General features: G+C 50.1%; 7 protein-coding genes and 1 pseudogene across 8 annotated transcripts; 4 read left to right on the top strand and 4 right to left on the bottom strand.

Moving 5' to 3' along the window:
• Positions 1 to 1,406: 1,406 nt before the first annotated feature.
• Positions 1,407 to 1,678, bottom strand: LOC100959296 (annotated as a pseudogene).
• Positions 1,679 to 7,050: 5,372 nt separating this feature from the next.
• Positions 7,051 to 11,224, top strand: RIPK3 (receptor interacting serine/threonine kinase 3). The gene is made up of 10 exons (XM_012812819.2): positions 7,051 to 7,176; positions 7,415 to 7,555; positions 7,700 to 8,009; positions 8,426 to 8,571; positions 8,735 to 8,781; positions 8,951 to 9,118; positions 9,227 to 9,294; positions 9,532 to 9,900; positions 10,043 to 10,103; positions 10,866 to 11,224. The coding sequence occupies exons 1-10, from the start codon at positions 7,160 to 7,162 to the stop codon at positions 11,045 to 11,047; spliced, it is 1,509 nt and encodes a 502-aa protein (XP_012668273.1). The 5' UTR covers positions 7,051 to 7,159; the 3' UTR covers positions 11,048 to 11,224.
• Positions 11,225 to 12,187: 963 nt separating this feature from the next.
• Positions 12,188 to 26,029, top strand: ADCY4 (adenylate cyclase 4). The gene is made up of 26 exons (XM_023508163.1): positions 12,188 to 12,299; positions 12,566 to 12,779; positions 14,103 to 14,300; positions 14,408 to 14,569; positions 15,156 to 15,305; positions 15,706 to 15,854; positions 15,938 to 16,049; positions 16,728 to 16,855; positions 16,990 to 17,148; positions 17,363 to 17,495; positions 17,686 to 17,859; positions 19,350 to 19,393; positions 19,523 to 19,609; positions 19,759 to 19,828; positions 20,175 to 20,272; positions 20,888 to 20,972; positions 21,086 to 21,223; positions 21,825 to 21,935; positions 22,157 to 22,341; positions 22,550 to 22,634; positions 23,055 to 23,213; positions 24,510 to 24,656; positions 24,941 to 25,048; positions 25,159 to 25,273; positions 25,602 to 25,726; positions 25,813 to 26,029. The coding sequence occupies exons 2-26, from the start codon at positions 12,621 to 12,623 to the stop codon at positions 25,963 to 25,965; spliced, it is 3,234 nt and encodes a 1,077-aa protein (XP_023363931.1). The 5' UTR covers positions 12,188 to 12,299; positions 12,566 to 12,620; the 3' UTR covers positions 25,966 to 26,029.
• A 1,414-nt stretch (positions 26,030 to 27,443) lies between these two features.
• Positions 27,444 to 29,520, bottom strand: LTB4R (leukotriene B4 receptor). The gene is made up of 2 exons (XM_012812848.2): positions 29,405 to 29,520; positions 27,444 to 28,812 (listed from the first exon to the last, which is right to left on the bottom strand). Exon 2 carries the CDS (start codon positions 28,801 to 28,803, stop codon positions 27,757 to 27,759), a length of 1,047 nt encoding a protein of 348 aa, XP_012668302.1. The 5' UTR covers positions 28,804 to 28,812; positions 29,405 to 29,520; the 3' UTR covers positions 27,444 to 27,756.
• A 3,163-nt stretch (positions 29,521 to 32,683) lies between these two features.
• On the bottom strand, positions 32,684 to 34,076 carry LTB4R2 (leukotriene B4 receptor 2). Its single transcript, XM_003801969.3, has one exon. The coding sequence runs from the start codon at positions 34,064 to 34,066 to the stop codon at positions 32,993 to 32,995; it is 1,074 nt and encodes a 357-aa protein (XP_003802017.1). The 5' UTR covers positions 34,067 to 34,076; the 3' UTR covers positions 32,684 to 32,992.
• A 3,120-nt stretch (positions 34,077 to 37,196) lies between these two features.
• CIDEB (cell death-inducing DFFA-like effector b) lies at positions 37,197 to 40,133 on the top strand. Its single transcript, XM_003801968.3, has 5 exons — positions 37,197 to 37,602; positions 37,917 to 38,061; positions 38,833 to 38,982; positions 39,212 to 39,402; positions 39,577 to 40,133. Exons 1-5 carry the CDS (start codon positions 37,562 to 37,564, stop codon positions 39,707 to 39,709), a joined length of 660 nt encoding a protein of 219 aa, XP_003802016.1. The 5' UTR covers positions 37,197 to 37,561; the 3' UTR covers positions 39,710 to 40,133.
• NOP9 (NOP9 nucleolar protein) lies at positions 40,120 to 46,172 on the bottom strand. Of its 2 annotated transcripts, XM_003801967.3 has the most exons (10): positions 45,872 to 46,139; positions 44,950 to 45,396; positions 44,045 to 44,155; positions 43,670 to 43,811; positions 43,352 to 43,544; positions 42,290 to 42,430; positions 41,479 to 41,604; positions 41,055 to 41,291; positions 40,733 to 40,838; positions 40,120 to 40,396 (listed from the first exon to the last, which is right to left on the bottom strand). In XM_003801967.3, exons 1-10 carry the CDS (start codon positions 46,104 to 46,106, stop codon positions 40,239 to 40,241), a joined length of 1,896 nt encoding a protein of 631 aa, XP_003802015.1. In that variant the 5' UTR covers positions 46,107 to 46,139; the 3' UTR covers positions 40,120 to 40,238. The 2 variants fall into 2 exon arrangements, with proteins under 2 accessions (XP_003802015.1, XP_023363904.1); XM_023508136.1 differs by having other exon boundaries at positions 40,733 to 41,291; positions 45,872 to 46,172.
• A 112-nt stretch (positions 46,173 to 46,284) lies between these two features.
• DHRS1 (dehydrogenase/reductase 1) lies at positions 46,285 to 54,476 on the top strand. The gene is made up of 9 exons (XM_003801966.3): positions 46,285 to 46,479; positions 46,923 to 47,096; positions 49,266 to 49,409; positions 49,560 to 49,639; positions 51,951 to 52,083; positions 52,408 to 52,554; positions 53,168 to 53,237; positions 53,859 to 53,939; positions 54,081 to 54,476. Exons 2-9 carry the CDS (start codon positions 46,947 to 46,949, stop codon positions 54,215 to 54,217), a joined length of 942 nt encoding a protein of 313 aa, XP_003802014.1. The 5' UTR covers positions 46,285 to 46,479; positions 46,923 to 46,946; the 3' UTR covers positions 54,218 to 54,476.
• The last annotated feature ends 3,133 nt before the right edge of the window (positions 54,477 to 57,609 follow it).

Genomic DNA, 57,609 nt, shown 5'->3' with positions numbered 1-57,609 from the left:
TCGAACCCGCCACCTTAGGTGTACGTGGCTGGCGCCTTAGCCGGTTGAGCTATAGGCGCCGAGCCTAATTATCTTTTTTAATCCCTACTTTCGATTACTTTTGGTGTATATCAAGAAGTGGAATCAGTGGCCACAGATCCTTTATTCTTTTTACCAAATATTAAATTTCTCTCTTTTTTTTTTTTTTTTTGCTGTTTTGGCCAGGGCTGGGCTTGAACCCACCACCCTTGGTATATGAGCCCAGCGCCCTACTCCTTGAGCCACAGATGCCGCCCCAAATATTAAATTTTTCATTTATTTATTTTTGAGATAGGGTCTTGCTCTATCACCCAGACTGGAGTGCAGTAGCACACTGAAGCCCTAAACTCCTGGGCTTATAGGATCCTCCCATCTCAGCCTTTCAAGTAGTCTATAGGTGCATGAGTCTATAGGTGCATGCTAAACCCTTCTTTAAATTAATGAGCCATACTCAGCTTTAAGGGTCTGACATGATACATATTGGTTTTATGATCAAGTTTGTTGGAAAACTGATGTTTCTTCTTGTACCTCACATGTTCCCTCTGGGATAATTTATTTACATCTTCTTGGCGCACATCCATTCAAAATTTCTTTAAGAAAGAGTCTGTCAGGCAGCGCCTGTGGCTCAGTGGGTAGGGTACTGGCCCCATATAACGAGGGTGGCGGGTTCGAACCCGGCCCCAGCCAAACTGTAACAAAAAAATAGCCAGTGTTGTGGTGGGCGCCTACAGTCCCAGCTACTTGGGAGGCTGAGGCAAGAGAATCACCTAAGCCCAGGAGTTGAAGGTTGCTGTGAGCTGTGATGCCACAGCACTCTATTACCAGGGGCAATAAAGTGAGACTCTGTCTCTTAAAAAAAAAAAAAAAGGAGTCTGTTGGTGGCAAACTTAGTTTTTATTTATTTGAAAGTATCTTTTTTCCACCTTTGTGTCTTAAAAAAATATTTTTTTTCTGGGTATACAATTTTATGTTTACAGGCAATTTTCCTATTATCTTTCAGCACTTTGAATTATCCCACTGTCCTCTGGTTTCTACTGTGGCTACTGAGAAGTGTGTGACCAGTTTAGTTGCTACTTCTTTGTCAAAGATCTATACTTTCTCTCCAACATTTGAAATTATTTCTTTGTCATCATTTTTTTTGGGGGGGGGAGGAAGGAACTACCAAAAGTTTAGTGTTTAATTACTATAGCACAACTGACCAAAGTGTGACAATACCATGCTCAAGAAAACAGGAAGTAAATCACTCTAAAAACAAACTATATAGTATGTGATAAGAATGCACATTTTGTAATGTAAAACCTGTCTACACATAGTATTTAATTGCAAAAAGCCATTTAATCTTCTGGAAAAAACGTGTCCCAGATTTCAGTGTAAATTATTAGCAACCTTCAACTCTTTTGTGTGGTAGGGGTCTTGTTTTTGCTTTCTAGTTCTTCCACTCCAGCCTGTGTCATGAAGTCTGCAATGTTTCTCTCCAGATACCAATGCAACTGCCCATATCACCAATGCTTCCAATGGTCTGGTCAGACATGGTCTGAAATTCATCTTGCATCTGCTGTAGGAACGTCCCCACCACTGAAGTGAGATCCCGCACCATCTTGGGGTCAGTCTCGGCCACCTCCCAGGTTCTCAGCATGGCAGAGAAGTCTCTCTTTGTCATTGTTCTGAAGTTTCACTGAAATGTATCTAGGTGTTGATTTATTTTTATATTTATCCTTCTTGGCATAAGTTGTGGTTAGTATATTTGTGAATTCTTGCCTTTTATCAGTGCTCGTCTCTTTGAATATTGCCTTATTCCCCTTGTTTTCTCTTCTCTCCTTGTGGGATTCCAATTTGACATATGTTAGAACTCCTCATTCTTTGTCTCTTAACTTTTCTTAAATTCTTTTTTTTTTTTTTCATTAGACAGAGTCTCATTTTGTCACCTGGGGTAGACTGGCATAGTATAATAGCTCACAGCAACCTCAAACTCTTGGGCTCAAGGGACCCTCTTGCCTGAGCCTCTTGAGTAGCTGGGACTACAGCTGCTGCCACTATACCAGATAATTTTTCTATTTTTAGTCAAAATGAGTATCTCACTATTGCTCAGGCTAGTCTCCTGAGCTCAAGCAATGCTTCTAGCTCAGCCTCCCAGAATGTTAATTTGTTGTTGTTGTTGTTGTTGTTGTTATTGTTGTTTGTTTGAGACGGAGTCTTACTTTGTCGCCCTTGTAGAGTGTTGTGGCGTCAGCTCACAGCAATGTCAGACTCTTAGGCTCAAGCACTTCTCTTGCCTCAGCCTCCCAGTGCTAAGATTATAGGCATGAGCCACCACGCCTGGCCCCAGAGTGTCAGGATTGCAGGCATGAGCCACCATCCCCGGCCTGTCTCCTATCTTTTCTATCTGCTTATCTCTGCTAAATTCTGAAGAATATCTTCAGATCCATCCTTCAGGACATTAATTCTCTTTTTAATCTGTATCTTCTGTTTAACCAAGCATCACAATTTTAATTATAATGGTTATGAATATTTTTACATTTTATGGTATTTTATTTTTCTCTAAATCTGTTTTTGATCCTATCCTTGCTCATTTTTTTCTATTCCATTTTTCTTTCTTTTTTTTTTTTTTTTTTTTGAGACGGAGCCTCAAGCTATCCCCCGGGTAGAGTGCCATGGCATCACAGCTCACAGCAACCTCCAACTCCTGGGCTCAAGCGAGTCTCCTGCCTCAGCCTCCCAAGTAGCTGGGACTACAGGCGCCCGCCACAACGCCTGGCCATTTTTTGGTTGCAGCCATCATTGTTGTTTGGCGGGCCCGGGCTGGGGATTCGAACCCACCACCTTAGGTATATGTGGCTGGCACCTTAGCCGCTAGAGCCACAGGCGCCGAGCCTCTATTCCATTTCTCATTTCTTTAAATATTTTACAATAGCATCTTTAGATTCTTTACCTGATGAATCCAACTTCTGAAGTCCTTAAAAATTTAAACCTGTTGTTTCTGCTCATTCTCTTTTATGGTGGTTTGAATCCTTATATGTTTAGAAATTTTTTTGTGAGTTTATATTTGGCTGAATTTAATCCAACAGACTGGCTTGAGGGTGATTTCCTGCAAGGAGGATTTAATTTCTTTCTGTTGGACACTAGGGGAGATTAATAATCTGAGACCACTTAAATTTTTCAGTTTACTTGATTAAAAGGAAAGTAAACATTCCAGCCATAGGATCATGTTTCTCACATGGAAACTAACATTTTTATTAACTTTAATATATAGTACTATAGCCTAGACAGATTTTCTTATAGCTTCCTACGACAATAAAGAGAACTTTTTCATTTCCGTTAAGAATGTAGCCACTAGGCTGGGCGTGGTGGCTCAAACCTGTAATCTTAGCACTATGAGAGGCCAAGGAGAGTGGATTGCTTGAACTCAGGAGTTCAGACCAGCCTGAGCAACAGTGAGACCCTGTCTGTAAAAATAGCCGGGCATGGTGGTGGTTGTCTGTAGACTCAGCTACTTGGGAGGCTGAGGCAAGAGAATCACTTGAGCCCAAGAGTTTGTGAGGTTGCTGCAAGCTGTGACGCCACAGCACTCTACCAAGGGTGACAAAGTGAGACTCTGTCTCAAAAAAAAAAAAAAAAAAAGAATGTAGCCACTTTGATGGTCCCAGCTTTATGGGGAGTACAGTTGTCTCAGATTCATTCTCCCATCTCCCTAGACCCCAGGGCTTATTCTGGAGTTCTCCCCAACCCCTAAATGCATACCCAGGCCCCAAAGCTCAAGGCTTCTAGATAGTTAACCTCCTAGTTTACTTACTATTTCCTTTTATTTTGTGTTATTTTGCTAGTTTAAGGGAGATGTCCTTGGAGGATTATCTTTATTTTCTTAGGAATTCCTAATAAATTTTAAAATATATGTTTGTTATGCTTTCTGTAGCATTCAGGTATTCTGCTATGGGAGATTTTGAGAAATCTGTCTTACCACCAGAAAGAATTTTTAAAACAAACAAAAAATGTGATTATATAGTACATAATGTTTTATAACCTGCTTTCTTCCCCATTTGGTATATGACAAACATCTTTACATTAGTAACTATATGTCTACAACAGCATTTTTATGGCTGCATAATTTTCTTTCTTTCTTTCTTTCTTTCTTTCTTTTTGAGACAGAGTTTCACTTTATTGCCCTCGGTAGAGTGCTATGGTGTCGCAGCTCACAGCAACCTCCAACTCCTGGGCTTAGGTGATTCTCTTGCCTCAGCCTCCAGAGTAGGTAGGACTACAGACGTCTGCCACAAAGCTCAGCTATTTTTTTGTTGCAGTTTGGCTGGGGCAGGGCTCGAACCTGCCACCCTTGGTATATGGGGCAGGCGCCCTACCCACTGAGCCACAGGCGACACCAGCTGCATAATTTTCTGTTGCATAATTTATTCAATCTTTTTCTATTGGATATGTAGCATTCTATTTTTTCACTATCATAAACAACACACTTCAGTGAATATCCTTATAATTAAATCTTTGTGTTCATCGTGATCTTTTTTACTGTTTAATTGTTTGTAAAATTAATACATGCTCCAAGTAAAAAAATTCAAACACTGGGTAGTGCCTGTGGCTCAGAGGAGTCAGGTGCCAGCTTCATATACCAGAGACGGCAGGTTCAAACCCAACCCTGGCCAAAAACTGCAAACCCCCCCCCCAAATTCAAACATTGATGATAATTCTTTTTATTGTCACTTCAGGTAATATGATTTGAAATACATTTAGAATATCTTAAGCAAACATATGAGAATTAAGACTAGAATATACAAGAAGAGAGAATACACCCCCCACTATAAGACCCAGGGATAGTGAGCCAGAGTTTATACTAGGGTTGAGATGAAGGTAATCACAGACAATTAGAAGCAGAGAACACAAGGAATGAGAAATACCCAAGTTGACTTTGAAAGCCTAGGACACCTGTGGTCAGAGGCACCACACTTCAGGAAAGACCAGAGCTCCCTAATCCATGAATCAGTTCTGCCTGAGCCTGCTCCTCTCCTGTCTCTAGAAATGAAGAATCTTGTTCTAGGCCAGTGGTTCTCGACATTCCTAATGCCATGAACCTTTAATACAGTCCAAAGGGGTTGTGACCTACAAGTTGAGAACCTCTGCTGTAGGCTCTTTTTCCTGCCCTTCCTTCTTTTCATGGAGCTTGAGTCAAAAAGTAGTATGGGCCTAGACGCTGTTACCCAACGCTATGCTTCATGTGTCTAGCCCTGATTCTCAGGGTGCTGTCCCAGTCTGAAGACTCCCGGCCATGAAAAGGTTTTTAAACACTGTTCTAATTCCATTCTGTCTATTTGGCTCAAGTAGAGGTAGATATTGAGCCCAGGGTCTTCTCCCTGGAGAGAATCATAAAGGGAGTAGGTGCCCTTTCTGATGGCTCTCAGCTTTCCTGACTCTAGGTTTTTCTGAGGACCTGCTATCCTTCTGACTCTCTTGGACTCTGTAAGACGCCAACATATCACCACACTAATGTCTACGTCAGGTAGATTTTATTGACTGCACAGGTGAGAGCCCCTAGACCATAAAGGAGCCCACTCTCTTCTTCCCTTCCAATGAGTATGGAGCTCCATCTGGAGTTACCAGTGTCTTAAGGGAAGCCCCAAATTGGGAATTGTTTGTTTATTCAATTCCACAAATACTTATTGGTCATCTCCCATATATTGGCTTTTGGGGAGACTACAGTCTAAGAGTTCCCTAAATTTCTCCAAAATAGCATAAGCTGACCCTGCCAGGAGCCATAGTGTGGATCCTAGAGTTGTCAGTTGTTCTAGAAAACACCAGTAACTGCTGGTCACTTCTGCTCCAACCAGCAGAGCCCGTGGACCACTGGACAGAACGGAAAGCACATAGCAAAGTGAGCACCTTTCTGTGAGAGCTGACACACGATCCCAGGCTTGGGTCTCTCCATAAAGGACTGAGCGCTTAGGGCTGACCTGTCCATTTCCCACAACCCGGTCAGGCCTTGGGGAGGTAAAATACAGACATGTTTTGTCTACCCTAAATCCTTAAGGCTCTCCATGCTCCTGAGTTCTCAAAGGATCCCAGTCCAGAGCATATGCTTGTCAGGAACATGAATTAATCAGGGTATCTGCATGGAGGAGTTGCTATGTGAGGGAGAAAGCAAGAAAGCGCTGAGGTGTTTCCCCAGCAGTGTACACCACAAAGTCTGCAACACTCTGGCTGGACTAACACATCTAGACTGACCACAGTGCCCTGGAAGTGCATCTTGGGCCTGCTAGCTCTAAGAACTCCTGTTTGAAGGGCAAATAAGTCCCTATCAATATCAGGGGCTTACCTCAGCAAGAGCAGCTGAGGAAATTTTCAGCTGCTTGGGATTGGGCAGGAATACAGATAGGAGCTCTTCACTACACTGGAAGCTTCACACCATCTCCAGCCACCTGCACAGCCAGCTGGGTTGTACAGTCCTGATGCCTAGGTGTAAATGATGGTTCAGAGCTGGACACTAAGTCATTTCCAGGTGGGTTTGTACAAGGTGCTTAAACTATCAATGTCTCAGTTTCCTCATCTATAAAAGGAAAATAATAGTGCCTATCCTCTGAGGGTCAATGTAAGAATTAAATAAGCTAGTATGTGTGCCTGGTCAGTGGTAAGCTTTATAGAGCATAGGCTATGCTCTTAGGCCAGCTGTGGGAGAGCTGAGCCTTAAAACCACAAAACTCTCCTAAAGACCATCTCCTCCTCCCCATGGGAGACCTGGGGGTGGTGGAGCTAGGAATCCCAGGGGAAAAGGGAGGGGCAGGGGCTGGAAGGCTGGGTTGATTTTTGGTTCCTAGAAAGGGAGGACTCCTTCCTTGGCACTCTCAATGCCCAGCTACACCCAACCTGGCACCCGTATGCACCAGGTGCACAGGAAACAACTCTGGGCAAAGAGAATCGTGCTCACTACTTTCCTTCTGCCCCACCCTGGGGGCGGGACTGTAGAGGCCCCATAGGGGAAGGAAGTGGCTCGGTCACTCACTATTGGGGTGGCGACCCGGGAAGCGGAATCCCTGCCTTGGCCTAGGTCGATCCCTCTCCAGCCCCTTCCCCTTCTCTGCCCCAAACCCCAACCTCCATCTGTGAGGCTTACAACTTCCAGAAGTCCCTCAAACCTTCCAGCCTGATGTCTCGCAAGTCATGGTGAGTAGGAAGTGGGGTGCAGATCTGCAGCCTCCGGCATTGACACACACGGCAGCTCCTCAACACTCCCCAGCCCCCACCCCGAGTAAATGTCTTCCGAGAATGCCTTTGAGCCCCGGGACTGTAGGAGCTGGTCGAGGAGGCTGGAGATTGTACTGACGATGTCGAGTCATGGGGTTTGGGGATAGCAGCGCGGACTCCGGGCACGGCCAGATAATGGGCGAGATCCCTCTCGCAGGGCCAGTGGTGACTCCGCTCCCCTGATGTCCCATGGGGATTTGGAGAACCCGAAGATCATTGGCAAAGGCGGGTTCGGCGTGGTGTTCCGAGCGCATCATGCGAAGTGGAAAATCGATGTGGCAGTCAAGATCGTGAACTCGTGAGCACCCTGAGCTGCAAGCTGGCTGGGGTCTGGCCAAGGAGGTGGAGCCGCTATGCTCCAGGGCCTAAATCAGGAAGACCGGGTAGTGGGGGTGGTATTGCCAAGATCCCGGCATGACTGCAGCCCTCTCCTGGACTGTAGGGAGGAGATATCCAAAGAGGTGAAGGCCATGGCAAGTCTGCGTAACGAGTACGTGCTGCTCCTCCTGGGGGTCATCAAGAACCTAGAGTGGGACTACGTGTCGGGTCCGGGTCTGGTGACTCGATTCATGGAGAACGGCTCCCTGGCGGGGCTGCTACAACCCCAGTGCCCTCGAGCCTGGCCGCTCCTCTACCGCCTTCTGCGGGAAGTGGTGCTTGGGATGTGTTACCTGCACAGCCTTACCCCGCCGCTCCTGCACCGAGACCTCAAGCCCTCCAACGTCCTGCTGGACCCAGAGCTGCACGCCAAGGTCAGTTCATCCACGCCCCGCCCAAGAGCTGCTACAGCCCCGCCCACCGGACAGCTCTGTCTATTGAATACCCTCAGCTGCTCTCCCTCTGGACACAGGCTGCCCAGAGGTCAAGCCCCAGCCAGGAGTTTTAGCCCCTAACATACCAGGTGATTGAGGTCTAGACCCACCCGAGTCAGTTCCACAAGTCCACTCCAGCAGGACCTTTCAAGAGCCAAGGTCCACCCTGATCAAGAGACTCAAATCCTAACCCAAATTCATCCACAGGAAACATAGATCTCCCACCCAAGGGCCCCACGGACCCTTCACACCCCCTTTACAAAACTCGACCTGTACTTTTGGGGGCAAGGGGGTCTTGGAGGCTGCCTGACCCTTCCTTTTCTCCCTTACCTTCCCTTTCTTCCCTTCTTTCCCAGCTGGCAGATTTTGGCCTATCTACATTTCAGGGAAATTCACAGTCAGGGACAGGGTCTGGGGAGCCAGGGGGCACTCTGGCCTACTTGGCCCCAGAACTGTTTGCTAGTGTAAACCAGAAGACCTCTACGGCCAGTGATGTCTACAGGTAAGGCACCCACCCCAAACACACATCCCAGATTTCTACACTCTCTGGGCCCTTCTAGGGGATGGTATATGAGAACGGCATCTTGCCAGTGGTTGGACCAGGCTTGTGGACTCAGCTTTGGACTCAGTCAGATTGGACTCAGCTTTGTGTCTGTCTCTTGCAGCTTCGGGATCCTAACGTGGGCAGTGCTAGCCGGAAGAGAAGCTAAGTGTAAGACCAGACTCTGGGATCCCTCACCCTAGATGCCCTCCTCTAAAAGTCTCCAAGGCTTCCCTTTCCTCCTTACCTTCTTAGACTGCCTGTTCCCTCCTCATCTACTTCTTGGAATATACTTCCTCATACCCCAAATACCTTCTTGTCTCATACCTCCCCCACCCAGTGCCAAACCAGACACTATCAGTGTATGTAGTACTGGGTGAGATGCAGCAACGGCCTTCCTTGGATGAGCTGCCCCAATCTGGGCCTGAAATGCCTGGCTTGGAAGGACTGAAGGAGTTAATGCAGCAATGCTGGAGCAGTAAGCCTGAGGACAGGCCGCCCTTCAAGGGTGAGCTGGCCATTTAGCTGGTAGCCGGGGTAAGCTTTGATCTGGCGGTGGGCTTTTCTCAGAGGTAGAAGTTTTGCTCACCTGCAACCCACTCTGCTGTCCCTCCAGATTGCCAACCAATAACCGATGGAGCCTTCCTTCAATTGGAGGGGAAGATAGATGCTGCAGTCACCATGGTGAGCACCCGACAGCCTCTGCCCCCAGGAGCTAGTCAAGGATGGCACAACATGGCTACCTGGCCATCCAACGACTCCCCATTGACTGCTACTTTTTATGCCTTGACCATCGCCCCTACCTTCCCCACACTATCCTCAAATTCCCCTTCAACAGATTATGAACAAAAATCTTCTGCTCCCCTGAGTTTACTCTGGCTCTCCTAACTCGTGCCCAGCAAGCTCCTCCTATCCCTGCAGGTAAGGAAGTTTCTGTCTGAGCACAGGAGCAGCAACAGATTGTCTGCTCCAGAGTCAAGCCAAGGAGGAACAGAAATGGACGGCTTTCGGGGAAACACAGAAACCCCGAGCTCTAGTGACAGTTCTGTGGTTTCTAAACTGAAGAACCTGAGTCTGGAGGAGACCTCCAGCTCTGTTCCTAAAAAGTGCACAAGACTTACTGACAGAAGCAGGGCACAGGCGGAACAGGCTCAGCATGCTGGCATGGCAAGAACATCTTCAGATTCAATGGCCCAACCTCCTCAAACTCCAAGGACTGCACCTTTCAGAAATCAGATGCCCAGCCCCCCGTTGGCTGGGGCCCTAGGTCCTGGACCCCAAAGGAATCAGGTGAGACATTTTTGGACCTAGGAGTTGCACTAGGGCTCCTGTGACTCCTATCCACTTGCCAGGGTAAACTTGGGGCTGAAAGGATGTATAAGTGGGAGAGCCAGTCTCCAGGACAAGCTTGAGAGCTCTGTGTTGTTTCCAGGGAGCTGAGAGAGATGACATGAACTGGTCCTCCAATGCCTGGACCCCAAATCCAATAGCAGGTACCCACTTTCTATCCCTTCCTTTACCCTTATCAATCCTTCTACCAGCTTCTTCCTCAACACCTATATGTAGATCCAGAGCACTTTGTTGGGGGAGGGGAGAAAGCCTTACAGATGATCTAACTCAAACTTTTCATTTCATAAATGAAGAAATTGGCACCCCCTAGGAGAGGATCCTCCTGAGGTCACACAACAAAACCCAGACTATCCCTGGGTTTTCTAATTTTCCCCAGTACCAGCTTTGTAAGTCCCTAAGTAGTCCAGAGGGCCTCCCAGCAAAAAAGGTTAGGGTTTCAAATGTCAGTTGCCACGCCTCTTAAGCCTCTGCAAACCCAGTTTTTTGTTGTTGTTGTTGTTGTTGTTGAGATAGTTTCATATGTCACTCTCAGTAGAGTGCTGTGGCATCACAGCTCACAGCAACCTCAAACTCTTGGGCTTAAGCAATTCTCTTGCCTCAGCCTCTCAAGTAGCTGAGACTACAGACCCCTGCCACAACACCTGGCTATTCTTTTTTGGTTGCAGTTGTCATTGTTGTTTTAGCAGGCCCAGGCTGGGCTCGAACCCGCCAGCTTTCATGTATGTGGCCAGCACCCTACTCACTGAGCTATGGCGCTGAGCCTGCAAACCCAGTTCTGAAGAGGCAACCTGAAGAGGAAGGTGCAGGGCACACAGCTACTAGCAGGCAAATACCCCATACTCTGGGCTCCCTAAGTTTGCCTTTCTGACCACTAAACCCTCCCACTACCACTATTTCTCTTCAAGGGCCACTATCTGTTAACATATTCAACAGTTCCGGGGTTCAAATTGGAAAAGACAACTACTTGACTATGTTACAGAGACCTATCTCGTCCACCCAGCACCAAGCACCTTTGGATGTGGGTATGGGCTGGCAGCACCCCCCACCAGGAGCTTCAGAAGAGGCCCCCCCAAACTCTGAAGCCTAGAGAGGGCCACAAGGCCAGTGTGATAATAGTGGGAATTAAAGCACTTTCGAAGCTGCTTCCAGGGGTAAATGAAGAGCACCACGCCTGTGGCCCTCAACTTCCTTCAAGGGCAGTCCTGTCTGCACCCAAACTGACTGTATCTGCCTACCCCAAATCAATAAATGTGATGAAATGTTAGCCAAAGCCTGCTGCAGACGTCTGTGGTTCAGCCAGGGGCAGGGAGGGCCAAGAATGGGGGAGAGGGGCTGGCAGTGAGGGAGGGGGAGGAACTGTAGCTTGGCCAAGGCAGGAAGCAGACAATGCTGGGGGGCTGGGACTGGACCAATGGCCTGGCACACAAGGTCAGGGCCCAACCCATGACAGGAAGGAATCCTGGAGGCCTGGCTTTCCAGTCCACTCTAATCTCAGGGGCAGGAGGTTCCTCTAGAGCTGGGGACTTTGACCTCATCCTAATCCTAAACTCTGGGGATAGAGGCTGTGGTTCCTTTTCTTCTGGGTTGCTCCCAGACCCTAGAGAAGGGAGCAAGTCTCTGCAGAATTCACAGACTCTGGCCCTTCTCTTCACCTTCATGGTGTTCTCAGGCTCACCCTCCTACTATCACCTGCCTCCACCATACACATCCATGTGCACAGTGCTCCCTGGGCATGGGAGCCCTTTTTGATTCTCAGGGCCTGGTAGTGAAAAGCTGTCTCCACAGAGCTACACATAGATGTGGCCCCTCCCCTGGAGCTGGAGATAGCATGGGCAGTTAAGACCCTGCTACAATGCTTGCCAGCCACGAGGAGATGAGGGGAGTGAGCACCCCAACTCTGACCTAGGTCCCAGTGCCCATCTGGCCCCAGTCCTACACCCTTCCCTACATTCCCTCCAGGCTTCAGCCCTCCCTTAGTCTCCCCACATCTAAACATTCCTCCCAGTGCTGACACTTCTTCCCCTTCGGTCCACCCCACCCCACCTCTTCCCGTCTCTCCCACCGTCCACAGTCCCCTTCCTTGAGAGGACTGAAATGGGGAGGCAATGGTATTAAGAGAGATGATGTGAGTAGGGGAGGAGACCAGGGAGTCTGACTCCCCCACGGGAAGGGGCCGGGCAGTCCTGGCGAGGAAGTGGGAGGGGGCCAGCAGCACCAGGAGGGAAGAGCCTGTCACCAGCCCAGGGTTCTGAACCACTGGCTTGAGAGTGACTCTGCGACCAACCTCCTCGGCTTCCTAGCTAGACTCAGCTCACTCAGCTGCAGCAGCATCGCGGGCAGTGAGTTTAGGGGAAAGGGGGAAACTGGGGCTCCTGTATATCAATCTCAAGTTCCTGTCCCCCTTACCATGAGGCTTTTGCTAGGACACCTCCATAGTCTGAGTTTGAGGGAGGAGGGGGGAAGATTGAGACCCCCCCACACCAGCTGGGAGTGGGCTGGGAGGCTGCAGGGAATGCCTGGAGGGAGGCAGGTTGCTGAGAGGTTGGGGCGCGGTGTGGAACTGGCTCTGAGTGAAAAAGGCCCAGTGTAGCCTCTTGGGTCACAGGAGGAAACCTGGCCCGGGGCACTCCCCAGCCCTGGGGATCGCTGCAGGGAAGACCATGGCTCGCCTCTTCAGCCCCCGGCCACCCCCCAGCGAAGACCTCTTCTACGAGACCTACTACAGCCTGAGCCAGCAGTACCCGCTGCTGCTACTGCTGCTAGTGATCGTTCTCTGCACGCTGGTGGCGCTGCTCGTTGTCGCCTGGGCCAGCGGCAGGGTGAGTCTGGCTTCTGGTGGGGTGCGCCTGGGCCTCGTTTCTAATGAGAAGTCTGGGGAAGGTCACTGCCTGGAGCATATTTTTTTAGGGTTAGGATTTGTGGGGTCTTCTTTTCCTTGTGTTTTCCTTGGTGGGAGCCAGGAACAAGCGTTGAGCTTTACTGTGAACTGTAGTGACCCTGGGCAAGTCACCACTGCACCCTTCTGGGTGGTGGTCTCTTGGTCTTCACCCTTCTGGGAGGTGGTCTCTTGGTAGCTGAGTCCTGGGGCCTCCTGGTTCTGCCTGGATTCTGACAGACCTTGTGAGCTTCTGTGGTCTACTGGTTCTACAACAAATCCATCACCGGATTTTCCAATTTTCCAGAGGGGAAATTCTACTAAGGCCCCAGGGGAAATAACATTTCCTGGTTTTCTCTCCCATTTAGGGGATGTGGGGCAGATGTGCCCCCACAGACTCCCAGTGAGCTCCCTCCTTCTCTCTTATTTATTCCCAAAATAAATCCATTTCCAAATTCTGTTTGGGGAGGGAAGGTGCTTCAATTCTCTTTCTGGAAATAGTCTGCTCCGTGTTTTCTTTTCACTTCTTTGAGGCAAGGTGGGAAAATTAACGGGAGTGGTCGATCCTTGTTGGTCCACCCCGAAGTTCGGGAAGAGGTGGGGACAAAGGGCGGGGACAGCTGTGAGACTTCTACAGCCCTGAGCTAAGGCAGGTGGCAAGAGCGCAGCCCTTGCGTGTGAAGAAAATGCGTGGCACGGCGGGTCCGGGCGCCCCCTGCTGCCCGAGGGCTGCTTTGCGCTTCCCTCGAAGCTTTGAGCCACAGGTTCTGGGGACTGGGACGACACTCCTGAGCAAATTGTCTGAATTTGGAGACATTTCATCTCTGAGTGGCTTCTGTAACCTAGGATCTTTCACTTTCTTCAGGACCACAGGTGGATTCCATGATTCCGGTTTGATAGATAAGAAAACTGAGATTAAGAAAGGTGATAGATTCACAAACAGCCCATACAGAGTGGGACTCACCTCATGCAGGGTAGATGTCCCAGGCTGAGTCGTCCATGAGAGTGAGATACTAGTTTGAACCCATGAGATTTTCTTCAAGTCTGGATAAAACAGTAGGACATAGGCAATTTCAAAGGGCTCGACCTTTGAAATATGAATGGCAAGCAGAGGTGCCCTGCCTCGTTTTCATACTTGAATTTGAGACTTTTCAGACCTGGGCTGAGGGGCTGCCTGTTCTTCCTCTATCCCTTCGTTCCTCCTGGCCTTGGGTGAGCTCCGCAGTCTTCCCATGACAGTCTTGGCTCACACACCCCTTCCCCACAGGAGCTGGCCGCAGACCCCAGCTTCCTGACCACTGTGCTCTGTGCGCTGGGTGCCTTCTCCTTACTGTTGGGCCTTGCTTCCCGGGAGCAGCGACTGCAGCGCTGGACACGTCCCCTGTCTGGCCTAGTATGGGCTGCACTGCTCTCGCTAGGCCACGGTTTCCTGTTCACTGGGGGTGTGGTGAGCGCCTGGGATCAGGTGAGGGGGCAGCAGGTGAAGTGGGGGCAGGGATGTCCTGGTTTCGAACCTCTATCAGGCTATGGGCACCACAACGTAGGCCTTCGGCTTCCTGTGCTCCACTGCAGGTGTCCTTCTTTCTCTTTGTCATCTTCACCGTGTATGCCATGCTGCCCTTGGGCATGCGGGATGCTGTTGCCGCAGGTCTCACCTCCTCCCTCTCGCACCTGCTGGTCCTCGGGCTGTACCTTGGGCCTCAGCCAGACTTACGGCCTGCACTGCTGCCACAGGTGAACACAAAGTGGCCAGGGCGGGCTCTGCCACATGCTAAGTAGTTCCTCTGGGGAGTGCTGAGCTGACTCCTAGAAGCTCCTGATGCCCAGTATAAACACAGATAGACCCTGACTGTGCCCTGTGGAGCTGGTAGTGCGATGCCTACAGGTACCAGAAGAAGGTTCTGGGCCCACAGAAAAAGGAGTCATGTTTTTCCCGAGGATTCAGGGGATAAGGACAGATGTGGAGGATGGAACTTTCATAAGAAAGTAAAATTGAAGCTTGAACAGTTTTGAGAGAGGGGAGTTGGCCCAGGGTAGGGATAGTGGTATTTTATTCCAGACAGGAAACGTACCCTCAAAGGTTTCTAGACCCAAAAGGCAGTGTTAGTGTCATAGCTAAGAGGTCGAAGCAGGAAGCTTAGGGAAGGGGAAATGCCCCTTCTGATCCCACAGTGTGGCACCACTGGTCCTGCAGACTTAGATCTGGAACTATAAAGCCCAGTCCTCCCCGCTAGTCTTGGAGATTGACTCCAGCTACTCACACAGCCAATCCCATGCCCTTTTTCATCTGGCACCCTCTGATGCTGGCCCTCACCCACAGCTGGCAGCAAATGCAGTGTTGTTCCTATGTGGAAATGTGGTGGGGGCGTACCACAAGGCGCTGATGGAGTGCGCACTGCGTGCCACCTTCAGAGAGGCCCTCAGCTCCCTGCACTCGCGCCGTCGGCTGGACACCGAGAAGAAGCACCAGGTCAGCCCAGTCTAAATGGCCAGTTGGGACCCGTGCTCAGATAACATAACAGGGCTCCTTCAGAAGCCAAGTGACTCTGGGCAGGTCCCTTGACCTTCTCTTTCCTCTTTTGTATAAAATGTTGTTTTTGCCCCCCTTGGAAGGTTGTTGTGCGGTTTCAACAAACCCACGCTTATGAAAACACTTTAGAATGTTATGATATTGAGTGAAGAGCTCTAATTCAGGAGTCAGTACTTCAGTCCCTAGAGGTGATCAGTGCAGAACGGTTGATGGAGCCCTGCTGTGCAACCACAGGACCTAGGGGAGCATCCTGAAAAGCCATGTAGGCTCCTGAGGGGAGGGGCTGGGGATCCTCGCTTTAGAGCATAGGAGGGTTGGTGGTCATAGTGACCTCCTGCAGGAACACCTACTTCTCTCCATCCTTCCTGCCTACCTGGCCCGAGAGATGAAGGCAGAGATCATGGCACGGCTTCAGGCTGGACAGGGGTCACGACCGGAAAGCACCAACAACTTCCACAGCCTCTATGTCAAGAGGCACCAGGGAGTAAGGTATGAGAAAGGCTGACTGGAGGGGAGGGCTGAGACCTGTGTGCTGAGACCCTCACCCCACTGACGTAGCCTGCCCTGTGCAGTGTGTTGTATGCGGACATCGTGGGCTTCACGCGGCTGGCCAGTGAGTGCTCCCCTAAGGAGCTGGTGCTCATGCTCAACGAGCTCTTTGGCAAGTTCGACCAGATCGCCAAGGTCAGAGGGGACCTCGCTCCCCACCTGGAGACCCCAAAATATCCCATCCTGGGAGCCCCTTCCAAGGGAAATTCCCAGTTGATAAGATTCCAATCCTAGTCCACAGTCCATGAACACTCCCAGACACTCTCAGCCATTCCCAGTCACAAAGCTGTTCATCACACACCCCAACCTGGAGAGACCTCTAACAGCTCTACAGATGTCCCAGCCACAATGCCCCAAACAAGCTCAGAGCCCCAACATATGTCTCTAGACACCACTACCAAATCTAGAGAGATGTTTTGGGAGGCCCTTCCAAGAGAAATTTATGCCCTACGCAACCTCAGCCCAGCACCCTGCTCAGGTCCCAGGGATGCCCCCATGCAACAAATTCTTAAATTCCCCCCAATGCTAAGGCTGCTTCCATATGCTCAAATCTGGGCACACCCTGCACCTGTCAACACTGGGAAGAGTGACAGACATCTCAGCCCTTGAGAAACCCTCCTGAGAGAGAGATCTGCATGGGAGACCTCAGTTAGTCCCTTGTCCAGGGGAGGGGAGTTCCTAGACCTGACCTAGACACTCACAACCTCAGAAGTTTTTCAGGAATACCACACTCGCTCCCCACTTTTCCCAACTCCCTCCTACCCCTCTGGCCTCTAACCAGGTTCCCCTACACACCCACACACACACTCCCAGGAACATGAATGCATGCGGATCAAGATCCTGGGGGACTGTTACTACTGTGTCTCGGGGCTGCCGCTCTCATTGCCAGACCACGCCATCAACTGCGTGCGCATGGGGCTGGATATGTGCCGAGCCATCAGGTCAGCTCAGGGGAGTGGGCAGGAGGACTGAAGAGGATGGATATGGGGTGGGCAAGCTAGGAGAAGTCCTCCTTGAAAGAAGGAAGGGTGTGGCATGGGCAGGACTCAGATCGTCCCACACATACTCTTCTCAGGAAACTGAGGGCAGCCACTGGTGTGGACATCAATATGCGTGTGGGTGTGCACTCAGGCAGCGTGCTCTGTGGAGTTATTGGGCTACAGAAGTGGCAATATGATGTATGGTCCCATGATGTCACCCTGGCCAACCATATGGAGGCGGGCGGCGTACCAGGGTGAGAGCTGGGCCTCAAGTGGTTACAGCAGGAAGCTAACCAGGCCTCCCACATGTGGGGCTCAGGGAGATTCTGGGATGCTGGGAGGGGAGCTTGGAGGCACCATCTGTAACACAAGGTCTTTCTTTAAGTTAAGACCTCCAAAAATAATCTTTGAGAGAAATGAGAAGTTTGGAGGCCTTCCCTGCTGACTCCCTCTGCCCCCTCCTTCCAGACGAGTGCATATCACAAGGGCCACCCTGGCCTTGCTGGCAGGGGCTTATGCTGTGGAGGATGCAGGCATGGAACACCGAGACCCATACCTTCGGGAGCTAGGGGAGCCAACCTACCTGGTCATTGATCCTCGGGTAAAGGCTCAGCCTGGCCCCCAGGGGCTGGCCCATGCAAACCACCCCACAGCCAACAGACTCTAATCTCTCCTCTGCCAGAGACTGAGTTACTGAGTTATAGTGGGGGTTGGAGACACAAGCCTCTAAGGGGTTTGGGGAGAATGGGTAAGTGTCTGGGATTTTGACTTTCAGCCCCTATGTGCCCTAGGCCGAGGAGGAGGACGAGAAGAGCACTGCAGGAGGGTTGCTGTCTTCTCTTGAGGGCCCCAAGCTGCGCCCATCACTACTGATGACTCGCTACCTAGAGTCCTGGGGTGCAGCCAAGCCTTTTGCCCACCTGAGCCATGTAGACAGCCCTGGGTCCACCTCCACCCCTCTCCCGGTATGTGCACATTCATCATGAGCCATTGTCCCTAGGACCTCTCCCAGCCTCCCTTCCCCCACCATCAGTGAGTCACCTAATAATTTGCAGCATCCCAAGGTCCTGAACTGTCTGGACCAGTCACTGGTTCAGGCCCTTCCTTGACCTTCCTTCCAAAGAAAGAGCAGAAATCACTGCCCTCCAAGCTCACCTCAGAAAGGATGCAAGATCTCCATAGACACCATGTTCATTGCTCTCAGCCTCCACTCCAGACAACCCCTTTTCCCTGGCACTACAAAGACAGGAGACCTCACTTCCTCCTGACTCTGATGCTGGACTCTGCACTGGTGCTGCCCTCCCACACCACCAGGAAATGTCTCTAATTAACTCAATTCCTGCAACTCCATGGTCTCTTCTCCAATCTCCCCAGCACTGGGGAGTGGGAGAACATCGGCAGCAGTGGTTCCAGATAGTACCTAACCCCAAGCCTCACCCTACAGTAGGGAAGAGGTCGGAAGAGTTAAGAGAGGAAGGAAGGACCCAAGGCCCAGGGGATGAGGCCTCCAGGATGGGGATGGATTAGTGTATGGGGGTTGCTATGTACACAGGGATTGTGAAAAAGAGGATTGTGTGAATGCTTCAAGCCAGGAGTTTGAAGTTGCTGTGAGTAAGGCTGACACCATGGCACTCCAGCCTAGGCAACAGAGTGAGACTCTATCTAAAAAAAAAAAAAAAAAAAAAAAATAGCCGCAAACACAGATGCATAGATGAGCCCAGATCCAGAACATACCATTCCTTCCCTCTCAATATGTCTCTCTCCCTCTCTCGCATCAGACTCCAGTTTGGGGGATGAAGTGACCCTGTGACTCTGCCTCCTTCAGGGGAACAGGGAGGAATTGTCACTAGACTTCTTGTACTGGACAGTGGCCCACAAATCTTCCTTCTCTATTGGTAGTTTATTTATCTGCCTGCACTTTTCCCTGTCTCAACATATGTATGTTGGTTTCAGGGAAGAGAGAATGGCTGTAATCAGGTTTCTTTCCCTTCCTCTTCCTCTTTCTTCTCCATTCTTTGTTATCTGCTCCCACTACCTCTGGCTCAGGGTGACTAACCTCAGGAAAGGGCAGAGGGCAGTCAGATTGTTCTGCATTCTCAGAACAATTTAAACCAACAAGAATTTTCTTGGCATCCAAGGGTGATGGAAAAGTCCTGGCCTTTGGAATGTGTGCAGTCTTAAGGGAAGGTGGGACAGAGAATCCATAGTCACTACAGAAGACAGAGTCACCCAGTAAGGGACAGAAATCATAAGAAAATAAAGGGCAGAAAGACCCTGAGGCCTGAAGAGTCAGGAGGAACACTGAAGGAGAAAATGGGGCTTGAACCTCCCCTTCAAGGGCAGTTGGGATTTGGGAGAGAAGAGGAAGAGTGAGAAAGAGAGGGAAGAAAACATTTTGTCAGATGTCTATGTCCGGGACACCACCACCACCCCACACCATGTGCTCTCCCAACAGGAGAAGGCCCTGGCTTCCTTCAGCCCCCAGTGGAGCCTGGATCGGTGAGGAAGCCTGAGCGTTGTTGGCAGTGGGGCTTTCTGGATGACCACCACCTCCATCTGCCCTGGGGGCTGCTGATGCTCAGCCCAGACAGGATATCTTTGGTGACAAGCTTGGCTCTCACTGTGCAGGGGCCGCACCCCCCGGGGGCTGGACGATGAGCTAGACACTGGGGATGCCAAGTTCTTCCAGGTCATCGAACAGCTCAACTCTCAGAAGTATGGAGAGCAAAGAGGGCTGGGAGAGCCAGGGCCCTGGGCTCAGGGGAGGAGGAGGGCAGCACTCCCCTGAGCGTCTGGCCACCCCTTCCACCCCGCCCTGCCCTGCCCTCTCCTCTCTGGTGCTCATGTCCCCCACCTCCCACCAGACAGTGGAAGCAGTCGAAGGACTTCAACCCACTGACGCTGTACTTCAGAGAGAAGGAGATGGAGAAACAGGTGGCTGGGGTGGGGGGCACCAAAGGATTTCCCAACTTTAGTTTCTTGGCCCTGAAGAAGGGTCATCCCTTGTGGTCCCCCACCTCTCCTTCCCAGTTTATGAACCTGGAGTGAGGAGCTTGTGCCTCTCTCCTAAAGGAAACTCACCCTCTCACCCTATTGCTTGAGTTATGAGGTGGTGGTGAAAGGAAGAAGGGCAGCTCCTTGGGGATCTGGGAGGGGATCTATGGAATTGACCTGGGGGGTGGAGGGTGAGACTGTGAACCTGCCCCTTGCCTGGCAGTGCTGCCCTCAAGGTGATGGGCATTTTGGGGGCCTTTCTCCACCCCAACCCCCTCCCATCCAGTATCGACTGTCTGCACTCCCTGCCTTCAAATACTATGCAGTGTGTGCCTTCCTGGTTTTTCTCTCCAACTTCGTCATCCAGATGCTGATAACAAACAGGTGAGGAAGGCCTTGGCTCTCCCCCACTGATCCCCCTCACCCCTCCTGACCCTGGACCCACACTCTTCCTTTACCTCCTTCTCCTTCAGGCACTTACCCACAGACAAAATGCATGTTCTGGGGAATGGGATAATTATAGCCCTCATCTCAGTATGGGAATTTCCTCATAACCTTTTTTTTTTTTTTTTTTTTTTTTTTTGGTGCTTACAACATCCCCATGAAGGGGTTTGTTCCTGTTGAGAAACCCAAAGATCCTACCAAATGAGTGAGCCTAGAAAGTAGGTCCTCATTCCTGGCCCACAGCTGGGAATCCAAACTCACCAGGTTAAAGAGCTTGAGCCTAAAGGCCCAGAGGTTGGTCTGATGCAGCCTTGGCTCTTATTGTAAGCCCCCACCCCTTACCAACTTGGACCCTGCTCCACCTCAGCACTGCCCTAGAACCTTCAGCTTTCCCAAGTCATCAGGACGTGATGATGTCTTTCTTCAGCCCAGACTCCATGGGCAGCTAATCCAACCCCCAGGATTATTTCTTGTGTCCCAACCAGATCACACAGCACCTTCACAGCACACAGGGACCCGATGGCACTTCAGGTCCTCACTCTTGTCTCCTTTTAGGCCCCCAGCTCTGGTCATCACCTACAGCATCACCTTCCTCCTCTTCTTCCTCCTCCTCTTCATCTGCTTCTCAGAGCACCTGACGGTGAGGTTGGCTGGGGATGGGGAGTGAAAGTGGCAAGCGGGAGCCCCAGCTATGACCTGACCTGAAGAGGCGCCCAACCCCATAGCTAAGATGCCCCTGCCCTCCCCCCACAGAGGTGTGTCCTGAAAGGCCCCAAGATGCTGCATTGGCTGCCTGCACTGTCTGGCCTGGTGGCCACACGACCTGGACTGCGAGTAGCCCTGGGCACTGCCACCATCCTCCTCATCTTTGCCATGGCCATTACCAGCCTGGTGAGGGCAGGGGGCCCTCTCAAGCCCCATCAGGGCACACAAGACCTAGCAGGGACTGAAAGGAGTCCCTGGACTTGGGGGTGGGGGAGTTGGACTAAGGCCAGGAGATGTTAGAAATGTTATAAAAAGAAAAAAATTACAGTCACCTGCAATCTACCATCTGAGCATAATTGTATCTAACAACATTTTGGTGGCTGTCCTTCCTAGCTTTTGTCTATGTAGGCGGAAAGCTATTATTTAGCTCACTTGGCTGATTTTTCAGAACTTAGTTTCATTCCTAGAATTCTATCCCTGCACAGCACCTAGGAATCATCCCCCAGCCAAGTTACAGAAGAGGAAGCTAAAGCCCCAAGAGGTGAAGTGGCTGGTGGGGACTCACACAGTGGATCCTTGGCAGATTAGTTCTCTTGACGCACCTCCTTCAACCCCTCGCTATCAGCAAGGCCCCCAGAGCTGAAGCCTCATCCCCAACCAGAAATAGCAGAATTCACCCCTTTGAATGAGTCTGGCCCTGACCCCTCCCTGGGTCAACCAAACCCAGCACAAGCCACATTGTGCCCAAAGTGCTGCCCGCACCCTCACCTCTATATCTCCTCTGCAGTTCCTCTTACCAGCATCATCGGACTGCCCTTTCTGGACTCGCAATGTGTCCGCCATGACTTTCAACCACTCCTGGGAGCTTGCTGGGTCCCTGCCTCTCATCAGTGTCCCAGTGAGTGTTCCTACACATCCCTGAATCTCCTCCAGATCCGTTCTCAGCTCCTTACCTACCTCCTTAGTTGAAGAACACTCCATCCTGTGGATTAGGACAGACATAAGTCACACCGGGTGTGTGTTTGTATATATGACACCCCCAGCCCCCAGATAGGACTGTGCCAAGGAGGGGCAGGACAGGATCCTCAGGTGTCCTGACCACCTTGCCTGGCCCCACAGTACTCCATGCACTGCTGCGTGCTGGGCTTCCTCTCCTGCTCACTCTTCCTGCACATGAGCTTCGAACTGAAGCTGCTGCTGCTCCTGCTCTGGCTGGCAGCCTCCTGCGCCCTCTTCCTGCACTCCCATGCCTGGCTGTCTGACTGCCTCATCGCCCGCCTCTATCTGGGCCTCTCAGACTCCAGGTGTGCACAGCCTCTGGATAGAGGTACCTGGGCCCTTTCATCTGAGGGGTGAGATGGGACACAGCAGAGCTTTCCTCACCTCACTGACCTGAATCACCAACAGGACAAAGTGGGAGGGAGGCTAAGACCTATGTGGGTGCTAGGGGCATGGAGGAAGCCATCAGGAAGGGGCACAGCAATTGGCAATCCCGACCCATGGCTCCCGCAGGCCCGGAGTGCTGAAGGAGCCCAAACTGATGGGAGCTATCTCCTTCTTCATCTTCTTCTTCACCCTCCTCATCCTGGCTCGGCAGGTAAGTCATCCAGCTCAGCCCTCCAGAGCCTCCCTGTGAGTGGTGAGTCTGGAGTCCCCATATTTGTGACTTGGACTCGCTCATCTCCAGAGATGAGCCCAAGTGGTGTGCCCATTGGGAGCTTCCTGCTCCCTTTCTTTCTCCTCCACTCCCCAAGGGGCATGCCCAAGTTCTCCCACCCCTTTTCTCTCATACCCCAATCAGGGAAAGCTCACGCTTAAGAAAATGCCTGCTGCCAATTCTGTGCCCCTGGTTTGAATCTAGTTTCAAGAGTAGCCTCTCTCCAAGGATGGTTGCACTTTAACCCTGTCTCTAAACTGAGGGTGGGGGGTGATTTCAGGCACGGTGAGCATGGGGATGAATATTCAGGAGACTCCTCTGCACTATGCCCCCCCTTTCACTACTGGTGGCCCTCCCCAGAATGAGTATTACTGCCGCCTGGACTTTCTGTGGAAGAAGAAGCTGAGGCAGGAGCGGGAGGAAACAGAGACAATGGAGAACCTGACTCGGCTGCTCCTGGAAAATGTGCTCCCTGCACACGTGGCTCCCCAGTTCATTGGCCAGAATCGGCGCAATGAGGTGACTCCTGCCCCCTGACTCCTGAGCCCCAGAAGCAATAGAGACTAGTTTCCAAAGAACATTTTGGCCTATGGCCCATCCTCCCTGGACTCCCCCATACTGGGTCGCCTAAGTCCTTATCCCTGTCAGGTGCTTTTGTTTTTACAAGATCTCAGCCTCTGTCTTTGGTGAATTTCTGCAATTCTAATGAATTTCTGCATTTCTAATTCTTACTGGGATACAGTGTCTTTAACTCATGGCCACGCCATACTTCCCAGAAGCTTAGTCAAGTGTTGATGGGAATTGTCTGGAAGATATAGTTTATTCATCCCTCTAGACCTACACTGTCCTATTAATATGGTAGCCATTTACCACTATGTGACCATTTAAGTTTAAATATGAGTCAATTAAAATAAAAACTCAGTTCCTTAGTTGCACTAGCCACATACCAAGTGCTCAACAGCTACATTGTGACTAGTGGCCACCATATTAAGCAGTGCAGATGGAGAGGTTGCTGTGAGCTGTGATGCCACGGCACTCTACCCAGGGTGACAGCTTGAGGCTCTGTTTCAAAAAAAAAAAAAAATCTTGCTCTAGTCAAACCATCAGGAAATCACCTACATATTTGTACCATCATATTTGTACCACCACACTTGGCTCCCTCTGCTATGGAATTGCTCTTGGCCTATATCCATGGGTATTAAAAGAAGCACTCTTTTAGGGGCTATTTCATAGACTATCTCCCACCACCTGCTCTGCTCTTAAGATCAGGATTACTTCTATTTCTGGTTTCTTCCTTGATAGACACAGGGGATCTTGTAACTGATTCTGTTTCTTTCTTCACAGTGGTTGCTAGAAAGCTCAGAGCTAGAGTCTAGGATTGACAATGACACCCACTTTATGATACATCCTTGGATATCATTTATCTGATTCCATCTTTATCTTCTTACCTGTATTTTCTCCTTGCCCCATATTCCCTAATGTTGCTTTATTTCATCTTCCATATTGCAGCTATCTTTGTAAGCTGACTTAACACCTTTCAGCAATAAGATAGGATATAAAATAATTTTCATTGACGTGATCCCAGTTCTAGGAGTGATTCCCTGCTCATTGCTGTCAGGTGATCCTGACCCCAAGCCTCTATTTCTCCTGGAATTCCAATGAGATCCAATCCTGACTTCTGAGTCACATCCCTGGGGTTCCCAGGCCCTACTCCTCTCCCTCCCTCCCAAGTCTTCCTAAACAGAAGGACTAGCCCTATGCATCCCCATGGGGGAGGATTTTGTCCACCCCTCACTCCAGTCTTCTGCCCTCCAGGACCTCTACCACCAGTCCTATGAGTGTGTTTGTGTCCTCTTCGCCTCGGTCCCAGAATTCAAGGAGTTTTACTCTGAATCTGACATCAACCACGAGGGGCTAGAGTGTTTGCGGCTGCTCAATGAGATAATTGCCGATTTTGATGAGGTGACAACGCCAAGGATCTGCCAGACTCTATATCCTAGATTCTAGAATTTCCCACCAGTCTCTCCTTCCACTTTGCTTTCCTGGCCATGAGGCCAATAACCCTTTCTCCTTCTCATCCCCCGACTCTACCATCTCCAGCAACATGCCCACCGCCACCTTTCTCCTTCCTGCCCTTATCTTCACTCCCACAGCCTGGTCCTTTAGTGGTCAAAGCGGGGGGCTGGCATTCTGGGAGAAGGGAGGGAGAGAACACAAGAAACTGGTACTGGCTCTTCTCTACGCAGCTGCTCTCCAAGCCCAAGTTCAGTGGAGTGGAGAAGATCAAAACCATCTGCAGCACTTACATGGCAGCCACAGGCTTAAATGCCACCTCTGGACAGGATTCACAACAGGTACAGCAACCCTTCTCCACCAGCCAACCCTCTCCTTACTGATGGGGAGCCCATAAGTGGGACTTATTCCTGGGATGTCATTAATTAATTCCGGGGGGGTCCCTTGCCAGGATGGTGAGAGGAGCTGCAGCCACCTTGGCACCATGGTGGAATTTGCAGTAGCCCTGGGGTCTAAGCTGGACGTCATCAACAAGCACTCATTCAACAACTTTCGCCTTCGTGTGGGTGAGGACCCTCCCCTACTGGGGCCATCTGGTATCTCCTCACTTTCCCAAGCTCTTCCCACTCCCAGTCCTTTGTTAGCTCCTGCCAGCTCATCCCTGGACTTCCTGTCCTGACTCACTCCCTGGGATGGGCCATGAAGATGCTGACCCAGGAGCTGTGAGGCTGCCACCTTCCCTAAGCCACACTCCTCCAGCCTTACTACTGTTTTTCTCCTCTAAGGCCCCTAGGCCCTTCTCCCTTCTCCCCAGTTCCTTGAGCTCCCCCTATTTTCCTCTTCCTCCTGAAAGTTCCCTTCATCAGGGTTCCTCATTGCCACACATGTTATCAGGGTTGAACCACGGACCAGTAGTGGCTGGAGTGATTGGAGCCCAGAAACCACAATATGATATTTGGGGCAACACAGTGAACGTGGCCAGCCGCATGGAGAGTACAGGAGTCCTTGGCAAGATCCAAGTGAGGGCGACACATGGGAGGCATGGGGGGAGGAGAGAGAAAGATAGGGCCACCCCCATACTCCCTCATGCCTCCTCTAATTGTAGGTGACTGAAGAGACAGCCCGGGCCCTGCAGTCTCTGGGCTACACTTGCTACAGCCGAGGTGTCATCAAGGTCAAAGGCAAAGGACAGCTCTGCACATACTTCCTAAACACAGACTTGGCACGAACTGGACCTCCCTCAGCCACCCTAGGCTGAGAGCCCTGCTCCCCTCTAAGATTCTCAATAAACAGACTCTGGGATACCTGGAGCCAGTTGATGAGGTGCTAATACCACTGTGGATCACCTTCTCCTTGCCCCTCAGCAGGACGACTTTTTCCTAGGCCAACCAAATTGAGTGAGGAGTGAGAGAGAGTGTGTGTGTGTGCATGTGTCTGCATGCATGCAGCAAAAGAAGTGATTCTTCTCACAGGCTCAAGAAGAGGGCTATCTCAAGCTCCCTGCCTCCCTACCAACCTGATTCCACCATTCTATATACCTCAGAAGCATAAAGAATTTAGCTACATGACTCAAACAAGGATTTTCCTTTCTTGTCCCCTACCCACCAATATTGTCCAGGGAAATGTCATTTGATTATTATTCATTCAACAAACACTAAAGAAGCACATTTAGGTGCTTACTATGCTGAATGGGCAAGAGGCCTGGAAGATAATCTATAAGGTCCCTCCCAGTTTCACTGGGGTTCTCAGATTGGCCCACCATGCTTTCCAGTGAGGACCTATAGACAGGCCGGGGTTCTCTTGTTCTCAGGCCCATCAGAGAACACCTGCTGGGTGTTTTGTGTCCCTGCTTTCTTTTGCATCCTTCTGCACTGATATTGATATATTAAGTGGGTCTTGAAGCATCGATGCTTCAGTCTCATGAACTCATATTTTGGGCCCCTGGGTGATATCTTGACATCCTAGGTTTGTTGCATGTTGCACATGGATCTCTGGTTGGGATCTTTCATATTTTTATGGGAAAGATTCACAAAGCACACTGCTGCCACTGCTACCGCCATCTTCCTAAAATTTGTCAGAACATAACTGAGCCAAAGTTCTCTAAAGTAACAGTCATCCCTAGGAAACAATAACTTATCCTTCTCCTATAGGTATCTTTGTTTCCCAGAGATGACCATGGCCACAGAGGGTCCTCAGCCCCAGCCTGTGCCAGGGTGTGTTGTAGGGACTGGCAGATACTGATGTGCAGGGGATAAGATATGGTGACTTGGTCCTCAAGTGAACCCTTCTTGCCAGATGGAGGGAAGAAGGGTAAAGCCTTAAGTGAGGCCTTTTGACTGAATCCAAATTTTGCAGAACAAATCCTTTTATTAAAGGGGGTGCAGCAGACAAAGATGAAGCTTTTCTTGACTCCTTCGGTGTTTAAAAAAGAACAATCTTGACATCGGAAGGCCGCAGGTTCCCCATCCCTGCCTGAAAAGAGGAAGATTGTGGGCACGAAGTTGGAGTCATGTTAACAGGGATATTTATCAGAGGCTTCAGGGAAGACTGCTCACAGCAGAGTTTTCTCAGAAGATCCAGTGAGTCACAGAGTCTGGAGTGATAATCCTACGGGGGTGGCCTTCCTAGACAAGCTCCTTTAGGATTCTGTAAACTGTGTTTTTCCAAGTAAGATCTGTAGACCATGTACCTCAGAATCGAGGGAGGGGGTTTCTGTCTCTGCATCTCTTCCACAATTGTAAATCATGGGGAACTAAAGGGTGTGACTCTCCCTACTGAGAGGAACTCCTTCTGGGCGCCTGCAAATACCCCATAAAACTTGCTCCACATTCAGGGCTGACCCGATTTCAGACTTCAGTTTGAATGATAAAGCTGCAGCTGGAGGCTAGCTGGAGTACAGCTCTCACTCTGTCCTCACACGCCCGATCCCTCTCTCTTCCTCAGCTTCACCCAGCTCTCCCACGCTCCTGCTCCTCTTGCGCCTACAGAATTGTGTCAGCCCAGCGCAGGGGTCACTGCGCTGGGAGAAAAGCAAGCGTCCTTCCCAATCCTAGCTTAGTTCGCTTCCCTCGGTGGGGCCCGGCTCTGGAGAGGCGGCGGCGGCCGCAACTCTCACGGTGTGGCCCAGGGTGCCCCCGCGGCGGGTGCTGGACGCCTCGGAGCCTGTGCCCTCTAGCAGCTTGGCGACGAAGCCCACACCGGCCGAGCGTAGCAAGCCGCCGCCAGCGCACGCGTACAGCACCGGGTTCACGCTGCTGCTCAGGAAGGCAAGGGCGATGAGCACGTTGCGGGCCAGGCTCAGCCGCTGCCCCGTGGGCCCGGACCCAGCAGGGTAGCCGGCCAGCGCGCGGCCAGCCTCGGCCAAGTTCACCACGTGGTAGGGCAGCCAGAAGGCGGCGAAGGCCAGGATGATGAGCGCCACCAGGCGGCCGGTGCGGCGGCTGCGGTGGAAACGCCGGGCCTGCAGCCGGCGCCCAATATCGGAGTAGCTAGCCACCACCGCCAGGAAGGGCAGCAGGAAGCCCGTGATGGCCTCGAAGAGCAGATGGAAGGCCCTGTGGCCCTCGTTGGCGTACTTCAAAGAGCACACCAGGCTCCTGTTGTTCGATGCCAAGATCACCGTGCGGTACACGAGGACGGGTGTGGCCATCAGAAAGGACATCACCCAGATACCTGCCAGCACCCTCCTAGCAATCACTTTGGTGCGAAGCTTCTGAGACACAAAGGGGAGGGCAACCGCCAGCGAGCGGTCCAGACTCATGGCTGTGATCAGCAGGACACTGGCATACATGCTAACTCCACAGATATAGTGACACAGGCGGCAGCCAGCCACTCCAAACCTCCAGGTGCCTTGAGCCAGGAATTGGAGGAAAAAGGGAGCAGTGAGCAATACGGCCAGGTCAGCCAGGGCCAGGTTCAGTACCAACAGGGCAGTGACGGAACGTTTCCGCATCCTTTTCAGGATGCTCCACACCACAAAGCTGTTGCCAGGAAGCCCCACAGCCAGTGCCACTGACAGTAGGATGATAGCCAGCATAAAGATGAACTTGACACTTAGTGAGGCGGACACTGCAGGAGATGTAGTGTTTGTAGCCATTGAAAGGTCCTGGAGAGCAAGGGTGGACATGTGCACGAGGGTAGTCAATCAAGAGTTTCTTGACACCCTGGAACCTGATCTGAGACCTCTGATCTATCTCCAAGGTCAGCAGCATCAGAGGCTTGGAAATATACTGCCTCCATCACCCCCTGTGTTAAGCAGTAGAAAGACTAGTTTCCTAATTGGGTCATGGGGCCCCTTCCTGCCCACAGACCCAATTGCAAAATATGCAGTGGTAGCAGCGGCAGCAGCAGCAGCATTTCCGGACCTTTTCAGCCTCTTTTCCTTAGGAGACCCTGAAGCTCATAACCAATCTGGGAGGCTTCCTTGACCAATGCTGCACCCTTGAAAGGCTATCTCTTCTGTCCCCTACCAGGCCCTTAGCCCCTCAGTCCCATTGACTTCCTCCAGTCACCTGCCCCCTCTCCCTATCTCCCCAGATATGCCTGAGGAAAACAGTGATGGGGAGGAGTTAGTGGATGAGGATGAATCCCCTCAACTGTTTATACTGGCCAAGCCTTCTTTCAAGATTCCTTTGGACTTTCTCTCATGGCTGGACCTTGTCCCACCACCACCCCACCATCACTCCCAGGATACTTACTTATGAGCTTTGCCAAGTACTGGCTAGAAGCTGGTGCCAATCCCAGGATCAGGGCAGAGTGGTGTAGCCTATCCCTGGATCTGTCCCAGTGCCAGGATCCTGCCCAGGGTCTGGGTGCTGTCAGCCCCATCAGCCAGAGAGGAAGTACTACTGGGCAGGGGAGGCAAAGCCGCATCTTCCTGAGGGTGGGGCTGAAACCCCTACCCCCCCTCCACTGGGAGGGGGAAAGTCTTTGTGTTCCAGAGCAAACCACTGGGGAGGAGGACTCTGGGAGGGTGAGGCAAGATGAGAAGAGTCCAGGAAGGGGCAGTGACAGAAGAAAAGGGGGTGGGGGAAGTGAGTAGGCTGGGGCTTGACCTCAAGATGCAGGTCTAGACAGAGAACTGAACAGAGTAATGAACTGTATCTGTAATGAAGTAGGAGAAGGAGGGCAGGAAGCCAGAGAGGAGAAATGGGTTCAGATGAAGAGGCTAGAATACTGGTATCCTTATTTTGTGTGTGTGAATAATGCCAATTTTTAGATTAATAGAAATTGTAGGTTAGAGCTGTGACTAGGCTGGGTCTAAATTCTGATTAGGTAACATCATGGCTTAAAGAGGGTATGTCAGTAAATACCAAGGAGGGCAGTACTGTCGTGTCGTTTGGCAGAATAGGGTGATCTTCCAGCACCTTCCATCCTGCTCTTTACTTCAAGGGTTTGGCTCCATTCAGGTCAACCAATTCTCCAATCTCTTTGGTAGAAGTCAAAATCCAAATGATCTTCTTGGTATCACACAGAATTCCAATGTTTTCTCCCTTTCTCCCAACCACTTTCCCTGTGCTTGCCTCAGCACCACCTCTCTCCAACCTTCCCACAGCCTACCGTCCAATTTTCCTTTAGATACACAGAGGTCAAGACTGAGCTAGGCTGGGCTGAGCATAGGGAGCAGGATGGAGAGCTCAGGAGATGCTTCATGCCCACCCTGCCAAGAGGGAAAGCCAGCAATGTGGAAAGAGAAACAGACTCCAAAGGGTCACCCTTCTGCTTCCCTGCACGGAGAGACATCTCCTTCCCTTAAAATCTCCTGCAGAAGCTAAGGACTTAAGATTTACTTCAACTTGACCATGTGCCTTCCTGCTTCCCTTTCAACTCTTCACTTCTCAGGAAAGATGCAGGGTGTAATGGTACCTTGTTTCCCCGAAAATAAGACATTGTCTTATATTTATTTTTTCTCAAGAAGACACACTAGGGCTTATTTTCAGGGGATGCCTTATTTTTATTAAGTATAATACAACAATCTACATTTATTTAAATACAGTTAAGTCATCTGGAACCTGACAGGGGAGCTGACCTTGTTGGTGGCACTAGTGATGCAGGAAGTCCTTTCCCCTAGCTGTTCGCACGTGCACAACAGGATGCCTGCGACAGTGGGCAATAGGATGCCTGCGACTGTGGTTACCATAAGCACACCGGCCCAAGTGCAAAGGAGAAAGGAGCTGTGGCAGATAAAAGGTATTCCAGTCTTCCTTACCGCTCCACACTGAAATGCAGGATGTGGCTATGCAGTGTATCTGCATAGCCACACCCATCACTAGGTCTTATTATCAGGGTAGGGCTTATATTAACAAATGCATAGCAATCCTGCTAGGGCTTATTTTTTGGGTAGGTCTTATTTTCGGGGAAACACATTATCTGCTGATGGTGCCTCACCCTTTCCAGAGCCCTCCTTTTTTTAGAAAAGCCAGAGCAACATTGACCCAGCAGCTGTCAGGCAGAGAATATAATAAAAAGAAATGGGCTGAAGCCACAAGAACTGAAGGCAGAGTTGAGGAAGGGCTTTCTGATCACAGTGGGTGTGAGACAGAGAATATGTAACCAAGCGAGTCAGGGAACATCTGCCTCAGCACACAAGTACAGAAAGAAGCCCCTGCAATCTGTGTTTGAAGACAGAAGTTTCTAGCTTAGAGCTCAGGGTCAACCAGAGGCCCCTTCAGATAAAAACGGAGTTGTCCTTGCCTCCTCTCTCAAGCTGCTCCCCAGACCAGGACTAGGGACTCTAAGCATACACCTTGCTGTCCTAGCTAAGAACTACACTCAAATCCCAATTTGGGTGGCCCTGGGAGTGGATTTCCTTTGCTCTCTCTTGGCCTCTTCTAGAGGGAGTATGAATAGTCATTGACACAGATCCTGGGATGATCGTCAGGGTAACTATTCACTTAGTGACCAACCATCACAGTTTGCAGGGGAACTGTTGGGGCTGGGATGAGGGATTTTCAGTGTAAAAATTGGGAAAGTACTCAGGCCAATCATGGTGGCTCATGCCTGTAATCCTAGCACTCTGGGAGCCAGAGGTGGGTAGATTGCTTGAGCTCAGGAGTTTGAGACAAGCCTGAGCAAGAGCAAGACCCTGTCTCTAAAAATAGCTGAGCATTGTGGGGGGGGGGGGTTCCTATAGTCCTAGCTATTTAGGAAGCTGAGGCAAGAGGATCACTTGAGCCCAAGAGTTTGAGGTTGCTGTGAGCTATGACACCACAGCACTCTACCAAGGGTGACAAAGTGAGACTTTGTTTGGAAAAAGAAAAACTGGGAAAGTCTTGAACCATGTGGGATCAGCCTATCACCTTAGTGATTTATATGCACATGGATCCTCCCTGAAAAGAATCCCATTGTACATCCCTTAAGCATGTCAGGATCCAGAACAGTTTTTAACTTAGAGGTAGATTCCAAAATGTGGGGGCTGAGAAGTATTAGGGAATTAGGATCAGCTAGCAGAGTCTTGGGAAGAATCAAGACTTAGCAGAGAGAAAAAAGAGAGAAAGAAGCAGGTATTAGCAAATACCTGCTCCTGGGTTCCTTTTCAAGTCCAGTGGCCTTAGGGGAAGGATCAGATGATCAGACTCCCAGAGCCCCTACACCACTGTCCATTCCTTATGTGCCTCTCTCCCACAGCACCAACCACAAGACAGCCAGGAAAACCTTCCTTTCAAACCTCACAGACTGACTTTCTCCTTGCACAGCCAGTTTCTTCCCCCTGGAGGCTTTCACAGACCCAAGAGTAGAACACATTCCCACCCCTTCTCCAAACTCTCACACCTTTCCTTCCTTTTTTTTCTTTCTTTCTTTTTTCTGTTTTTAGATTTCACTTCCTTTTTTTCTCTTCAATTCCAGAATGACTCTATGGGTTGGCCTGGGAGAATCAGGGCACCTGGGCTGGGGAAGCCAGGGCAAGATGCCACTGAAGGCTGTCTCCGCCCAGCCCTGACCTAACCCAGCAAAGAACTAGATGTCTTCAGCACAACTCAGGCATGATGAACTTCCAGAGGGAGCACACTTAAGCCATCATCTATAGCTTCCTGGTGTATTTCACAATAATAGTTTAGGCAACAAGTAAGCAGCCTTGGCACATGGGTACATGCCAACCTTCAAGCACACTACAGTCAGTTAACGTGGCCCATCATAGCCCTTATAATCCCTCAGATTGGAGGAACCTGGCCTTCCTAGGTGTGTAACAACCCTACTCAGCCAGACCCAAATTGTAGTCAGAGAAAGGTCCCCAAATGCTCAACTTAAAGGGTAGGGAGGAACAGGCCCCGTTGTAGGGCTTAGTTTTAAGAGTCCCATTCCTGACTGTCCTTCTCTATCCCGCCGCCGGGGTCTCCATTGCCCCGGCCCAGCCCCACCACTTTTAGCTGAGGAGTAGTTCGGAGTTCCATGGTCCCCTCCCTAGAACGACCCCCTCGGGCCTCTCCGGAGCCCTCAAAAAGCCGTGTAAGGAAACGGGGGCCAGCCCGGGGCAGCAGATCCCCCGCAGTGAAGACGTAAAGCACTGGGTTGACGCTGGAGCTGAAGAAGGCCAAGGCTGTAGTTCCAGCCCGCGCCGCCTGGCCCGCCCCGCCAAGTCTCGCCAAGGTCCCTTCCGGTGGCGCGAGAGCGGCTGCCGCCTGCAGAAGGTTGACGACGTGGTAGGGGACCCAGAGCAAACCGAAGGCGAGCACGATGGCGCTCACCAGCCGTCCCGCCCGCGTCCCGTGCCTCCCGGAGCCCCAGCGGGCGCCCCGCAGCCGTGCCAGCGTCACGCTGTAGCAGCCAAGCATCAACCCGAAAGGAATCACGAAGGCAGTCAGCGTCTCCAGGCCCAGGTGGGCGGCGGCGTGGGTCGGCGACGGATGGCACAGCTGGCATACGCGGTCCCTCCACAGGTGGCGGTAAACAGCGGCTGGGATGGCCAGCAATAGGGCAGCCAGCCAGACCGCCAGCAAGAGGCGACGGGCCAGGGCCGGGCTGCGGAGCCGGGGCGCCAGGAAGGGGCGGGTGACGGCGAGACAGCGCTGCAGGCTGAGCAGGACCGTGAGCAGCACGCTGGCATACATGCTCAGTGCGCACACGTAGTACACCGCCTTGCAGCCCGCCTGGCCCAGCGGCCAGGCCTGCCCCATCAGGAAGATCACGAAGAGGGGCGTGAGCAGCAGCACCGCGCCATCGGCCAGCGCCAAGTGCAGCACGAGCGTGGCCGCCAGTGGCCGCCCCCGTGCGGGACGCCAGCCCGCCAAACTCCACACTACGAAGCCATTGCCCGGCAGCCCCAACAGCGCCGCCAGCAGCAGGAAGGCCGTGCCTGTGGCCCGCGAGGCCTTCCAGCTCAGCAGTGTCTCATTCCCCGGGGGGCGGTAGCAGACCAACATCCTTCTTGGCCTACAGGGGAATGGAGGGGCCACAGAGAGCGTTCAGGGCTGAGCAGAAGCCCATTACCTCTGATCCCCAGTGGTAAAAGACCGTGCCCACCCCCTTTCCCTGCAGCCTGCCTCTCCTCTGTTTGGCAGCCTTGAATTCCTACATTCAAAAGTACTCAAGGAGTTCTTGGAACCCAGATCCTCTGCTCCCAGTCAGCTGACCTCCCCCACTCCAAGGTCCTTCCCAGAGGCCCATGTCCACACTCCAGGTTGTCACTATCTCCACCCTCACCCTTCTAGTTTGGCCTCTCCTTTGTCCAGCCCCAACCTCATTCCTCCAGCCTCAGGCAAAAGTGGGCCGTGGGGAGTAAAGTGGCATGGGCAGATCTACTTACTCAGCGGGAAACCCACTGGGTTAGGGTCCTCTGAGAGGCCTAGTGAAGCTGAAAGGTGAAGCAGCAGTGGGCGAGATGCCTACTCCTGTCCTGTGCCTGTCACATTTGCAGAGCATGAGGCATGAACAGGGAGGGACAAGATGGGCTCATCCTGCGCCTTCCTGCGGCCCCTCCCTCACCCTACTCCTTCCCATCACTAACACGTCCAGGCAGGTGTGTGAGAGCCTGCCTCCGGGGAAAGGAGGGGAGTAGGAGAATGCTGCTGAGTCCTGACCCTGCTACTGCTTTCTTTTTCATCCCTCCCCTAGCTCTGGCCCCAATCCTCCCAGCCCACCTTCTGCAGCACTGCTGTTCCCTGGCCTTTTTGGCCTGCACTCAGCAGAGGTGAGCCAAACTTATTCCCCCAGCTGCTCTGTCTTTGCCTGTTTCCAGCCTCCTTATCCTGCTAAACCATCCTTCTTCCTCAGCTCCTGGCCTGCCTCCTCCTGACTCTTGCTTTGGGCCTGTTACAGTCACTCCATTCTCAGGGCTCTCACTGGGCTGTCAAATGTGAGCCTTTCCATATGAGGCATGGTGCTAGGTTGTGGGGTGAGAAGGGGATGCACAGAGGCATAAGGGGCTCATAACCTGGTTGGGGAGTCATAACACAATCTTGAAGAGACCACACTAACACACTGCACCAAGATCTAAGAAGGAACAGGTACAGTGACAAAGACATACTGAGAAGCAACTCTCTCTTCTTTTTTTTTTTTCTGAGACATAGTCTAACTGTATCACCCCAGGTAGAGCGCTCTCGCATCACAGCAACCTCCAGCGTTGGTCTTTTTTTTTTTTTTTTGAGACAGAGCCTCAAGCTGTTGCCCTGGGTAGAGTGCCATAGCATCACAGCTCACAGCAACCTCCAACTCCTGGGCTCAAGCGAGTCTCCTGCCTCTGCCTCCCAAGTAGCTGGGACCACAGGCGCCCGCCACAACGCCTGGCTATTTTTTGGTTGCAGCCGTCATTGTTGTTTGGCAGGCCCGGGCTGGATTCGAACCTGCCAGCTCAGGTGTATGTGGCTGGCGCCTTAGCCGCTTGAGCCACAGGTGCCGAGCCCAGCTCTTGGTCTTAAGTGATTCTCTTGCCTCAGCCTCCCAAGTAGCTGGGATTACAGGCGCCTGCCACAACACCTGGCTATTTTTTGGTTGCAGTTGCATAGTTGGCCAGGGCCGGGTTCAAACCCACCATGCTTGTTGTATACAGCTGGCGCCATAAGCACTGTGCTACAGGCGCAGAGCCCAACTCTCTCTCTTAGAGAGGTCAGGTAAAACTTGGAAATGAAGAGATTTGAGGGAAGGCCTGGAGAGAACATAGCTGGAGAAAGGAAATAGAGAAGTTGAACAAGTCAGTAGCCAGAACTGGGGGTTCCTTGGGAACCAAAACACCAGGAGCATTATCTGAGCTTGGGTTCCTCCAAAGCAGAGCCTGAGTTAAGGGCACGGGCACAGATAATGCTGTATTTGGGAGGTCAGCTCAGGAAGCCAGAGTGAGGGAGCAGGGAAGATAGGGAAAAGGAAAGCCACGAAGTGTGTTATTGAGTCCCTTCAGCAGGCACTGGGAACCTTTGAGAAGTGTACAGAATGCCTAAAACAGAGGACTAGGGCATGCACCCTTGTTTGAGGATTGTCCTTGCAGGCTGTACTTGTCAGGGGGCTGAGTAAGCTGCCAGAGCTCCTGACAATGCTTGTTCTGCCTCACCTGGAGTTGCCCCAAAAGTGGGACATTCACATACAAACTGTGAAGGAACAAGTACAGTGGTCTGTTGAGATTTCAAAGAAAGCACTAAACCCAAAGAAAGAAGCTCACGTATGTGATCAGTCCAAAGTATTTATTAGGGGAACTTACAAAAGGGGCTATAGTGAATCCTCATGACAGTGAGAAACATTTTACCGAAGTCTGTCCACAAAAAGGTAGTTAATGTATGGAGTTTATATATGAGGATTTAAGGAATTTGTCTCAGTGTTAGAGCCAGTTTCTTTCTGTATTTAGAGCAACAACTTGAACCTGAACGTCTTGCCAGTACCTGGGAATGGTTATGGTGTTGGCTTAAGCTCAAGCCTGCACGAGAAATGAAGTTGGCCAGGTCACAGCGCAACCAAGGAGCTTTGTTTCTCAGTCAGAACACAGAGAAAGTAAAGAAACTGGGAGACCCTTCAAGCCTCCTGGGCAGGAAAGTAGAGCTTGTGCTCATTTGAGGGGTGCAATATCAGAGTCTGAGCCGCCATGCAACTGTCCATCATAGTTGCAACAGAAATCAGAGATGGTACAAGGTACCATCTTGTACCAACAGCTAAAGTTCTAATGTCATCAAAGGACATCTCCTGCCTCATTCATATCATCTTCATGCCCTTTAATTATCAAAGGAAAAAGGTGAGAGAGCTCACTACTTCAGTATGGCTGAAGTAGATAGTCCTGGGGAATGAAGCCAGAACAATGATGACCAAGCCCCTTCCCTCCACCAAGGAGGCAGAAGCAGGTGAGGAAAACCAGGGTCCCAGATAGAACTCTGGTGACCCTTGATCAGGATCCATTTTCTCCTCACACTCCTCCCATACACACTGAGATGCCTCTCAAGGGTAGCCCATGCTCCTATCCGTTTCCACACCCTCAGCCCCATCTTTTTTTCTAAAGCTGCAGCTCACAGCTTTTCCAGTAGGTGGCAGCACATATAGCGCAGCTCACATACATGCTTCTTAGATGGGTAGGCAGAAACGGTCTCTAAAAATTCCGTCCACAGGGATAAAAACACCAGACGTCACATTCCATCCTTTTACAAATTCCCCATTTACCCTCACAAGGCATGCCCTCACCAGAGACACACATACAAGCTCCTGTGGCATTTGTTGGGTAATTCTACCTCTACGACCCCATCTATCCCCTCCTCCCTCCCACCCCTTGGACTTTGCCCCTCTTACCCGCCAGGCAGAAGGGCCAGAGTCCAAGCTCGACTCATTCCCCACCTCATCTAAGGCTGAGATCACAGCTTTATAACAGAAAACACCACTTCAGCCTCAGCACAGCACAGAACCACCCAGCCCAGAAGCCAGCGGAGGCAACTCTCCTCATCTCCACTATGGAGTACCTCTCAGCCCTCAAACCCAGTGACCTGCTCAGGTGATTTCTAACCCTACTCTCTCTGTCCTCCAACTGTAAGGATATGTGCCGGGCAACAAAACTCCACACAGCCCTAGGAGACTCACCTATACCCTTTTCTGTCCTGCCCCTACTCCACTGTGGGTTTGTCCAGCTCCTGAAGCATGAGCCCCCACCTCAACTCCACTGGTCTCTCCTTCCTCTCATCTGCTATCCTAATCTGCAAACCTAGATTCCTCCCTCCATAGCCCTGCAGCCACCCCACCGTCATCATCCCAACCGTACTCACCAAGTTTCTCTGGTGTCCCTTCTTGACCTTACTTCCCAACTACCAGGTCAGTATCTAATATAAGCTCCGAGTTTGGACGTAGGGTCTGGACCTCAGCTCCACCACCCCAGCGACCTTTCCGTGTCTGTGATCACAAGCGGACCATCAGGAAAGGTCTGACAGCTGCCACTCGCCAGGAGCTGCTAGACAAGGTGAGCCAAGTATCTGGGTTTCTAAAACAGGAGCAACGAAGGGGCTGAGAACAGTGAAAACTTGGGATGATGGAGTGGAAAGGGCTCAGGCCACACAGCTGCCCCTGCAGGCTAAAAATGGGGTAAGGACAATGACTTCTGCTGTATTTAGGTCAATCGGTTTATTTTCCACATAGTGGGCTGTTCTCTGGGAGAAGGGGAAGCAGTAGGGAAATGAGGGTTGGAGGTCAGTATACAATGGTGATTTGTATAACAAATCAAGTTCAAATCCTGATTCTGCCACTTCCTGTCAAACCTTGGGAAGTTATTCAACCCATCAGAACCTCACCTTCTTCATCTACAAAAAGAAATTAGTAAATCATTGCCTCCTAGAGTTGTTGAAAGGAGTAAAAGAGGACAACATATGTAAAGTGCACATAGTGACTCAAAAAGGATAAACACTACTACTCTACAGAGTTCTGGAGAACTGTGAGGATGGTGGGACATTGTAAATAAGACAAAAGGATCAACTTAAAGAGAGCCCGGCTAGTTTTTCAATTCCAAACCAGTAGAAGAGGCTTGGAGGGGAGGAGGGGGAGTTGACAGTGACATGGCAGTAGCAAACAGGGAAAAACATGAGAGCTGCAGCCATAAGAAGGAATGGCAAAGAGCTGGGAAATAGACTTGTGTCAACCAGTGTCTAGAGCCAACGGATGGATGCTGAGCAGCTAAACAGGGAAGGGGTATGTGATAAGATCTGTCCCTTCCTTCCTGCTTCTTGTCACTGGGCAGGCACTAGAGACCCTGCTGCTGAGTGGAGTGCTAACCCTGGTGCTAGAGGAGGATGGGACTGCAGTGGAGAGTGAGGACTTCTTCCAGCTGCTGGAGGATGACACATGCCTGATGGTGCTAGAGTGTGGGCAGAGCTGGAGCCCCAACAGGGTGAGAGGCCCATACGAGAGCTGCTTAGGCCACCGATCCTTTATAGCTCTCCCAAGCTTCTTCCCTAACCTAATCCTGATATTGGGGGCAGAGGCGCTGTGGAGTTGTCAAGGACATCTCACAATATACACACAGTCCAGGCAAGGGTGGGTCTGCTCAAGTGCTGATGGGAATTAGTGGTGGGCATCAGGGTGTGAGGGTCCGTTGCACTGATGGGGGTGTCCTGCAGAGTGGAATGCTGTCCTACGGCCTGGGCCGTGAGAAGCCCAAGCATAGCAAGGACATAGCCCGCATCACCTTTGATGTATACAAGCAAAACCCTCGAGACCTCTTTGGCAGCTTGAACATCAAAGCCACATTCTACGGGCTATACTCCATGAGTTGTGATTTTCAAGGACTTGGCCCCAAAAAAGTACTCAGGTCAGAAATCAAAATGTCTTACTTCCCTATCCCCAACAGTTAGACAGTGTCCATAATTCCTCCTCTGGCACCCACCTACCCCTGGTTAGCTCTCTTATGAAAACCTCAGCCCTAGTTTGCTGGCCTCCTCCCAGTTTCCCTTATCATCTGATTTCCTCTGTCTCTGCCCTTCAGGGAGCTCCTTCGCTGGATCTCCACACTGCTGCAAGGCCTGGGCCATATGCTGCTGGGAATTTCTTCCACTATTCGCCACGTAGTGGAGGGAGCTGAGCAGTGGCAGCAGCAGGGTCGCCTCCATTCCTACTGAGAAAATGCCCCCAGACTCGTTTCAAGAGATACACTGTGAGGACTGTGACAGCATCAGATGTCAGGATCTGTAGACAGTTTTCTGCAGGCTAGAAAACTCAGTCAATTTCCCCACTATCCTCTGACCCCATTGTGACAGAACTTTTCACTATAATGCTTTATACCCCAAGCCTATATCCTTACCTAAATGTTGTCCCTTCCTACCCACATTTCCAGCCTTTCATTTAGTGTGAGAGGCCATAAGCCTGTCGCCAGGCATCTTAATCCAAACCTGACTGCTGCTATATCTAGATCCTTTACCAACTCCTTCTGTACCTAAGCTCCCCAACACACTGATGGACAGGTCCTCTCTAACCTTACCTTGGAATCTCTGTTTCTGTATCTTTCCCCCCTAAAATAAAAACATTTCAGTAAAAATATAAAAATGTTTACCAATAAGACTTCTGAATCCAATTTAAACTAGGAAAGATATGGGACGGATACTCCCTTTCACCTTTCCCCGCCAACACCCAGTTCCAGATCCAAAAGCCTTAGCCTTCAAGTATGGAGTTCAGTGCCCTCCTCCGCTTGGCCACTGCACCCTGCTGCTGTTCCCAAGCCTCTCGTCGCTTCAGGAAGGTTGTCAGTGCCACATTTCGAGCCACATGGTGGCCAAAAGGGTCTCTTATCAGCTCCTGGTTCTGCTTCCCTACAAAGGAAACCACTCATATTTAGTACCACCCATGCTCAAAGACAGATTCTGCTTGGAGTGAAAGTCCCACCATTTTCCTTAGACCCTGGCCTGTTGCTGGGACAGACTGACATTCTCCAAAAAAAAAGAAGCCAAGAAAAAGGACAGAAGCAGAAGACTGTACAATCAGTTAGCAGAGGGGAAGAGAAAAGCAGACCACTAAGAAGCCATGCACAAGACTGCTCTTTGGAACTAAAGTCTCCGCTGAATTTAAGTCTACTACCCAGCTACTCAGCTATCTAGAGGGGAAAAAAGGAAATTTTGGAAACATCAAAGACAGATGCGGGTACTCACCCAACTCAGTAGCAATTTCCTTCCGGGCTCCCAAGGCTGCTCCATTCCAGATAGCATCTAGCACACGACTGCCATGGCGACTACAGGCCAGAGCCACATACTGTCCCTGCATTAAGACAAGCAAGGTAGATCCCTCTAGGGAAGTCCATGAAAGTATGTTTGAGGGGGAGGAAGGGAGTGAAGTTTCTAAAGAGTTTAGAGGCGAAGTCAAAATAGTCTGAGAACTATATATCCTCTCTTTGACTCTGAAGGTACAATTCTGGGGGAAGCTCATATACTCTAAATGGATGGCGGGAATCAAGGAAGAAGCCAGAAGACTAACCTTTAGGGTCTGCAGCACACGGCGGCGCTGCTTTCGTGTTACAGAGGGGCTGGTCAAGATGGCATCAAGCACATGGGAGCCAGTAGGACTTTGGGCCAGAGCCAGAAGTTGTGGTCCCTTCAAGGCACCCAGACTTTGAAGTATAAGACCAGGAGTGGAGAAGTGCAGCAGATGCTGGAGCAATACAGACCCAAGGACTGTCACTTCCCCCAAGGCCCTGGCTGCAGCCATTTCCACCTAGGAGCACAGAGATAAGAAATTAGGAGGCAGCCAACAATCCAGGTGGGTGAGTTCCTTCCCAGGATAAAGGCACCTCCACTGGATGAAGTCAGAGATCTCACCACCCTCACCTCAGGAGAGACTTCTTAAGACCTGCAAGGCCTGGCCCCTAATTAGTCACTGGCATGGCCTCTCCCCACCTCACCTGGTGCTCCACAGGCACTGTCCCCTCCTCCTCCATCAGTCCATAATACACCTCATAAGTCATCAAAGAGGCAAAAAGAGGCACACAGGCCACTTGCCGAGATGAGGGCTCTGCACAGTGGAATGCCTATAGGGGAAGACAACATGATGATCCTAAGAACTTTCCCATCCCTAACCTCAACTTTCTTTTTTTTTGTTTTTAAGACACAGCCTCAAGCTGTCCCCCTGGGTAGAGTGCAGTGGCATCACAGCTCACAGCAACCTCCAACTCCTGGGCTCAAGCGAGTCTCCTGCCTCAGCTTCCCAAGTAGCTGGTACCACAGGCGCCGGCCACAATGCCTGGCTAAATTTTGGATGCAGCTGTCATTGTTGTTTTTGGCAGGCCCGGGCTAAATTCGAACCCACCACTTTATATGTGGCTGGCGCCTTAGCCACTTGAGCCACAGGTGCCGAGCCAAACCTCAATTTTCTAGACAGGGAAAATTTTCAGAAAAGGTGAGAAAGCCTAACTCCAAGGAATGTAAGTTCCATGAGGACAGGATCTCACCTGCCTTGCTGTACCCCTGTACTCTATACACATGACAGGGGTTGAATAAACATTTATCCCTTAAATAAACTTCTCTCTTAGTTCTGGAAGACAATTTTCATTCCAAAGCTCTGAAATAGCTTTGGCCTCATCTTCCCTTTATCTGCGAACCACCTGAGCATTAGACTTCTTGAGTCCAGAAATACAATGACTTAAGATTAGGTAAGTCCTAACAGGTAGAATTTGAGCCAACAGCATAAATGGATCATGAGTAACACCCACTCACCTCCAACAACAGCCGGAGGACCTGGGCTTGGTGGGCCCCAACTCTGCAACAAGCCCCCACCAGGGCAACGACTACCCCGGGATGGCCCTGGGCCAGGATAGCTTCCAGGGCAGGGCTCAGCTCCTCAAATACAGGAGACAGCTGAGGGGAAACAAGAGATGAAGAGCCTTTGGCATTCTGGTAATGGTGAGATAAGTTATTCAGAGAAATCTTCCTACTGAAAACAACTAAAAATGCTAAATAAAAATAAACAGCATTCCCAATATCAGTATTTTTGTTTGACTGGATAAAATCCAGAACAGGGGGCAGTCCTAGAGGTGCTGCCTCACATAGAAAAGGGACTTTCAGTGTCTCCTCTGTATGTGTAAGGGAGAAGTAGGGGTAAGGGAAGACTAGAATTAAATCTGCCCCTCCACTCTTAACTTCCAACCAATGAGACCACAGGGAAGCCTGCTTTGGTGCTAAGTAGCAAAAGAAAAAAGAAGCTATGGCAACAGCCCCAGCAAACACTTGGACTTGTAGCCAAGTACCCAGAGTCTGAGTGGGCCATAGAGCCTCAAGGTACAAACTTGAATTAATCCAGTCTCCTAATTGTACTCATACCTCAGAAAAACCAAAACAAATCCTCTCTAACAGGAGGGCACCTTCACCCTAAGCTCTGGAAAACCTTGAGGATTACTTTTTCGAGGGCATGACCAGCACATTGTCTAACATATATAGAGATAGGCACACAATGAAATAAGGTTCAGTGATCAATAACTAGCAGAAAGAGGCCAGGCATATCGGCATACACCTGTAATCCTAGCACTCTGGGAGTGCTAGCATTCCACCGAGGTGGGTGGATTGTTTGAGCTCATGAGTTCAAGACCAGCCTGAGCAAAATCAAGACCCTGTCTCTCTACTAAAAATAGAAAAACTGAGGCAAGATGATCACTTGAGCCCAACCTGGAGGTTGCTGTGAACTAAGACACCATGGCACTCTACCCAGAGACAGCTTGAGACTCTGTCAAAAAAAAAAAGAAGAATTAGCAGAAACAGACCCATCCCAGGTTTCCAACTCACCAACTCAGGGGTGGTAATTGCATCCAGTAAACGCTGCAAAGGGAAGTTGGCAATGGGATGTGCAGCCAGTGTCTGCAACTGCCCCTGGAAGTGATTCTCAAAGAGACTCTGGAGCCTTGAGGGCTCCAACACCAGCAGCACCTGCTCTAGGAGTCTGGAGCTCGTCTGATCCCGCAGAAATAGCAGTAGGGGACTGGGGACAAGAAGTGGATCAGGCAGTCTTAATGTCACTTCATCTAAAATAAAGTTGCACCACATCACCTCATTTGTTTCACACAGCCCCACCAACCTTGGTCAATCCTATGGCTCTGATCATACCTGCCATCTGCTGAGGAATTACGAGTACTCAGGTAGTTAATCACAGCATTGCAGAGATGGGCACAGAACTGAGGCTGTTTGCGGTATAAAATCTGTAGGGCCACTTGAAGGCAGAAACTGGAGATCTTGTCGGTGATAAACACTGTGGGGAAAGGGCCGTAATAAAGCAGCTTTCCCCAAAACCAGATAAACTACACAACCTCAAACCTGAAGCAACAAGAAATAAGAGACATAAAGTGTCTATATACAGTGCTTTGCAAAATCAAAACAGACCAGATTTGAAAAGGAATGAATAGCCTGACCTAAAGGCATTGCTTCGTGGTAATCAACTCCAGAAAAATAGATCCTAGACCCTCTTCTTACTTCCTTCCTTACCAGCAATGTCCTTCAAAAAGCAGGAACTCAGGTCCTGAAGGCAATTCACGAAGGTTTCAGGGACCTCAAAATCAGTTGGCTTACATTCCCGAGCTGGGACCTTTTGTGCTTCTGAAAAAAGATCAAGAATATGTGCAGTGGTGAGATCACAAACTGCCACCTAGGAGAAGAATTGCACAGATGAACAAGGATTCAGTTTGGAGGTGCAGAACAAATGTGATATAACTGCATGTCTCTTCTGGATGATTGAACTGAGATTGCATTTCTGTTGTCATTTCTCTAAGAAACTTCAACTAACTGCCCCACGTCCCCTAGGAAATAATTCAAATTCCTTGGCCAGGTATTCGAGCCATCAAAATCAGGCCTCATTTTAATTCTCTAAACTTATTACCCTAGGTTTTTCAAAATGTAGATCACAGCCTGTGATTGTATTGTGAAATCAATTTAGAGGTGCCAACCAGCACTTTTTTTAAATGAATAGAGCAGAATAAGGAAAAAAGGGGGAAATAACAGAGTGGGTTGCATGTAGTAAAGGTATTGTTCCCTGAAATTTTGCTTAAGTCCAATATGTGTATTTATACTAGTGTCATGTTTAAAAAAATTCTTACCATGAGTTGTGGTAAAAAAAAAAAAAAAAAAAAAAAGAAGAAGAAGAAGAAGTTTGAAATTCTTTGCTCTCTATGACTCACCTCCTCCTCCTGGCCCTATCCTAATAGCAGTCCCCTCAACTGTACTTCCTTACCTCTGGGCCTCTGCACACACTAATTTTTGGCCTTCTAAGTACTCCTCTAATTTCTCTGCTAACTTTTCAAAGTCAAGCGCCCCGTGAAGACTTCCTCTTCTGCTTATGTCTCCTTCTAAATCTCCTTCACTCTAGGTTCACTTCTCTTTCTTGTAATACTTACCAGGTGATTGGGAGCCACGGGTCCTGGCTCTCTCAGACTCCAAGATAGTCCCTCCTAACACCTGCAGCAGAGTTCTCACCATGAAGCTGCCATGTGTGTCTCCACAGTAGAAAAGAAAATCCTCACACACCTCAGCGGCTAGTCCCAGAACAAGCTCCTCCAGGGTCTCCATGGGACCATCCTTCCCATCCTCCTCCTCCTCCTCCTCCTTCTCTGGATTCCCCAGCAATCGAGGCAGCTGCAGCAAAGCACTTTGCAATACATGGACCCCACACCGGTGACAAGCCACAAAGCGCAAGTCCGAACGCAAAGCAGCCCAAACTCGACAGAATGGTTTCAATGGACTGAACCCCAACAGTTCCTGCAGCATCTCACTGCCAGTCCTGTTTGTGGACAAGGCTAAGGCCTGAGCCTCCACTTCCTTCAAAATATTGTGCACCATCAGTTCTGTAAAGATAGGAAAGAAATATTTTAAAGAGACTGAGTAGACAATGTGGTTAATCCATCACTAACTAAGGGGCGGGGACCAAGGAAGAGGACCTAAGGAATTTTTTTTTTTTTTTGAGACAGAGCCTCAAGCTGTCCCCCTGGGTAGAGTGCCATGGCATCACAGCTCACAGTAACCTCCAACTCCTGGGCTCAAGCGAGTCTTCTGCCTCAGTCTCCCAAGTAGCGAGGACCACAGGCGCCCGCCACAACACCCGGCTATTTTTTGGTTGCAGCCATCATTGTTATTTGGCGGGCCCAGACTGGATTTGAACCCGCCACCTTAGGTGTATGTGGCTGGCGCCTTAGCCACTTGAGCCACAGGCGCCGAGCCAGGACCTAAGGAATTAAGTCCTCATGCCTTGGTTAGCCCCAAAGTTTCCTTGCCTATCCTGGATTTCAGACTCTTGGTCTAAACCTCGAAGTTGCTCCCTACCTCGTTCTTCCTGAGTCTTGGGAGACTCCTTCAGCGCGGACAGCGCCCGACGGAAATATCCCAGAGCTTCGGGGCTCAGGTGAGGGTGCGAATCCGAGCGCCCATCCGGAGGCGGCCGGGGTTGCCGCTCGCTGCCTGGTGAGGGACGTCTAGACCCCTTGGCCCCACGACCCTGTTTGCAACCAGCTGGGAACCGGCACCCCACCCTGCGGGGAGAGCGTAGACCTAGCCCCATGCGTGCCTCGGAACCTCTCCGGCCGCAAAAAGCTTCCTTGGCCACAGACCTAACTCTCTACTCCGCCAGCCCTGAGCCTGGTCCCAACACAGTTCAGAATCCCTGGCGCGCTCCGTATACGTCATAGCTCCGCGACCGACGCGAGCCCGTAAGGGTGTGTCCCATACGGGTCCGCCCGCATTTGCCAGTCCCAAACCACAGTCAGACTCTGCTCCCTCGGCTCCAGATAGTAATCGACCCAGATGCTACCGAGCGATCCTTGAGCCTGGCTTCCACGTCGTCAGCTCAACCCGGGCTAGAATCCGAACTTCCACCCCAGCCGTAATCACCTCGTCCCGCCACTGCGGTCGGAATTACAGTTCTCGAACTGCAGGTATGGCGAGCTACACAGCGCTAGAACCCCTCTGAAGCAGCACAGGTAGCAGGTAAGGGGTGCGAGCTCCACCCACTTAGTCTCTGGGTCTTCAGGGACTTGGAAGTCGCTCTCCTGACTAGGCCCGACCAGGTGCCAGAGCTCCAGATAGCCCAGGGCTGGCGTGGATTCACCCTGAAGCTGCAGCGGCACATCCCCCGTCACACCCCCAGTCAGCCCCACTGAGACGGTCGCAATAGGTTCCAGCCCTGGACAGCCCCACCCAGCATCTTCTATACTCCCTGGGCCTTGCAAAAGGGGGTTAGCTTTGCCCTGGGGTTCCCACTCAGTTGTCCTCCGCTGAAACTTCTCTGCCCCCAAAGGATTCCGATATTGGCTCCCTCGCTTAGCCCCTTCACATACAATCTGCAGGCTTCCCCCAGAGCAAGTCTTTCCTTCCACAGACTTCTCGCCTTTGCCTGTGAGTTATGGCGTGTCCCATGAAGGGCCAAGTGTGTGTGGTGACTGGTGCCTCCAGGGGTATTGGCCGTGGCATCGCCTTGCAGCTCTGTCAAGCAGGTGCCACAGTTTATATCACTGGCCGTCATCTGGACACCCTTCAGGTGACTGCTCAGGAGGTGAGTGCTTCCTCCAGGACCACAATTGCAGAAACTACCTGAGAAATGCCTTCTACTTAACCACTCCCTCTCCTGATCACTTACCTGAAACCTTAATATACTCAACAAGATGTGAATATTTACTCAAAGTGGAATAAATAAGCCCCATAAATAACTCCAGGTATGGTGGAATTTGCCACCAACTGAGTTTTCTGGAAAAACTTTGTGTTTGAGAGTTCCAGAGATTTTGGAATTGCAACTAAAAAGTTGTAGACCTGTACTTTCCTTTATTTTAGGCAAGACTTCTATTCATTTTCATTTGACTTCTTTTGGATTTCAGTTAAATAATTAAGCATCCATGAATTGCTAGGAATTAGGTAAAGCACTGGGGTTACCAAAACTGATAATTTCCGCTCTTAAAAAATAGAATCCAGGCTCGGCGCCTGTGGCTCAAATGGCTAAGGCACCAGCCACATACACCTAAGCTGGCGGGTTTGAATCCAGCCTGGGCCCACCAAACAACAATGACTGCTGCAACCAAAAAATAGCTGGCCATTGTAGCGGGCACCTGTAGTCCCAGCTACTTGGGAGGTGGAGGCAGGAGAATCTCTTGAGCCCAGGAGTTGGAGGTTGCTGTGAGCTGTAATGCTACAGCACTCTACCCAGGGAGACAGCTCGAGGCTCTGTCTCAAAAAAAAAAAATAGATTCCAACAAGAAGTCAGGTGCAGAAATGAATTATTTCAAAGTAATGTGAATATGGTAAATTGTAAGAGGGAGATATATACAGAATGCTTTAGGGGTATGGAGATGATATAAGAGGAGTTGCTTGGGAAAGAATTCTGGAGGAGGTAGTTCTTGAACTGAGTCTTGAAAGGTAAGAGTTAGGTAAAGGAAATTAGGGAAATCATTCTAGCAAAGAAGTTAAGAGAGCAGAGAGACTATGGTGAAAGAGTGTGGGTGTTGTGAAATAATGCAAGGAAGGAATAGTGGGTGAGAGGCTAGAGAGCAAAGAGTGGATCTTGGAAAATCCTAGTAGAGAATTTAAGCGTTATCCTCTAAGAGATGGTGGTCCAATTAGGAGATTTTGAACAGATTTGTGTTTTAGGTTGTTTATGCTGGCTAGATTATAAAGAATTAATTTAAGACAGAAAGACGGGGGGTTAAGTAACTAGTAAGTATTACAGGCTGGAGGCAGTGGCTTATACCTGTAATCCCAGCACTTTGTGAAGCCAAGGTGGGAGGATCTCTTGAACTCAGTAGTTTGAGACCAGCCTGGGCAACATAGTGAGACACCCCCCCCAACTCTACAAAAAAATTAAAATTAGCCAGGCATGATGTTGCATGCCTATATCTCAGCTACATGGGAGGCTAAGGCAAGAGGATCTTGAGGTCAGGAGTTTGAGGTTGCAGTGAGCTATGACTGAGCCACTGTACTGGGTGACTAGATGACAGACCAAGACCCTGTTTCAAAAAAAGTAAGCCTTGCAGTGGTTCTGGCAATGGGGACTGGGATAACAGGGTGGGACTCAGAGCATGGATTTGGAGAATAGCAGGATTGTTCTTGAATAAGGTGCTCTTCTTCCTGTGAAGTTGGAAAATAGGGCCACATTTGTAGAGAGTGACATAGAACAGGGAGTAGCAATAGTTCATGCCTAATAGCTTTGATTTCTTTTTTTCAGTTACTAAGCAAGGGCATTGGTGGAGTGAGGGTAAGAGGGCTGGGATTGAGTGGGGGTTCCAGGTGAGTGGTGAAGGATGAGCGCTAAGGGCATGAGAGAAGGAAATGACCAAGGATGTGGAAAAGGATAATTACTCTTTTCTCTCTCTTTTTTTAATTTACCACTATACTAACAAGGAGATACTCATTTCTCAAGACAGTCTCTATGACTTACTTGCCCTTACTCTCTACTTGCATAGTATCGTGCCTTGCACATGATAGGCCTCAGTAAATGTTTGTAGATTATTAAACCTGCAACTTCAGTCCACTTTACTCTGGGATAGGAGGGCCTGTCCTTCCTGAAACTCTTCAAACAGACACCAGAGGGCAGTGTGGCCTGCCATGTTGACTCAGTGCTGACTTTCCTGTGATTGCCTACTGAGATCTCAAGTCCACTTTAGTTGAAATTGTTATGAATCACCGCACGTATGCAACTGTGAACTGTGAGCTCAGGTCCCCTATCCCTCTCCAGGCTCAATCGCTCGGGGGCCGGTGTGTGCCTGTGGTGTGTGATTCAAGCCAGGAGAGTGAAGTAAGAAGCCTGTTTGAGCAAGTGGATCGGGAACAGCAGGGGCGTCTAGATGTGCTGGTCAACAATGCTTATGCTGGGGTCCAGGTACCCTTTGAATTTTGATCCCAGCTCCATGCTCCTGACCTCCTCTTCTGAGACCCAAGTCCATGTCCCTATTCATCCCTTCTATTGCCCAACCCTGCATACCTTCCTGCTTTCAAATCATCCAATTGATCACCCTCCCTGTGCTTCCAGACAATCCTGAACAACGGGAACAAGACATTCTGGGAAAACCCCGCCTCCATGTGGGATGATATCAACAATGTTGGACTCAGGTAGGTGCTCCTTTTGTGCCACTGTCAGGGCCCAGTCTCCCATCACTCAGCCAACTCAATGGCCAGACCTTTCTCTGCATTCCTTCTCCTTTCCCCTCTGGTCTCCCCCATCACTTTCTCCTCCCTTCTGTCCATTTGTCCAGCTTATCTCTGGAGAAGTTCCATCTAGGTGAGTCTGTACCTGGAAATGTGAACTTCTGCCTTGTTTCTCTGTTATTTTCATCTGAACAAGCCCTTGCCCTCTCTCTGGACTTAGTCTCTGTCCATCCAGATGCAAGACCCAAAAGGAAGCTTCTTTCTCTCAGTAATGCACACAACCAGTAGTCTTCATTTTCAAAAATTGTTAGACGGAGAAATTGTTTTGTTTTAAAGGATATTAATAAGAAAGAGTGAGCACCAGATCTCTGTAGCCTCCGCATCCTCCTCACTCCAGACCTATAGTGAAGGCACTCCCAGGTCAGAAGTAGGAGGGCAGGGGTGTCATGGGGTCACACATACATCTGTCATAGGAGTGAAATGAAACACAGCACTTAGAAATTGCCCAGCATAAAGTGCAGCAGTTATGTTTGTTATGTTGAAATGACGCTACCCTCTCATGTAATTAAACTACACTTGAGGGATGTGATCTATAAGAGGTACCAAGAGAGTATCTGCAAATCTGTGGCAAGAACATGTGAGAACATGTACCCCTCTGATTTTGGTACTTGGGGCACAATCCCAGGGAAGCAGGATTAGACTGCAATTGTGATTTCCAAAGTGGAAGAAAGATTGTGAGGACAGAGGGGTATGGTCAGCCCAAAGGCAAGAAAGGAAAACCCTAAAAGCTGGAAATTGGCCAGTCCCCAATCCATGGCCCTCCAAGAAAATAGAAAAAGTGATATGTGAAACATTATTTCTTTCTTTTTTTTCTTTTTCTTTTTAGACAGAGCCTCAAGCTATTGCCTTAGGTAGAGTGCTGTGACGTCACAGCTCACAGCAACCTCCAACTCCTGGGCTCAAGCGATTCTCCTGCCTCCACCTCCCAAGTAGCTGGAATTACAGGCGCCCGCCCCAACACCCAGCTATTTTTTGTTGCAGCCGTCATTGTTGTTTGGTGGGCTGGGGCTGGATTCGAACCCGCCAGCCCAGGTGTATGTGGCTGGCGCCTGAAACATTATTTCTATGAAAGCTACAGAGTATTCTGAAAGTTACCACACATAGGAAACATGTATAATGAGAGATATTTTGGAACATATTCACCAGGAGTTGTAAAAAAGACTTTTGGGGGGGGGGTGTGTGTGTGTGTAGAAAGAGGTGCCCAGCACATACAGAATATTTTGTAAATATTCTGTAAAATTTTGTAATGAATATTTTGTAAACAAAGGTACATTTAACTATAATTTCCCATTTTTCCATTTGGGGGACACCATATAATCCATAGATTTGGTCATTTTGAATTATAGTTCAATAAGACTCTGGCAAAATTGACAACCTAAAGCTCAATGAGAAGAATAAACACGGCTCGGTGCCTGTGGCTCAAGCTGCTAAGGCGCCAGCCACATACACCTAAGGTGGCGGGTTCGAATCCCCAGCCCGGCCCGCCAAACAACAATGATGGCTGCAACCAAAAAATGGCCAGGCGTTGTGGCGGGCGCCTGTAGTCCCAGCTACTTGGGAGGCTGAAGCAGGAGACTCGCTTGAGCCCAGGAGTTGGAGGTTGCTGTGAGCATGATGCCATGGCACTCTGCCCAGGGGGATAGCTTGAGGCTCCGTCTCAAAAAAAAAAAAAAAGAAGAAGAAACACATGAGAATAGCCAGGAAAATTCTGAATAAAGAAAAGTAATGTCCTGTGAGTGAGGGGAATTTGCTTCCCTAATCCTTGCCAGTGACCATATTAAAATGTACAATGACATAGTAGTTAAAAGAATGCAGTACAGGAATAGCAACACATAAGCCAATGAAATAAAATTTACATAGAATGATATGTTACATGTCAGTTTTTCTTTAAACAATTTTGTCTGCACTTGTCCTTTTACATTTTATAGTTTTTCCATGTAGACTCTATATCTTTATTAAGGTTTTTCCCCCCGAACTGTTTTGTTTATAATTGCTATCTTGACAGAGCTCTATTCTTCCATTATATCTTCTGGGGTTGCCGCTTCTCATCTATCAGTGTTAATGTGACTGGTTTTCCTCTCAGAATGTGGCCTCAGGCCCCTGACTTGTCTAAGCAACCTTCCCCCAGCTGACTATGACTAGGAGAGGGCAGAGGCTGTGGCCCCCTGGCCAGCACTAATACAGTTCATTCTTTCTTTTCTGCCCCACCTTCTAGAGGCCACTACTTGTGCTCCGTTTACGGGGCACGGCTGATGGTACCAGCTGGCCGGGGACTCATTGTGATCATCTCTTCTCCCGGGGGCCTGCAGTATATGTTCAACGTCCCCTATGGTGTGGGCAAAGCTGCGGTGAGGACTCAGTGGCATAGGATCCAGGAAGGTATAAGACAGTGATGGTACCTATAGCTCAAGAGGTACCATTGCCACTGGTCAGAATGATAAAGCTGGCTGCTCTCACCTGCCCCTCTGCCTCATCAAGGGATAGTTCCTTTGCTTGGGCTCCCCTTGGTCAGCCAGAATAGGCATTGCACTGGGAAAAGTGGGCAGCTGAGACCTCAGAGCCCTACGAAGGGAAGACAGATGGGGCATCCCCAGTAGGAATAGATAGGGCAGGGGAGGAAGGTGACAGGACCAAATGCCTTGGCTCTCAACCTACCTTCCATCTCTTCACAGTGCGACAAGCTGGCTGCTGACTGTGCCCATGAGCTGCGACGCCATGGGGTCAGCTACGTGTCTCTGTGGCCAGGGTTGGTGCAGACAGAAATGGTGAAGGAGCATATGGCAAAGGAGGAGGCCCTACAGGATCCACTGACTAAGCAGGTTGAGAAGAGGAGGAGGAGGGAAGCAGAGAATGCAGGGGAATCAGCCTCTCCATCCTCATGACAGGACAATAACAACAGTAAATCCTCCCACTCACTGGTGCTCACTGTGGCAGGTGCAAGGCTGAGCCCCGTACATACATTATTTCCTTTAATCTGATAAGGGAGATACTATCTCCATTTTACAGGTGGCAAACCTGGAGCCTGGAGGGATTTAAAAACTTGTTCAGGGTCACACATGTCATAAGTGGAAAGGACATGCACTTACTTATCAGGATCCCATGCACTTGACCCTTGCACTTAAGTTATTTAGACTTAGTGGCATGGCACTACCAGATCCTTCCAGTTAGGAAAAGCAGCAGGTCCTGGTGCCAGGGTACAGGGCTTGCTTGGAGTGACTCTGGTACATTCCAAGACATTGAGCCTTACAGGCCCTGTGCAAGGTCTTTGGCCTCTTTCTCCTGGAACAGAAGTTAAGTCCCACCCTTACCACCCTTTTTCCTCCCTCTGCCCATCCCTCCTGGAGGAAATGGGGACTAAGCTGAAAGGGAGAGAAGAGATTTGGGCAGTACTCTTAGAAATTAATCCTCTGTTTTTCCATCTCTGTGTTTTAGTTCAGATCACATTTCTCCTCAGCAGAAACCACAGAAATGAGTGGCAAATGTGTGGTGGCTTTGGCAACAGGTAAAAAGGTTAGGGGAAGCTGGTAATAAGAAAGTGCACAGAGGATCAGAGGGAGGTGGCAGGCAGAGCCTAGATCTGGTTCCAGGGGGCTTATTTTTACTGGCTTTCATGGGCCCAAAGAGTCAGGATTCCCAGTTTGTGGTCTGGGAGCCTTAAGAACTGGCTCCTGGCTCGGCGCCTATAGCTCAACTGGCTAAGGCGTCAGCCACGTACACCTAAGGTGGCGGGTTCGAATCCCCAGCCCGGACCCACCAAACAACAATGACGGCTGCAACCAAAAAATAGCCGGGCGTTGTGGCGGGCGCCTGCGGTCCCAGCTACTTGGGAGGCGGAGGCAAGAGACTCGCTTGAGCCCAGGAGTTGGAGGTTGCTGTGAGCTGTAATGCCACGGCACTCTACCCAGGGGGACAGCTTGAGGCTCTGTCAAAAAAAAAAAAAAAAAAGAACTGGCTCCTGAAGTTGTGACGAAGAGCTAATGGCTTAAGAACCTTCCTAAGAACAAAAAGAAACAGTTCTCCAGGGCTCCTGAGTCTGTCTCAGTGGCACCAAGTCCAGTTGGGCACAAACTTTGTGACTACACACTCCTATGCCTGCCATCTCCAGCTCTCTGTGTGCCCACAGACCCCAATATCCTGAGCCTGAGTGGTAAGGTGCTGCCATCCTGTGACCTCGCTCGACGCTATGGCCTTCGGGATGTGGATGGTAAGAGTTCTGTGTGGCAGCCAGCCTTGACTGCTATTCCTTCTGTTCCCTGCTCACTCCTCCCTCAGTCTCTAAGCCGAGGTTGGAGTGTCTGAGAAGTGGGAAATGAGGGTCTAATCCTCCTCTTCCTCTTGTCCCCAGGCCGTCCTGTCCAAGACTATTTGTCTTTGAGCTCTGTTGTCTCAAATGTCCCCAGCCTGGGCTGGCTGGCCTCCTATTTACCTGGCTTCCTCCGTGTGCCCAAGTGGATTATCACCCTCTATACTAGCAAGTTCTAACTGTCCTGGCCTGATGTCACAACTATGCTTGTCTTCTTATTTGGGCTATGGTGGTTGGGCCTATCTCGGTGGAATAAAGCAGCCTTTCTTGCCATCCATATCCTTGATATGAAAAGAAGACCTCTGCTATGTGTCTGTGGTGAGTTCTGGGGCACTTGTAGGTCCTCTGTGTGCCTTGGTTTTCCTCATCCTTATATTTTACTTTTTGTTTCAGTATTGGAAAATGTTCTGGGGGCTAATAAAGGTTTCATTTATCCTTTAGTATGTTTTTTCTTCCCAAGACAGAGTGTCAGTCTATTGCCCAGGCTAGAGTACAGTGGCATCATCATAGTTCACAGCAACCTCAAACTCTTGGGCACAACCAATCCTCCTGCCTCAGCCTCCTGAATAGCTGAAACTGCTGGCATGTGCCACAACACTTGGGTAATTTTTCTTTTTCCCTTTTCTCTCTCTCCTTTCTTTTTCTCTCTCTCTTTCTTTCTTTCTTTCTTTTTTTTTTTTTTTTTTTTTTTGTCAACACAAGGTCTTGCCCTTGCTCAGACTGGTCTTAACTCCTGGCCTCAAGAAATCCTCCCACCTCCCAGAGTGCCAGGGTTACAGGTGTGAGCACAATACTGGGCCTTCAGCATGTTTTTGAGAGCTGATTCTGTGCTTAACAAAGTGCAGAATACTTGAGAAAAAGACTCAAAGATGTATATAAATAGATAAGTTCATAAAGGCCTTTGCCCCAGAATAAGGCTCTTTTCCTCCAGACCTGTTCCTACTCTTCCCTGCAAAGTTGTTTCCTATGCCCCAACTGGGGAGCGAGGTCACTCCACAACCAAAGCAGGCACCCACTCTCTCACTGCTTTCCCACTCCTCATTCCATCATCTCTTCAAGGCCACTTGCTACCTTCCAGCCAGGCCTGATCTCTGAATGAGGACCAACCCAGCAAGGGGAGACTCCTTGTTTACGATTTCCTGGAATTTGCGGCAAAGCTACTGCCCGAATCCAAACAATGGACTCAGGAGTAGGTATTGCACGAACACACTGTCATCCTTCCTCTCTTAGTGGCACCATCTGAACTGCTTTCTGCAGAACTGATTGTACAAGTCTTTTACATCTGCCTTGCTTGTTCAGAAGAGACTGTCCTTTACAACACACCACCCTGTTTCACTCTGACAAGGTTTCAGTAATCTGAGAAACATCAACAACAGAACACAGAGCTCCAGGGGAAGGAAATATAAGAGTCCCTTTTGATTGAAGATGGAAGAAATTCAGTGTCTGAAAAGCCTAGAGTCATAGCATATTTGGGGAATTAATATTTATTTAAAATTATTTTTATTTTACACCTACTCTCTGCCCAGCACCATGCTAGACACCAAGGAAAACTAGTTAAATTTGGTGAGATGGTGCAATAGTGAGGCTCATCCAGAGTGCCCTGAGAATACAGGAGGAGGGAAGTAGCACTGTTGGAGAACTAGGGGAGGGACACCAACCAGAGACTTAAAGGATGGGCAGGGGGAAAGTTTAATTTAAAAAAAAAAAGAGGCAGGCAGCACCTGTGGCTCAGTCGGTAGGGCGCTGGCCCCATATACTGAGGGTGGCAGGTTCAAACCCAGCCCCGGCCAAACTGCAACAAAAAAAATAGCCGGGTGTTGTGGCGGGCACCTGTCGTCCCAGCTACTCGGGAGGCTGAGGCAAGAGAATTGCTTAAGCCCAGGAAATGGAGGTTGCTGTGAGCTGTGTGATACCATGGCCCTCTACTGAGGGCCATAAAGTGACACTCTGTCTCTACAAATAAAAAAAGGCAACTCCTGGGTGGCACCTATGGCTCAAAGGGGTAGGGCACTAGTCCCATATGCCAGAGGTGGTGGATTCAAACTCAGCCCCAGCCAAAAACTGCAAAAAAAAAAAAAAAAAGGCAACTATTAAGACACAAAAATGGCAGAATAACTAAAATTTTAGTGTGGCTTAAATGTAGACCTGATATGGGATAGATTAACAGAGAGAAAGAAGTAAAGACTTATGGCTGAGGCTCGGCGCCTATAGCTCAACCGGCTAAGGCGCCAGCCACGGTACACCTAAGGTGGCGGGTTCGAATTCCCAGCCCGGACCCACCAAACAACAACGACGGCTGCAACCAAAAAATAGCCGGGCGTTGTGGCGAGCGCCTGTGGTCCCAGCTACTTGGGAGGCGGAGGCAAGAGACTCGCTTGAGCCCAGGAGTTGGAGGTTGCTGTGAGCTGTAATGCCACAGCACTCTACCCAGGGGGACAGCTTGAGGCTCTGTCTCAAAAAAAAAAAAAAAAAAAAAAAGACTTATGGCTGAGGTTGAAAATGTGGGCAATAAGTTTCTACCCAGAGAGTCACCTTAGACCCTGAGTGATTTATTAAGTGTTCCCAGAGGTGACCAGGGAGGGGTATGAAGCCAACAAGAGCACCCTTGTGCTCTTGCTGAGTGTAAGGCCTCAGAGCAGTCCCTGCCTGGGCCAGGGGAGCCAGGCTTTTGCTACCCCCACCACTACCACCCATACATGGCTCAGTGACTGGTTATTGCTGCCCAAGAAGAGCAGCTCCAAGTGGAACCAAGGAGGCCAAGGGATGTGAGTGTCTGCCTTGGAAGCACAGAGGAGGGTGTGATGCGCAAAAATGGAAAAAGGTGGTCCGAGGGGGATCTGGGCAGAATACCAATGCTTTTGAGCTGCAGGAAGATTGAAACAGAGGCATGAAATAATCAGATTCACATTTTAGGAAGTTCACTGGGGCTGACATACGAGAAGGATGGACCAGAGGAGCAGCCAGGAGGTTGGCTCCCTTTCAGTATCCTTGGAGTCGTGATGGCAGTGGAGGTGTCCAAGGAGAAAGTATATAAGGCAGAGTGAACAGACTGGGGGCCCAGTCTCCTGCAGCGTTACCCCTGGCACAGGGGACCCTGAAACCAGCAGCAAGCACAAGGAAAAAATGTACCTGAGTAGCAGAGGAGAAGCCAGCCTGCCTGAGGTTAACCCTGGTGGGACACTGAGGCTCTGGCTGAGATGCAACCTGCCCCCACTGGAGCCAATCAAGGTGCTTGGCTGGTCCCTGAAAGATGGTTAGTCCCCCAAAGGAGCCCAGGAGAGATGAGGGGAGTTTGTTTTGCATATTTAATTCATGTTTTTAAGAGGTAACACATGGCTCAGTGCCTGTAGCTCAAATGGCTAAGGTGCCAGCCACATACACCAGAGCTGGCGGGTTCAAATCCAGCCCAGGCCTGCCAAACAACAATGACAACTACAACCAAAAAAAATTAGCCAGGCATTGTGACAGGCAACTGTAGTCCCAGCTACTTGGGAGGCTGAAGCAAGAGAATCACTTAAGCCCAGGAGTTGGAGGTTGCTGTGAGCTGTGATGCCATGGCACTCTACCCAGG

The sequence above is a fragment of the Otolemur garnettii genome, unplaced genomic scaffold (assembly GCF_000181295.1).
Source record: "Otolemur garnettii isolate 467f Iridium unplaced genomic scaffold, OtoGar3 scaffold00225, whole genome shotgun sequence".
Taxonomy (NCBI): domain Eukaryota; kingdom Metazoa; phylum Chordata; class Mammalia; order Primates; family Galagidae; genus Otolemur; species Otolemur garnettii.
This window is presented reverse-complemented; position numbering and strand designations above follow the sequence as displayed.

Bases quoted from the DNA above. Each gene is read 5' to 3' on its own strand.
- RIPK3 (XM_012812819.2), top strand. The intron at 7,556-7,699 runs GTGAGCACCCTG...CCTGGACTGTAG, and splicing joins GCAGTCAAGATCGTGAACTC to GGAGGAGATATCCAAAGAGG. The intron at 8,010-8,425 runs GTCAGTTCATCC...CTTCTTTCCCAG, and splicing joins ACCCAGAGCTGCACGCCAAG to CTGGCAGATTTTGGCCTATC.
- ADCY4 (XM_023508163.1), top strand. From the start codon at position 12,621: ATGGCTCGCCTCTTCAGCCCCCGGCCACCCCCCAGCGAAGACCTCTTC. The intron at 17,860-19,349 runs GTATGTGCACAT...CTCTCCCAACAG, and splicing joins CCACCTCCACCCCTCTCCCG to GAGAAGGCCCTGGCTTCCTT. The intron at 25,274-25,601 runs GTGAGGACCCTC...ACATGTTATCAG, and splicing joins CAACTTTCGCCTTCGTGTGG to GGTTGAACCACGGACCAGTA.
- LTB4R (XM_012812848.2), bottom strand. From the start codon at position 28,803: ATGGCTACAAACACTACATCTCCTGCAGTGTCCGCCTCACTAAGTGTC.
- LTB4R2 (XM_003801969.3), bottom strand. From the start codon at position 34,066: ATGTTGGTCTGCTACCGCCCCCCGGGGAATGAGACACTGCTGAGCTGG.
- CIDEB (XM_003801968.3), top strand. From the start codon at position 37,562: ATGGAGTACCTCTCAGCCCTCAAACCCAGTGACCTGCTCAG. The intron at 38,983-39,211 runs GTGAGAGGCCCA...GGTGTCCTGCAG, and splicing joins AGAGCTGGAGCCCCAACAGG to AGTGGAATGCTGTCCTACGG. The intron at 39,403-39,576 runs GTCAGAAATCAA...TCTGCCCTTCAG, and splicing joins GGCCCCAAAAAAGTACTCAG to GGAGCTCCTTCGCTGGATCT.
- NOP9 (XM_023508136.1), bottom strand. From the start codon at position 46,106: ATGGGGCTAGGTCTACGCTCTCCCCGCAGGGTGGGGTGCCGGTTCCCA. The intron at 43,545-43,669 runs GTATGATCAGAG...TCTTGTCCCCAG, and splicing joins AATTCCTCAGCAGATGGCAG to TCCCCTACTGCTATTTCTGC. The intron at 41,605-42,289 runs GTGAGTGGGTGT...CTTCCCCTATAG, and splicing joins TCCTCCGGCTGTTGTTGGAG to GCATTCCACTGTGCAGAGCC.
- DHRS1 (XM_003801966.3), top strand. From the start codon at position 46,947: ATGGCGTGTCCCATGAAGGGCCAAGTGTGTGTGGTGACTGGTGCCTCC. The intron at 52,084-52,407 runs GTGAGGACTCAG...ATCTCTTCACAG, and splicing joins ATGGTGTGGGCAAAGCTGCG to TGCGACAAGCTGGCTGCTGA. The intron at 52,555-53,167 runs GTTGAGAAGAGG...TCTGTGTTTTAG, and splicing joins AGGATCCACTGACTAAGCAG to TTCAGATCACATTTCTCCTC.